The 62,933-nt window shown below is 31.2% G+C and overlaps 1 long non-coding RNA gene across 1 annotated transcript; it reads right to left on the bottom strand.

Annotated features, from left to right (window-relative positions):
• Positions 1-5,149: 5,149 nt before the first annotated feature.
• On the bottom strand, positions 5,150-57,932 carry LOC116413447 (uncharacterized). The gene is made up of 3 exons (XR_004224113.2): positions 53,265-57,932; positions 33,765-33,812; positions 5,150-8,448 (listed from the first exon to the last, which is right to left on the bottom strand). It is a non-coding gene; the product is annotated as an uncharacterized LOC116413447 (long non-coding RNA).
• Between the last annotated feature and the right edge of the window lie 5,001 nt (positions 57,933-62,933).

The following is a 62,933-nucleotide window of genomic DNA, read 5'->3' as shown; positions in this document are numbered from 1 at the left end:
TAGGAACTCTATACCTCGCTAGTGGCAATCACCAGGAGATGACTTCTTTAGAATTCTTCTTCATAATTCTTCTTTGTTAACTCTTCTTTTAAGATTATACTTGGCTATATGTATGTATCCTTCACATTTGGAATTCTATTATACAATTCTTTTCTTTTTTCTGTTCTACGTAGTCTTCTAAAATCATCTTGAAATTGTCTTCTTTTCATATATCTTTTTCATAACAATTATTATATAATTTAATTTTATGGTAAATTCTTCCTGCAATGTTTGTACACTGTAAATGTATTTACTGTTGGCATAATTTTTTTTATGCAATTTAGAATGGCAAACAAGATGACGGCCCACCTGATAGATATTAGTAACCGTCGCCTATAAACATGAACATCAACATCAACATTGTCAATGATGCCTCTCATGCGTTGCTATTTAGTAACCAATTTTAAAAGACAAAAATTTTATTAAATAATAATACAAAGGTTGATAAAAAAAAAAACATGTACTAAGACTATTTACTATATATATATATATATATATATATATATATATATATATATATATATATATATATATATATATATATATATATTATATATTATAAAATATATATATTTAAATAAATAAATAAATTTTGTTAATTTATAACTATTGAAATTAACCGAAAAAAATACTAAGTAAAAACCATAAGAAAAGGATAATTATTTACTATTTTGCCCATTATTTTATTATTATTCATGTTTAGAAATGTTAATAAATATAAAGAATAACCAGTAATTTGAAGAATGCAAAGTGTAGCATTCCAAGCAAACAGCTGTAGGCTGTGGCCCCATAATTAATTTTGTAGTTGCGCACAATTAGCATAATTTATCCTAAAGAAGGGATTTAAGTAGATAACTTTCAACCCTTCAAGGTATGCAAATTTTTATAAACGCCCGTGGGAAACGCTGTAGTCGAATTTGCATAAGAAATTCGAGTTAAGGGGCTAGCTACTGTACTATATTAATACAGTAGCGAAATTTTATTATTATGAAAATTCCTGGGAATCGAATGAGGAGGGAACTGCCGCGGTTTTGTGCTGATACAATTTATTTATATTCAAATTTTGATACCTCTAGATGTGAACTAACGAAAGACGTTGTTAAGGGTTGATTTTGAATTTGATTTAAAATGGAGATTTGTAATTCGAATATATTTATTTTATGTTACGCGATATCTTCGTCAATTTTGAATCTATTTATATTAAGAAGAATTATTATTATTATTATATTTATATATTATAATTTATTATTTCACAAGATCATTTATGAAACAAAATCTAAAAATGCGAGTATTATAATTTGCATTAATTAAACAGTTTTTTCACGTAATTGATAATAATCGAATCGAAAACTTGGTCTATGTTCAAATAAACGAAAAAAAAAAAACAATACTAATGTAACCAAAAATGATAGAAGCTAGTTGAATAGTTGCTAGTTTTAGTAATATATTAGGTTATGTTTAATAGTGGAATAAAGTGATTATGATGAATAGATCAGCAGGATTATAAATTGGATGTATTGACTTAGAATAAAATAAATGTGTTCGGTTTACGTAGAATAGAATGGAAATAATATTTATTCAAAAAGACTTATTTATAAGCATTTTTAAAAAGTATTTTTTTTTTATAATTCTACTGCTGGGTTTGAAATACTGTTCTCTGCTAAGAAGTACCCGCAATAATTTCAGGTGCTATATGTATGCCTTATTATACAGATGTCTGAAAACTTCGTCATAATCAAGTAACAAAACTCAATACACTGTTAGTCTCATTTACTTTTTAATTAGAAAACTTTAGTAGCAAAAACCAATGAGTGTTCATTCATTTGGCATTCTAATATTTACCACCTATCTTAATGTACAGTTATCTACAAAAGTAGATGAACATTGCAAATATGATTTTTCTAGTTGAAGTATTTTACAACAGGGACTGTGAAGTATTGAAAAATGATTAGAACTGAAATGCTTATTTCGAATATATATACTTGTTTTAATTTTTTTGTTGTATGTTTTAATGTTGGTTAATTCTGTACGGATTTTGATTTCTTATTAATTTTCATATTTTAATATCATGCTAATATTGTCAAGAATGAAATAGGTTTTTTTTCGTAGAGTAAAATCTTTAATTATTGTTATCGACTGTACTAACACGTGTTCTTTAAAGTTCAATTTTAATGAGCCATAACAAAAGCCGAGTAATTCATATGTCGGCACCCTACTTGTAATTAGGTTGACGACGGGTGGTAGAAGCCAACTTACTTGGACCCTCGTCTTTAATAAAAACAAAAACGCGTTTTTTTTTTTACGTAAGACCAGCAATGGAAACTGTATTTATGACGGTCTTATCTGCATTATTATATTACTGGTTAATTAATTCATCATATTTATTACGAGTCAAAATGGCAACATGAGAGATATAAATAACCGAAATAAATTCCTACACATTAATTACTTTCGACGCTACGAAGTTTAATCATTACATCAGTTTTGTTTCAAATAGTCCAAGTTCTTTAAGAACGTTCTCCTTTTTTGAAGTCGGTTAATATAGGGTTTACCGAAAAGGACAATTTTAGACCAGTCATTTAGTAGTATATTATATGGCAATGACGGTCCAGACAATTATGAAACTTTTTTAAATATAGTTGGTATTTGTAAAACTGAACAACTTACTTTATTTTCCAGTGGAATATATTTTTTTAAACACTGAATTGATCACATTGTGTATTTCGAAAAATATTTTCGAAATATGACTATACTTTCATAAAAAAAGTTGTTAATAATGATATCAAGAAATTTATTCAGAATAAATGATCCATATCGACCTCGCACACATGTTTTTTTTTTAATTAAATACTGTCTTACTACTCGTTGATAAAGAAGATTTTTATAAGTGAAAGAATTCTTAAAAATAGTTTAAAAACAAAAATTAAATTTTCCCTCTTTATAATATCAGTTTATATGTATATTATTAGTAATAATGTTGGTGGTATACCCTTTCTGACTAACCCTGTACCCATATAATGCATTAAAAACGGAATAAAAGTCATAAAAACAGATGGGAATGATATCAAAATATGTGTTTAGCTGGTAAATGAATACTGAAGATGTGATTGCATTATAAAGGTACCCAGCGCACCGCAGACGAGTCGCCTTAACAAATCCCACTCATTTTAAGGATTTGCAGTTGAAATTAGTTCGCAAATCTGAGGCTTACCCAACCCCCGTTACAGATGTAGATGAGAAAGGGATGTAGATAAATAACCCTAGCGAGGATTTACGCGTTTCATCCCGCAACGTTTCTTATATGGGAGAAGAAAGTTCGTTGTTTACGAACACGTCGCCGTGAAAGTAACGTATAACGCCATTAATCCAATTTCCGAGGCCTAATTCCAACTAAATATGTATGAACGTCTCTATTGAAACGCCACGCAACAACGCACAATAAGTGCGTCTACACACGACATACGAGTACATAACATATAAACTCGAGCAGCGAAAACGGAATCCGGAGAAACGTGATAGGCAGTAACGCTCGCGTGTCTGTGAGCAGTTTAGTTCTATATCTACGCTTGACACGGCGATGCGAATGTCCAATAAATACGTGTTTGACGCTTGCGTACTTTACTTGTTTACCATAGATGGTGAAAAAATAGCTGTACACGATGATTCGTTTGCCCAGTTGAATTATGAAACTGGACGTAATGTGGAAAGCGTGTGACCGACGACAATAAATAGATTTACCGCATTGTGATATCTGGCGATGAATCGATAGAATAGAAAATAAATAATTCAATATATGTAAGGACAAGAAGCAAGTGTTCGGTCTGTTTGCTTTATTCTTATATCTTTGGTAACGTGTTGAATTAAAGTGGCAATCAATTTATTGCTCTAGAAAGTATAAAATTTTACTTGGAAAGATATTAGCCATGTACGAATGGAAAAAGTAGTTAGTCTCTTGCCAAGTCATTGAATGCAAGCATGCATACGTTTATAAGACATTTCCTACGCTTGGCATATTCAAATTTTATAGAGGCAATTAAGAACATTGTATCTCTATAGCAGAGAATTTTATTGTAGGTATTTGAATCATACTTTATCATCATCATCATCACTGATATGATGATAATGTAATTAACTGCCCAGTGCTGAACATAAGCCTTCCCCAGAAAGAAAGTTATGCCAGTAGTTGCCACGTTTGGTACACGGATTATCAAGTAAGTTTTTAGTTATGTTCTAAGAGGGATGCTGTTGCCTATACCTCTACCATTGTTACGATAGTCTCCTCTTAAAATACTCACAGGAAGGGAAGGGGTGGCCTATTCTATGCCGGGACCACATGGCGGTCCCGTGATAAAGAATCATACTTACTTATTTATAAATATTATTAAAATATATATAAACATTTCAATGTGTAAATGGGTCTACTCTGGTAAATTAAAAGATAAAGTATCAGACAGAATTAGTTAAGACACCTTAATCAAATGTTGCGTCGCAATGTTTAAAATCGATCGTTTTAACAAGTGTTATATTTTATTTTAACAAAAGGGTGAAGTTAAACGTTTTGTGTAATTATGTGTTAAGTTGCAGTTCAAACTCTCGAGTTGCTTTGTTTCGCCCCGCCATTTTATTTTGAATTATGGCGTTGTTTCAACCGAGAATGCACTCGTTATTTGTCGGGCCGCTAAAATGCAAACAGTCGTTTTCGGTTTATTTCAGGGAGGCGGTTAATGGCTGCATTTTAATGGCCATTTCGTACGTTATATGTTACTTTTATGGATGCTAATAAAAATGTAAAAGTACATAAGTGATATTTTTGTACGTCCCTCGGTTTGTATGCAATCGTAGTTAACGCTCGTGATCTGTGTTCGGTGTGATGTTTGTTTGTAATTTATATTGTAATCACCTGCTGGAAACTGAGAAATATTAAACTGAGATTTGAAATTTAAAAATGGAATCGTTAACGTAAATGTAAAAAAATATAAAAATAGTTTATGTTGCGTTTGAAATAATCTTTACACGTTAAATATTAATCTATTCTGGAATAAATAAATAAATAAATAAATAAATAAATGTTATTCTTGAAATTTGTCTTTAAATTTTAATGAAATTCATAAACGATTTTATAACTGTATAATTTATAAAAAAAAAATGCAGAAATAATATAAGATTGTGTTCCATAACAATAAAATATTTTAATTCGAGCAAAACCAGTTCTCTTTTTTATTTAAAGACTACTGAACTGAATTTGAAAAAAAAAATATATCCTCAATCTGTAAAGTATATCCTTTCAGATAAAAAAAGAATTTTCCAAATCGGTTTGTAACTGATGGAGTTATGAGGAGACAAACGTAAAAAAATCCGTGTGGTCCTGGCATAGAATGGACCGCCCCTTGCTTATCCATGGCTGTCGTAAGAAGCGACCAGTGTGGCAATTACTGGATAAATCCCCTTTATGGGGAAAGCCATATTGTCCACTACATTCAATAGTGGACAGTTAAAAGTTGATACGATAATGACGAAACATAAAATAACCAGATTGAGAACCTCTTTCTTTTTGAAGTCGGTTAAAAAAGCAATCAATACCATGTAACAAAGTAACGACATAATTATAAACTTAAACCTAATCGAAAAGTTATTTTCTTTTTTGATAGCTCTGAGAACATCGATTCCCATATAAAGGTACAGTGATATCAGATCTAAAATATATCTCACTTCAAGAGCCCATAATCGCAAATTTCACATAAACTATTACAAATGGAGGGATCCGTACGACAACGGAAATATACTATTACCATACCCTCTTTCACACAAACACACACATACGTGGCACATAGGGCGAATACCCCACGAATTATCCCCGGGGGTAATTTTTACCCCATCATCGAACGCGTCGCCACCCACTCGACTCATCATTCGATATTTGAATTAGTTATAAGCAATTTCGTAATTCGAATTTTAGTTCTTTAATTCGATTTTGCGGTGCTTTTGATTTGTGTAATTTATTGTTTCATAATTACGTATTTTACCAATAGAGTTGTGTTAAATTACATTCTTAATGATTATAAAAAAAAAAACAGAGTTACTTAACTACTTAGGTGTTTTTTTTACATTGTTCCATGTTTGGAGCACTATCGTTTTAAATTGCTAGTAATAATATTAAATAAAATTATTTTATTACTTACATGTTTTTATTTGGCTTTTGGTTTATTTTCTATATCTTTTATTTATTATATTGCAGAAAAATCAACAGCTATGCAATTTTACTATAAAAAATAATGATAATAAAAAAAGAAAAAAATAGATGGCCAATTATAGGTTTTATAAGTAAACATTTTCCAAACAAATTATTTGAATTTTGGACATAATCGACTTAGGAGCTAGATAATTGCCCACATATTTGATTTTTCGAAGTAATACAAATTTCATTTGACTGTTTTTGTAGGGTCGCGTGTTGGTTCGCGTTATAAGATACTTACTAAAGAAAGATTCAAAGCAATTCATGTATAATAAATACCCTTATGGGAATAATAACAAATGGTTTACACACACTACTCAGCAATTTCGTTGTCGAAAACAGTTGTGCGATTGATCGACCGAAATTGCTATTGCTTAAATTATTTAACACTAGCGATCTGCTCCGGTTTCGTACGGGCAGATAGATAGAATGATAAATTAATATTATATATTAATTAGTTTTAATAGGCAAATGTTTGTTACTTTGAATTACATTATTGTAATTTTCGTAGGGAACTGTATTTTTTTTAAATAATATATAGCGTTTGTTAACTCGCTAATAACGTTAGCTTTTTATAGATGGAGGAATTTTTTAAATTTTGGTTGGGTAGTTCTTCCGTTTATCCATTACAAACAAATAAACAAACATACAAAAAAACAATATTTCTTCTTTGTAATATTAGTACAGACACTGACTAGTTTTAGAACATCTGCTAGAATTTCATTATTATGTAAATAATGAAATTAAAAAAAAAGAAAATCTTATGGACACACCATAAATATAAATATTTGAAGACAACTATAAAACTCCATATTCGTAGCCCACACATCGATTAAACGCCCAAAGGGGAAAACTGCGGCCATAAATTATATTCAATATTCGTTTATTATCGCTGTCCTATTCGCACCTACGTAATCGGAGGGAAATAGAATACTGCTACTCACTATACGTGCACACATTCGCACATGTACGGACATACACTGCTAATTTGTTTTGACATATCTAAACGAACGACCACTTTTCCCGCCTACAAGTTGCCCGCGCTTAGAACTTGGTAAGGGGATTCTAAATTCGAAATGCTTAAAAAAATAATTCATATTGTTAATGGTCGAAAGGTTATAATCGACTGGCCGATTCGCATTTCGAACACGCTCATTGGGTTTTATTGTTAGGAGCGTACACGATTGAGTTTTCGCATATCTATTATATTCTGGCCCTTTCACATTTTTTGCCCTTTGTAGTTCAAAACGCGAGATGTTTAAGGGCGATCCCCTATAACGCGTGCCGTATGAGATGTTTTGCTCTGTATCACATAAAAAATAATTCGTGGTAGATCATTACATTATTATATCCATCGACTGGAAAAAGTATGATTAATTAAAAATTAAATTTAAAAATTAACAGTTTCCGTCTTATTATAAAAAAAAAAAATTAAACTTGCGATAGACAAGTGTTCAATACATGTTTAGATGTCCTACTACAAAAAGAAATATGGCTATGATCTATGCCACTATTAATTCGGCCACATTCATTCTATATCTTTGTTTACTAGCTTTAACTAGCGATTTCGTCTAAGTACCCGGGATAAAAAGTAACATATGTCCTTCTCTGTCCTATATCGTATAACAAATTTTATTGTAATTAGTTAAGCCGTTGAGGAGTCAAATCGTAAGTAACAAACAAATAAACTTACTTTTACATTTATAATATTAGTAAGGAAAGAATTAATTTAAATCATTTACGAAAAAAAGAAATATAATAGTTTGATTGAACAGTAAAATATTCTAAAATCTATGGTACTCTCCGAATAAAGAAAAAAATAGGTCAATTCTGTAGTGGCGGTAACCCTAGCGGTGTAACTACGTGCATGGACAGCAATATGTGTCATTAGCGAGTCCAATAGACGTCGACTAATTACAAAATACGTAACACCAGGGTCCCCGAGGCACAATGCACAAAGACATCTATTGTGTAACTCAACAATAGCGTGACTCATGACGGACAGAAAGACAATGAAACCGACGCTCTTCTAGGGCCTGTATACGACCGATATGCATAACGGGCATCGGAGGCGTTAAAAACTAAATTAATTATAAATTGGTAATGATTATACTATAATAAAGAAATATTTGAAAATGCTTACTGCAAATTAACAGCGGTATGTACGGGTTAACAACCTGAAACAAAAGAGTGCAACATTAGTATCGTAACAATTGATTGTAACAGAAAAGAATAAAATTTAAAAATGCAGCATAACGACACTGGCCGGCTATAAATGGAGCCGTGAATGAGATAAAGAACAAAAAATATGAGTAAATAAAAAAAAAAAATACAAATCAATCGCACGAAAAGAAAACCCATCAATCAGCAAAGTCATAATGCAACATTTAAATGTGGAATGATTTTTTGTTCGCAGTTCAAAATCCGCGCGACCTTGCCTCGGTCAACTGCGACCACTTTATCCTAGTTGAAATATTTGTATCTAACCACGATGCTTTTTATATTCCATTTACATTTTTTGTGTACACTAACTTAACAATAGAATAACGTCTATTTACATAACTAACGATGTAACTATGGAGGTCGCGAAAGTATCAGAAACGTAGAATTATTACTGCGAGTACAAAAACTCTATTTATAAAATATATTTCGAGTAAAAAAAAAAAAACAATCCAGTTATAGTAGGCCTAGGCATGAGTGGATTACCGAAAATATAAAAACCTTAAATCATAAAAATATTTGGCAGACTAAAATATGTGTAATATTTTTTTTTCTGGTTCCTAAAAAATTAGTGAATAATTTAGTTAACTACGTTCTATTTTAGTTTATTCTTCTTCTTAGTTTTTGGCTAAACATCTTGTTCTTTTTTTTTGTTTATTAATGTAAATCTATCGATATGGTCAATAACTGACTGAAGTGAATATGGTGAATAAACTGACGCTGAAGGTGAACATAAAATCAAACAACATCCGAGAATAATTTACATTGTTGGTAACAATTTATAATTTATAGCAATTTGACGCGACAAGAAAATTGGGGTTTTTATTTAGACTTTAGTGGACGCTAATGTCCGATGTGTCACATTCAACGCGCGGTAGTCACACCATACCGGCGAGGTGACAAACGACAGACAATCACCGTAATACGAAACGACCAACGAACTTATAACAGTGGTTTCAAAAGAAACCTTTTATTATAGTTATTTTGTATGTGAGTCAGACACGGGTTTGATACTGGCCGTTTTTGCACCGGCGATGATTTTGCAATATTTTTTTCCCAACTGAGCAACGCCCGCCGCGACCTGCATGACCTAGCTCTTTGTTAGACATGTCCTTTAATATTTTTATGTGTACAAATAAATAAATGAACCGCATCGCATCTATAACAACGATGAAGTGTTTCGAATTAATATCGACTCGGTAAAAAATATAATGTTCGCTCGGCGAAGTTTAGAAATATTCTAAATTTAAATTTTTGATTAGGGAAAGCGGTATCTCATGATCAGTGAGACTTAGGCGCATTTAGAATTTATTTCTAATAAAAATATAATGATATATTTTTAATCTATACGAGAATGCAATGTAGATTTTTATGATAGCTGTCGATATTGATATTTTATTCAAATCGATATTGTAAATAGTTGTACAGTACTATAAACATTATTTATTTTATAGTGCTGATACTTCTAGATGGTTACATATATTTATTTCCAGTTTTATTAGTATAAGGAAACTGTTGACTTAAACTATCGTAATGATACTTATTATGTACCTATTTATAATTTATGATAACTTGACCAGGTACATACAACATAATTTTTTAACAACGGTCTTTCTATTTTTGTATGTATTTTTCTTTACAATATGATGATGAAGTATTTCAAATGAAGTCCATCATTTTGATTTTGATCAAACAAGACCAGCTCACTACCTATAAATTATTAAAATTGGATTTCCAATGAAGGATATTTTAATAATATACAAAAAAAAAAGTGGTAACCGTTGCCTTAAGACATGAACAGTACCATGGACATAACAGATATAATGTGTTGCTCATGATACCTTTCAAGCATTATTATTTCTGAGTAGTAAGCCATTATGCCTCCGTACCCTATAGTTTCATTACCACATACCACTCTTCAAACTGAAACGCAACCATGCAAACAACTACTTCAAGGCAGAAACATGAATGGGACAGATGTACCCAGCAGGCGACTCTTGTACAAAGTGAAGTTTATTGTAACAATTTATCTACAAATTGAACACTGTTGTTCTGAACTATTTATAGAGAGGAAAATTCCAAATAACTAGTTTATCACAAAACATGCAATTAACGCTACAACAGAAAATTCATAGATAACTAATAGCCGAGGCAATTTCCAAATGGTTACAGATATTTTAAGTTAATATTTTTATATATTCAATTATGCATAAATGGAAATGTCGGTAGGGGGCGTCCTAGACGAATGTATGTTGGCCAAATAGGCGACGTGCTGAAGAAGGATCAAATTAAAAGTACCCGTAACCGTGGAGCGCGTATGAAAAGATCGATGAATGTGGAAGCGAAAAAGATCGGTTTGAATCGAAGCGTTTGGCGTTCTATTGTTTCTGCCTACCCTAATGGGAGGCAGTCGTGACAGATATGTAAGTATGTATGTATGTTTTTTTTTAATAGTTGGAGGTAGATTTGTTCAGGCATCCCGTGCTTGCTATTTGCTTATTGGCGGGATGCCTGCTTATAAATAGGACAATATATGAAGTAATAAATAATATTATTGTTTTTGAAAGAAACATGAATTTTATTATTTGTTGTGTAATGTACTTGTAGCTACAAATAAAAAAGTTTATTTACACTCTTGTAAAATATATTTTACAAACTTGTATAGTTTTAAACCGTGTAAACGTTTAAACTGTACAAGTTTGAGTATTTTTATTAAGTATCCTTGTTAATATTATAAACTAGCTATATCCAGCGGTTTCGCCTACGGTAATTAGTACATAAAATATTCTATGTGCAAGTATGTGTATTAGGATATAATTTATCTGTGTACCAAATTTCATTCAAATTTATTTACTAGTTTTTACGTAAAAGAGTAACATAGCATCTTAAAGTCTTAATGAAACGTTATAAAATTTGGTATATATGTAGTAAAAGAGGATGAAGAAGGACATAGGCAACTTTTTATCCCGGTCACGCGGACGAAGGTGCGGGTAAAAATTAGTATATCTATCTATTTATCTTCACGACAAGTGTGTTGCGGGATAGACAGAGACATCAAAGATAAAATAAGAAAAGAGTGCACAAAGATACACTCTTGCTAGCCAATAGATTGTAAGATCATAAATATAGTACACAATTTTATTTCGGACCAAAATACATGTGATTATGTTAATCGAAAGAGCTGTATTATATTCTAATGTACAGTTTTCATAAAATTGTAAAATATCAAAATATTTCATCAGAAACTCAATAACCGGTTTTTAAACGAACACCACAATTAACGATACAGGTTTCTCGGGGCAAACACATTATTAATCGAACACGTAGACCGATTCGTGACATTAATCGACACAACACTAAAGATTGTATCAATTTATTACTTCTTTTCTTTCAATATTAATTTAAATAAGACTTTAAATGATAATATTTTTAAATTTTCAACTGATTGAATATCAATAGATTCTTTTTTTAAATTCGAACTGCTCTATGGCCATAAAAATGGTGTCTAATTATCGGAAAAGAACATAGACATAGAATTAAATAGATATCGCAATTTATGTTTTATTTTTTAAATGGATGGATGGAATTTGGTACGGAAACGAGTTTGGTATAAATAAAAATGTTTCGTACAGCAAATATGCTATGTGTGATGCTGTAATATCTTCAATCTAATGTGTCTACAAAAAATCCGTTGTTCATAAGTAAGTTTTGTCACAATTGAAGTCGCTGTTTTAAGATTTCCTGCCAAAGAAATATAAAGAAATCCTTATGGTTGTCCGTCCATCTGTCATAGCGCTATTTATCAAAAACTATCTACTAATGCTATAGATTGCAAATTAAAACAGTTTGTAGATATTATTGATTCACTTTATATTGTAAAGGACATAACATTTATTTTTATTTATTGCTGAGCAAAATAGGCGTATGAAATAAGTACGTCTTTAATGTTTATATTTTTTTAAAAAGGAAAAAAAAAATGTTTTAAGAAACGATTATTTATAAAAACAACAGTTGTGATATCATCACGTCACTAATAAATAAACAATTAGGAAAAATAAACATAAAGCTACTTGTATATCGTAAACAAAGTAAACAGTCCCACGCTCTGTTATATTGATTTAAAAAAAAAACATATTTCTTCATGCTAGACCGGTCCGTTGCGAACAGGATGATTCAATATGATTTTAAACAATATGAACGCATTAAATAAATTTATAATTAACTAACTTTATGATATTATGAATTGACTTCTATTTATGATTAATAGAAGTCAATTCATATATAATAGAAGAAGACCGAGGAATAACTACATGGGACAGATAAAAGAAACACTAGGTGTCATGTCGTATAGGGAGGTCAAGGATATGGCCTGGGATAGAGCTGGCTGGAAGATGCATGAATTAGTTGCACCGACAAGAGGAAACTCTTATATGAAAAGAAAAAGTAGTATTTATAGGAGAGGTCTATGTTCAGCAGTGGACAGTTAATAGCTTTAACGTAAAAAAGAACATAGGTTATTTTTTATCTAGGTATGTGAACAAATTCGAAGCCATGGTTAGTTGGTCATAAAGGATATACAATACCTAGTACATAATATGTAATTAATAATATTATATCTCTCTATCTTTCTCGGAATGAAAGTTGATTAAAGTAAAATAAATTTTAAATACAGATAATAAAGGTAGGTAACTAATAAATACCAATATTATATAATTTGTATGTATTAGAAAGTCAGTTACTGAATTCAACATTTGAAATTTACGTTTAAACTCTTCGAAAGATTTTTTTTTTAAAGTTCAGTATTTAAATAGTATTAACAAACACGAATTACTATTTTTCTGCAAATAAATAATAATAATACGAGTAAAGCAATAGTAAAAATTAAAAGGCAACGTTCATTAAAGTGGATCAATGACCTACAGAGAGCATTTAATGATATACACGTGATATTTTTTTCTATAAACCGCAAGAACGTTATTATATTTACATGTCAATTGTAATTTGATGCAGTTAAAGTGATTTAAAACTTAAAAAATGAACTATTATATCTATACTATTTATTATGAAATTTCGTTTTATTTGAGACGGAGAAGGATATAGTATACTTTTTGTTCTGGCCAATGAAATATATCACGGTTACATAAAGTCGTGGATAAAAGCTAGTATAGAATAAATTTTCCGTAATGTAATTATACCCGTCACGGTGCGATTTTACCATGTTCATTATTTTCACGTTATCTTTTACAGAAAATTCAAGAGGTTTTATATACCTACCTAATATAAAAAAAATAAGTCATTTAAAAAGGAAATGAATTACCGTTTATAGCATATATAAAGCCATGAGATGTTATTTCTATAAGAAATATTTAATCCCCATAATTATTATTATTTATATGCTGGGGTATGTATAAAATAAATGATCTTAGTATATAATTGCCTTTTCTATATAAAGCAGTATTTTACATAATTATCTAATCACATGTGATAATATTACATGAATATATTATTTTATATTTTTTTTTATGTAATTCAGAATGGCAAACAGGCATATTACTATTCTACTTCCCATTTGTCTATTAAGACCAACAAGAAGAGGTTAGTCAATAATTCAAAGCATTATACATATTTTATAAGCTAAACAAAAAAAAAACACAACTGAAAACGCGTCTGTCCTAAACATTTGAATTAAAAGTATACTCCAACACTGAAGTTATTAAATTTGATTAAGTCTAAAATTATCTGGAACGAACAACAGCAAAAAGTAGGTTGTACCTACCTAAATGCGCGGGAACTTTTAACGACGAGAAAGAAAAAAAGGTGAAATATCTTTATTTACCTGTATGTCAAATATATAAACATGAGAACCATTTAAATGTTTAAAATTAGAAAATATCAAAATAGATAAGAGCAAAAAATTTATTTGCAATGTCTAGAATTGATAAAAATATTACGGTTAGCAACACTGGCCACATATGAATCACTATTTCACGTGGCAATACTCATTGGTATATTATCAACATAGTTCCCAAATAAGAAGCGGAATTAAAGTAAGTGGTTGTACTCGTATACGTTTATCTGATTTATCGAAGTTCAATGACCTCCTACCGTATAAATGTTCTTTAAACGATTACAATAACAGTTGATACATAATTTACTCTTTCCATATTTGCTAAATCTTATCATTGTGTATTCAAGATAAAAAATGAGGGATCGGGTCCGATCGGTCTGGCAAATTCGGGACACTTTTTTAATTTGGTGTCTCGAGTAGAGTTTGTGGTATCTTATTATTATTTTGTCGTTTCTGTCTATATATATATGGTATTAAGTATTTCAACCCCCCCCCCCCCAAATTAGACCACCTAACTAAGGGAACTTAGATGGATGTGCAGCAGCGTCCCTTTTAAAACATCACGAAAAGCCTAACTGCGGTTGCCAACCTGCCTGCCTGCCACGCTTTGGCAACTACTGGCATAACTCCACTTATGGGGGAGGCTATGTTCAACAGTGGACAGTTAAGGGCTGACACAATAAACAAAAAAAATCTTTAGATCAATTGTTTATTGCATAACGCCGTCCTCATTTCAACTCTTAGCAGGGAATGCATACATAGTTTTCTTTCGAACATTATTCTCTTGTGATTCCTAGATATTATAAAATAAGTCTTAAGACGACTATATAAAATCGAGAATCTTTTAAAACTGATAGTGGGTTGTAAAGTACAAACATATATAATTAAAATGTAGCGATAAAAAAAGAAAATACTGACATTCCATGAAGTCTAGATTTAGAAGGAGTGTAAATTTCTCAGTAATGCAGTAGCATCAGTAGATGGTAAGTTTTTTTAAATTCTTTTTACGGCTTTGGATATTTATTTTCCGTTTATTTACCATTATGCTTTTTTTACAGTATAGTAGGTATTTCTTTAATAGATGTAGTAAGTTATGTACTCAACTAAGAAACACAGAGAATGCCTAATCTTTTGTATCCACCTATTAAAAACTCTTGAAATAAGTAATTATAACAAAATCGAAAAAAATAACTAATTATGTATTATTTTACATTACATTACAATTAACTACCACTTTTTGTGATCAATTATGTATGAATGTTTCAAGGAGAAAAGGATAAAGGATGCAATTATACAATTTACGTTGAACGAACGAAACGCAACTCATCAAATAAAAAAAAAAAAAAAAAAAAAAACACCTGTACAACAATTTGGGAATGCCATAGTAATTTACCTCCTCTATAATCTATAATATTCGTATTCCTCTTGCCGACGTATAAATTTCAATTTGAAAAAAGAATCATTCTAACCCTTCTCAAGCCGATGCAATCAAATTAAACTTTATACTATACCCAATTTGAAAAGCAAAATAAATAGGTTATAACCTATTTGTGGGCCGAAAAAGATAAAAAACACACGAGATACCTGCACTTAAGCGAACAGAGTGGTCCCGTCAGTTGAGATGAACGTGTGTAAGGGTTGAAGCACACCGGATTAACAACTGATAAGATTTATTTACCGTATTTTATTAATTAAATTTTGAGATAAAAGATTTAACGACGACGATTCTGTTGCATTAAATTTATTAAAAAAAACTACGGATATGAATAATTATTGTATTTTTTTCATGAGTACTTTTAGTTACAGAAAGTATTGCTAGAAATCAGTTCCTTTAATCTATTTTCAAAATTAGAAAATGTATTTTTTATTATATTGTATTAATCTGATATACGGCGAAGTTATTTTAGAACTATAGTGCTATATTAACAAAATGTCACACTCACATCATAAATATATTTTAACATATACAAAAATAAAGAAAAATAAAATGACATTTTAATATTAAAATTCAAAAGATTTCCGATGCAAGATAACATGACAAAATTGGTGTAACACAAACCTTACCCCACTCGTATCTCAGCGTTTCAAAGGATCGTATTATTTACATTTTTTCAACTTAAAAAGTGGAACAAAAAAGGGTAAAGAATAAATTCAAGCGCTCACCAAATGTCTCCAGAGTGAACAGGTTGGGCATATTTCGTGTTTTTTTGTGAACCCCACGCATTTCCGACACATTCAGGGATGCCAAACGATTCTTTAACTAGTGATTTAAAAAAGTCATGAATTATTAGCAAAAACTGGGAGTTGTTAATATCTAAATAAAAAGAAAGTTAGTCCTTTTTCTAAAGTGATGCGCTGGTATTATTTTGCAAAATATGAGAAATTCAACAGAGAATATATAATTTCATTCCAAAGTCCAAAACGTATTTGTTCGTTTCGAAATATTGACAACCCTAACATATTCCCATTTGAAACGAAAAACGCTCCGTAATCGAGATCGAACTGAGATGGAGTTGCAGTTTGCAAACGGTCATCTCGGGCTGTCTGATTTTTGTCTTTAGCACGCAGTATATGTTTTTATGAGTGTAAGAAAACATATAATACTGAAAGTTATATCCTTTAAAAATATGTTTTAAAAAAATATTTGTTATTTTAAATTTCGAACTATCTTCAATATCTTTCTATGTACAGACATCAAACTCTCATTGGGGTTGATTAAGGCAGACAGAAACAATAAATCGCAGTACGTAAATTGACTTCTTCCTTCAATGTTTTGTTTATTACAATAATATATAAATTTAAAAAGTAAATGTTACTACTTAAATTTATATAATTCAGATTCACTACTAATGTACTCGTGAGTAAAATATTATTTATTATCAATAAATAGGTTTAAAATATTATTTTCTTGATTTAAATCTATTGCAAATGATAAAAATATTGTAACACAGATTAATTAATAGTTACTCAGTGTCGTTGACACAATGAGATTGAAAAATTTGATTAGAAATAATCAACATAATAATTAATTGCGTCCTACCGTTTTTCAACTAAAAATGAGGATTTTGTGATCTCTATATAAGAGAACCTAATATGTATGTTGGTAATTAGTCCCTTATCTTTGCTCATTATTCAATACTTATAGCTAAGCCAAGGTACTAATTTCACCGCTTCGGCTTCATACATTCTACACCAATAAAAACGTGTCCTATTATTTTGCAGAAAAAAAAAATGTAGAAATTAGGTAAATAAGATCTACGTTGATGAATAATGAATTAGTATCAGTACGTACTCACGATAACAATCAGTTGAGTTCAATTGATTGAATTGTATGATAAGTCTCGATGAGTCAATTAGTTTGTTATGAGCATTGTGTGTTGATTAGTAGCTTAAAATAATATTGTTTAGCCTTTAGCATGAGCAAGGCACACTACATACTACTGTTATTGTACTATTGCAACTTAAAAAAAAAGTCCTACCATTCTGCAAATTAATATTTAGAAAATTAGGATCATAATTTTTATATAAATTAAAGTATGCCCTACCACTTTGTAACGTAGGAATTAGAAACAAAAGTTCTATACTGTTGAACGAGTAGGTACTTACGATAACAATCAGTTAGTTCAGTCGATTGAATTGCGCGATAAGAAGTGGCGCTAAGTCAGTATGGCTGGTTGTTGTAACACAACGGTATGCGTTCGTTAATCGCTAGGTTTTAACAATAACCTCCGTTTTCCGAGGTCACATCAGATAATGTAAAGCCCCGTTGTAAGATAAACAGACAAATGGACATTAACACTATCAAAATAAACTTAGCTTTGGTAAATTGAGGTCGACTGTGAAGCTCTCATATATATATGTATCTTTAAAACGAAGACTGATACTCGTATTACAGGGAAGTACATATATTAAGGGCTATTAAGAAATAAATTTATAAAAGATCTCAGCTCTTTTATAACAGAACTATTTTAAATTTAGTTCTTGATAAAATGATACTTGCGTAAAAGTATTGAGGGAAAAGCATTTCAGAATTGATTTTACTTGTTATATATTTTTTAAGAAGTATTTTGATGGTGTTTGTTGACACTATGTATTCTGGAATTCAATTTGACGTCACAATATGTACATTTTTCAGAGAAATATTTTGGTATTAGTGTTTGTTGGTATGTACTTAGTGGGTTTTGGAATCTTTAAGAATATTAGACTCCATCGTCTTTTTTAGTGTTTTAAATTATTAATTTGAATTTAGTTATTCAATGCATGCATGTATATTAACAAAGTCACACTGAAATGTTAAAGTAGATCTCGACAATCTAAGCATGCTCTAAAAAAGGCTCACATGTTTGAATAATCCTTGAATTACTGTAAAAGTTTCAGCATGCTTCTGCTGTCTAAACCTACCATTACAAAGCTATAGTTTCTTATCATTTTAGAGCATATTTGCAGTCATGTAAATTACTGTTTATATATGAACTGCATGCAGAAATCATACAAATTATAACATTGGGTATCGTCGGTTTTCTACAATAGATATTCTGATCAATATTGTAAACTATTTTCTTTTTCAATAGTTAAAATTTCAAAATTAACATTATAAGACATATTCGTAAGGAAATTTAAAATTAATTAAAAAATGTGTTTACAGATCCATTTTACTGTAACAGGTCAACGACCTCACACGATCAAAACAATACACGCCAAATGTGTAAAATTTTAGCAAAAACATATGTGCGGTTATACACATATTGTTGTAATAAAACATATAATTTACGAGCTTAAAACACATGAGCGAATTAATTGGTCAGCCAATTAGTTACATGTGTGCGTCAGAGACAAATGTAATATGTAATTGTGTGGCAATCGAAAGATAATGTTATAAATATGAACCCCCATTATTCGTAAAAAGTAAAACCTATTACAAACGTATAGCTATTGAAGTGTTTTGTCGCTTTCTTCAAATTGGGAATTTCACCTAAAAGAAAGAGATAAAACAGCCCAATACCTAAAATAGGTTAATAAGTTTTTATGAAGTGTAGATGAATTAATAATTCTTAATATATGGGTAGTGAAAAATAGTTCTCATATAGTCCTTATATAGTTCAGTTGACATTGGAGTTGATTCCGTAGCATCATTCTCAATATCTACGTCCAAAACAAAATTTCTTTTTTTTTTGTTTTTATTTGTATTACTGTGTTTACTATCAGTATTCAATATTGAGGTGTGTGTTGCATAAATAGAATAATTATTTTACTCTACATTCCACAATTCTTATCCTAAGTTAAATAACAATATGTATTAAATATATTAAAGATTTGAGTCATAACAACTTTAAATTTAGTTTGTGACGTAATTTCGTTAAATCATTAATTTAAGTTAAAGATAGCATTTCAGAATGGAAACCGTGTGTAAATTAAAAAAAAGTGTTACCAGATCGAAAAATTTAAAGGTCCCAAAAACCGGATAAGTGTAAAATAATGTTTTGACATTTTTCGCTCGGGCGCATTGATTGTGATCTGAAAAAGAATAAAATATTGTACCGCCTATTACGTATATTAATTGGCTAATAAAAATCGTAACGTACGTATTCAAATAAAAATATATATATATATATATATAAAAAGCATTGAAAAGTTCGAATAATGTTTTATTTATGTAGTTAGATAAATTAATGATTTATTTATTATTATACCAAAATGTAAAAAAGTAAGAAATGACACTAGAATCATTATGAAATTGAGAGAAAAAGATAAACGCAAAATGCTTGACAAATTCATAACTCGAAATTTCTGTCGTCTCTATTCTTAAATTACTTCAGATCCCAAATGTCAGTACAACAAAAATAGCGCGAGTTTAATTATTAAAAAGGTCACAGCACTATCGTTGAACTGTCAACTATACATTCGTCACAGATAACTTACACGTGTAGATAATACAAAACGCCATTTCTTAACCTGTGCATGACAACAAATTCTAGAACGTCATTCGAACGACACAAAATACATGTATTATTATTATTATACCCTTTCGCCGCACGTAAATTACATAAGTAACAAAGTTATGATGCCGCCATGTGATACGCGAATGGGCTGGCACGTACTTGTGTACTTTTTATCTATTTATATCGCAATAGCGAGAAAAAAACGACATGTTTGTCTAAAGAAAGCCAACCAACACTCTGCTTACGACGTAGGCAATTAATGGTTTGTTTTTATTATTTGAGTGGATACCTAATTAAATTTATCTTTAGCTAGTCATAAAATCTTAAAAAAAATATCACACAGAATGAAGTTGCACTGCTCTGCAACTAGTTTATTTAAAATATGGTAATCTGATTTGGCCTTTTCACGTAAACCAAACTTAGGTACATCTTTGAAATGGACTTCAATTGGTTTTTATTTTGTGATATTTATCGCGCCAATAAATAATAAGAATTCTTGCTAGCAGAAACGAGAAACAAGTACGTACTTTTTTGATATAATAAATGGTATAATGTTAAAAAGGTAGCAAAAAGTGGCTAGATTCTGAATCAGATAATCTCTTAATAGAGTGAATGTAAAAAGTTGATCGATTTTACAATATGCGAGCGTAACAAGAAAAAGTGAATTAATGCTCGTTTCGACGCTAAGCCATGACATTAAAAGTGAATTATCATACAAATTGTTAACACAGTGGCTGATCTATTTTAAATCGTCAGTCAAACCGAATAAGGTAATTTAATTAAAAACACTGACACAACTGGTTGCGTTTGCGCATAGTCGGGCGAAATGAAAAAGAAATGAAATTTTAAAAAAGGAAATCTAATATGGCGGCGCATCAGCGGGGGAGCGATTAGTTCATGTCGGTGGCATGTCCCGACCACGCCTGCGCCTTGATGGATCGGGGAGAGGGTTAGCGATAGCGTGACCACTATTTCATATATTTTATTTATGCAGAGGTAAATGCAAAATGGCCGTATTGGTAACACTTGACAAAAGTGATTTATTTTTACATTTATTCTTACAACAAAAAAGGTGAATAAATGTTTAATCTGTGTCACTACAAAAACAAGTCTAACATCTGTTTATGTTTAAAGTAACAAATTCAGTTATAATAACTATAAATTTTGACATACATATAAAATTACAAATAAATATGATTTCACCGACTAAATAACATTAAATCCTAAGTGATTTGAAGTTTTGTTAGTTAAATACTGTTTAAATAATCTGTATTTTAAATTGTTTCTATATTACGAACATTATATTTATCATCATATTTTATTAATGGTTTAGTATCTATTATTTCAAATATAGAATTCAAATAATATACTAGACAAAAAAAAAATGATCATAGAGTAATTTATTTGAGAATTGAATGAGGTTATCTTTGGTCCCTGCCAAACATAGTCTTATTGTTGAACGTGACCATTTCGAAAAAGGGCACAGTTATTTTTTATTACATTTGCTTTTATGTACGAATGAATACCTGCTTATAAATACATGAATTAATTTACTTTTTCGTTAATTGGATGGGTAAATGGGGAATGAAAACTAAAATATCCAATAATGATATACCAATCGTCGATTATTAAGGACATCGACTCGTTATTAATAACTGAGAAATGAACCGTTAATGAAAACAGTTTATTTCATATACGAAGTTTTTTCATGAACTCCAGTAATTGTGTGGAATAATGAAATGTGAAATATCAAAATAAGATACATATTTTAATACGTTAAAAATATTATGTTGTTTTTGTTCATCATCATCATCATCATTATGGGCAGCAGCATCTCTCTTTAAATATCACTAAAGCCTAACTGCGATTGTCAACTCGCCTGCCAAGCGCGACTACTATTGGTCCCCCTATAGGGGGAGCAGCCGTTCAGCAGTGGACAGTTAACAAACAAACAAACTCACTTTCATGATAATAATACTTATTACAGTCAGAATACTGTATTTGTTTATATCAATAGTACATATATACCAAATTTCATGACGAGCAGTCATTAAGGTGCCAAGAGATAACAAAGGAACAAACTCATTTTTATATAATATTAATTATAGTAACGACACCGTACATACATACACCATTCGGAAATTATTAGAATTCGATTGAACTGATAGAATTTGATTGAATTGAACTTTGTCATGGTAGCCCAAATTGTAGCACGTAATGATCGTGAAATGATCGTTTAAAATTGTATTTTTATGAAAAATGTATCGTCATTAGGGTATGGTGTCTTTATTGTTATACCAGAGAGTTTGTTGTACAAAACTAGTTTGCTTGGGTACCTCTGTCCCATTCGTGTTTCAACCGTGAAGCAGTTGTGTTTACATGGTTTAAAGGATGGGATATGGCGGTGAATTTACAGGGTACAGAGGAATAACACCCGAGTCCTCAGGAATGGCAACGCATGAGGGGTACCATGTGCGAAACAGTATACTCTGTTACGTTCATGGCACTGTTCATGTCTATAGATGACGATTACCACTTTCCATCAGGTGGGCCGTCAGCTTGTTTAGTTTATTTTTTTTTTTAGCCATTCTAAGTTGTATAACTTAGAATGGCAAAAAAAAAAAATACAACTTGGAATGTCAAACAAAATGTCGGTCACCAAAGTCATTAGTATATCTCTCTATCTATGCTTTTAATAAGACTATAGGACATATAATACTTTAAAAAATAAAGTACGGTCCTTGTACAGACTTTAATTATAACCTATAAAATTTTATTGAGGATGCAACCAAATTGAGGGAGCAAGAAATACCGGCGAGTTAATGTGACAACATATGTACTTATACTTCACGAAGCTAATGACTTTGTAGTGGTTTAGTGACACTAAAACTGGTACGCAGTGAATTCAATTCGTTAGAAAAATGATGATTTTCTTTTCTACTATTATGTTTTATTTCATTTTTAATTCTTTTCAAAATTAATAGTATTGTGATTGTGTTGATTCTATAATAATTTTGTAAAGATTTAAATTGTTAAATCAAAATTGTATATTTACATACCTATCCTATATAGTCCAGTCTTTTTTTATTTAACTATTCATTATTATTTACTTTTTAAATACATATAATAAATAAAAATATTAGTGGGTTAGTATTACATGGGTTTATGATTCAATTATATTATGATATTTTTGTACATAAAATAAATGTGTACTTTACATGGTTATTTAATTTTTTTTATTCTCTTTTTAATTGAACATTTTAAGCAAATAAGTTTTTAACGACGCTCTTTATCACAAGCATTGTCGGTACATCTAAAAGGCATTTCGTTTTCATGTTTAATCACGTACGACTAACCGTTTTAGCGATATGTAATAAAAAATAAATAAACGACATAAAATCAAGCATTGAGTAACATGTGGATAAAAAAGCGTGTTCTTTTTATAGTTCAAGTAGTTAAAAAAAAATGGATAACGTTTGGGAATAATGTCGACGAATTTTACTATTTTTAGAAATGGAAGGCTATGAAGCTGATCACATACCACTTAAATTGGTTTTAAATACCGAGGTGTTACTTTCTAATTTCATGTTTTAAACAAATAACTGTTTAATGACGGTTCGTTATCACAGACATTGCCGGTACATTTTGAAAGGTCGTAATTAGGTATTCCGTTTTCGTGTTTAATTAAACACATCTGACAGTCCGAGCGATAAGTAATTAAAATAATAAATAAAAATAAAATGGACCATTTAATAATCTTATGAAAATAAAAATTCCTATTTTTATAGCACGATATGCACAGGAATTGATATAATTTAAGATTTTGTCCCATAAAAATAATCGACTTTGATATTGAGAAAATTAGTAAGTATGCGATCGACAGGGAAGTAAGGAGAATCTCCAAAAATAAGATCTACCTACGCATTTTATTCTTATTTCATATATGGAATGCATTCATATTTCAAATATAGAACGCAATGAAGCTGGCCACATGTCACAAAAATGTGTTCGTAACATCAAAGTATGTTATAAAGACGTGTATGGTGTAAGACGGCTCATTTCTACAATAGCGAACACTCATAAATTATTTTATGGCGATGGTAAAACGCGGAGTTGTTCGCTAGTGTTAGCGCTAACCGTTTATCGGTTTTGCGTTACGTCATGTATCAATTATAGCCGAGTTTTAGTAGTTTAACCGTACAAATAGAATTTTTGTGGTGTATGTAAAGCAGAAAGGCTTATAATAACTACTTTATGCGAATCATCATAATTTCCTATAATAGGCCGAGGTTAATAGGTGAGGTAGGGGGTTTCATCGGCCAAATAACTTACCTACACAAAAGAAGTTATTTATTGGAACAGACTATGTGACTTCTGGTTGCTTATGATGTAAAAAATGAATACCAGGGTGAGATTTTATATACTTTTTTTAGCACATTTGTTCCTTAGAGAAACAGGCTAAGATCAGAGACTATGCTGCCAAGTTTTAAATGTGAAATGTATATCTGGAAAATTTTGTATACCTACTTAGTTACAGGAAAAGTCTGAATTACGGTAAAAAAAAATTGTGATCTTGATAGCAGGTTAAGTTTGGTGTAAGCTTGAAAAGTAATCTTTTTTTTTTATAAAATTCTTACATTTACCAACTCCTGTTAGTAAATTCTAAGATTTATTAGATAAACCTTAGAATCTATCAATGTATAGGATTTTACAGTAACATTTACAAATATCATTTGAACGACTACTGTAGCACTTGTGTCTTTATCGCGAAGCTACTTACTAGTGATCGTTTCGATGGGTGTGAAATTACTGAGACCAAACTCCTTAGTACTCAGAATTAACAATGGCTACGTATAAAAGGAACAAAGAGTGTCACAGTGTATTCTGTGTCGACTATGTCACTGACCATGTCTATTTGCGATTAATAGCAATAGCTATCAAATCGTCACATTGCTCGTCACTCTAAAATGTATAAAAATATAACACCCAAACTAAAAAGTATACTTTCTAACAAATTATGTAAATTACTAATTACATTAATACATACCAAACGCGCTTGACAATAAATCCATTGGAGGGTTAATTTTAGAACACTGAACACAAATAACTTTATTTAAACACACTAAACCCTTTCAATGCACACTGCGGTCACTTCGACACTGGCAAACGTTAAAACGTTCCACGTTAAAAAATCCAATGCTGCTCGCTCCGGGCCACGTTGTGTTACTCAAAACAACTATGTACACCAGAGTATGTACCCATAGTACAATGAAATACTGTTTTGCATAAGAATAGTATAGGAACAGCTGTGGCCGCTAGCCATCTGTGTAGCGTCTTATTAACATATGTTTTGTACTTACAAAACACACAAATACACACACACATGCCGAGTACTTAGCGTAGTTACTAAATTCTCAGCCTGCTTGTATTTAAAACACGAGTTTTATAGGCGACTTCGTGATACGGTGTCGAATTCGTTAGTATTTTTTTTTTTTATGTACTTAATATTATCGTACATTCTGAACCAATTTTGATAATAATTTTTATTAAAATTACATAAATTGTTTAACGATTGAAATAAATGTTTCGCGGATAATTTCAATAAAATGGCTGAGTTTAGAATGTAGTTATCTGTTGTGAAGAACACACAAGAAACTCAACAGTTAACTACTATTCCAAAATAGAATATTAATCTATAAAATATTTATAGTTATGTGTTTAATTATTAAATAATTTATTTATATAAAGTATGTGTATACATATTTTAATAATATATAATGTAAAATTTACTGTATATAATTTACATTGGACATATTAAAAGATTTAATATACAATGGCGGACTTATCCCATAGAGGGGTCTCTTACAGTCAACCTTTGAGAAGCTGAAAGAGAACTATAAAATGTTGAAAGGTAAAAATCGTACAGCTAAAAATAAACTCCATAATATCCAGTTAAAATTGAACATATAATACAATAAAAAGTAACTGTATACACATACATATGTAAATAACACAAAATACAGAAATAATAAAATAACATATGGTTGTAAAAAATTTGATTTACTCGCTAATTGTTACGTAAAAGTACAATGATTGATCAATAACTGATTAAGGACTGACTACTAATTATCCAGTCGGTCGGTTCTTATAAGAGGATTATTTTAAATCGACTGCACTTAATTATGATAAATTTACGTTGACAACAATCACGGCTGTTGCTGGGTTATGTTAATATATAGTTAATAGTTATATTATATTATATAATATAATATTCATCATCATCACCATCATTTCAGCCATTATCTGTCCAATGATGTCAATCGTTAACACTACTAAATACAGGCTTCCCTATTTTGCCAGTAGTTGCTCGCTTGGCAGCTGCAGTTAATCTTCGGTGATTTTTTAAGAATTAGTCGCAAAAATTTAAACATTTAAATAATTTTTATATTTGGAATACTTGCTTACTAACTTAGCATGTGTTTTTTTAATAATTAATTTCGAAATGTGACATATAAAAAAAATATAGACAAAAATACATAATCAATTCACAAGCACACTTTTATTCTACTTATTTGTTAAATTTAGCACTTTTATTTAGATGAAAAGACAGACATAGATTACAATAACTATTAGACACATTATAAAAGTTAATAAATAGAACGTAATACTAAACAGGATTGTAATTCAATGTTAAATTAAAAAGGAAGTGATATGTCCAGACGAAATTATTATGGTGTTGTTCTTTTGTTATTTCGTAACTTTGTTTCAAACATTAATTACTTTGTCCATAGAGAATAGAGTGGATTGCAACAACCATCGACGGGATGCTATTAGACACAACACGATACAAGACAGAGTGCATAATAAAATGTACACTGTGTAATAACGAATTCACATCCGCTGGCAACTTTATTGGTATGCGTATCTCGAATATATTACGATTAGAATAAATTGAAAAGAAAAAATATAATATTAACTAGTTTGTACCCGTGACTTCGTCTGTATACTAGAATATATTGATTAATCGGGGCAAAAAGTAGCATATGTTCTTCTTCATATAGCAAGTGCCTATGAAACATTTTAAACCACATGTTAAACCATTAAAAATGGAAAGAAAATAAACGAATTCATATTTATAGTATTAGTAAGGATTAAAAAAAAAATTTTCTTTAAGTATCCTAATGACCAGTCTTCTAACAGAATAAGGTAACTGTCAACTATAAACATGAAAAGGCACCATAGACATTGTAGAATTCTTTTTGAAGTCCTAACTTAAAAAGAATAAAAATCCAATAAAAAACGGACGGTATCAACTAGTGTTAATTCTATTCAACTTAATACCATATGTACTAATATCGAGAGAAGCGAGAATATCACGTACAGAACTCCTGAGTACAAGGAACGCCCATTAAAATGGAATGTAAGTGCATTTTAACTGGAGTGGTAAAGGCCAAATTGTCTCAAATCAACTGGTAATTTTTGGCCCCTTCGCAAATAATTACATAATTTGCCACTATACCACGAATTGTTAGTGGCAAATTAGTATATTTTGGGATGAGGATAAAATAAAAAGATACACTAAGAATGTTTACCAATTGTGGTAAGTATACAAAATAGAATTTGATTATATGTACTTATTTTTTTTTTACTAAATTCTAGGGCTTTCTGTAGATATGTGTAATATAATGGCTCGTTAAACAGTTTGTAGGTATTCAGTTGTAATGAATTTATATAAATAAATGTATATAAATTCATATGATATGTGCACTTATAACAAAATATAAACATGTACTGGTAGTATGTAAATATGTAGTATGTATTTATTCTATTTTTAAATTAAATATTTTTTAATCTTTTTCTTATATTGTGCCTTTGACCACAATCTCATGTATTAAGTGGCGATTTAAGGTGTTGCACGCAAACAAAAACGCCTATTCACAACAACATTGAAAAACCCCATGTTATTTTAATTATATCTGGCGGCTGGTTATGTTAATATTTCTTTCAATTATTTTTATAATTTAATTATAATTATGAATTCAATTTAATTAGATAAATAAAAAAAATACATTATCTGTCGTTACCTATCTCATTCGTATATCAAATATAGATTTACATATTATGTTGTCCATGGCTGAATATTTCCAATTAGGTTTGATATATTGTAAGTCTAAGGGAAGTTATTATGAATAATAAATAAATGGTATTTATTGTGCTACAATTAATACCAAGGAAATGATTGTATTGATTAAAATTTGTTCTTAAAGAATCTCTGGACACACTTCTGATAACCTAAGTCTGTGTTAATAAGAAAAAAATATAATAAAGACAAACACGATCTGAATACTGTACTACAATTTGCATTGTAATGAAAATAGTGTTAATTATATGCTTACAAAAGCAATGCAGTCAAGAAAATTTCATAGTTTAGGATTCTCACGGTTACTAAAGTCGAATGAACGAAAATGAAAATATTTAACACTTTATATAGATCGTGAGATAGGTACTACCTTTATTAACTCGATAGACAGACGGTTTTTTGAGTTAAAAAAAGTATTTGAGAAAAAAGTACTTGAGAATATTAAAATTTTAGTGTTATGCCTGAAAGGTCGATGGACCGCTTTTTAGGTCAATGGGTCCGAATTTGTCGTCAAAATGTATTAAAATTAAAAGGCAAATTAGTCCTCAAAATTATGTCCGTCTTCTTATCGGTCTTTTGTCTAAGTCCTTTTGTTTTGTCCCAAGCTGTCAGTTTTAATTGTAGAATGTCTTAGCGGCCAGCGATAAAACCGGTCAAAGAGGCCGCAACAATGCCTATTAACCGACGTAAAAAAAATTAATGTCATTTGAATCTTATAGTAACACAATATTTTCGATAAACCGATGTTGATACTTCTTTTTCTAAATATTACTTTTATTTTTCTAACTACTACGAAAATTACGGTGAGTTAAAAAACGCTTGCTTGATTTTTAGCTAATACCAATTAAAAAAATAGCGCGTTACATGCTTCAACTCTTGCAATCTTTTTTAAATTGAGAACGGAAGTCAAAAAATTAAAAATCAAAACATTCAAGGGTAGAATGCTCTTAAAAATATTAACTATTTCAAACTCAAAAATTTATGACCAAATACCGTCTTCGATTCAAATCCTCAACACCGTGAACGTATTAGAATATTAAAAACATATAAGTTTCTTCTCACATAAATTACTAGCCATGCATGCATACGTGTATGGGAATGACGCGCTAAACAATGGGGTAAATCTTAATAAATGATCACATTCATGCTAAGGGGCGCAAGACATTTGAATCTCATGCGTAAACCCTTTCGCTGCGACACCTGGCCGTTTGGACCCAGAGTCAAAATTTTCTTTTATCGCATTAGCATAATATTTATAATGTTGACAATGGGATGCTTTATTCAAAGTAGTTTAGTTTCCGTATCGGTAAGTTTAATGCACGGTAGCATTGTGTCAGAGATAAGGGATACGTTTACAATAGATACTTTATGGCGGTGGTTTGTAAGATGTTTGTTGAAAGGGTAGAAGTAGTTGCAGTTAACGAGCCGTGTTGTGCAACTCAATATCAATTTAGCGTTGGTTTCACATTTACGTTCTTGATTTTATCTATTAAATACTTAATTTATAACAGCAGTAATCACGCAATTAATATATAAGCACAAAGTAACTGGTCCCTGTGCTGGACATAAATCTAACTTTTAATAAACCTTTTAACGATTACTTCACGTTTTATAGACATTTATTAAATATGTCGTTTGCATTTTATACTTGAATAAGTAGAACAAACGAAAGTAATTTATCTTGAAACGGCCTACATGCAACAGGCCCTAAGCAAACTATCCGTTGCATCTTCCGATCCACTTTCGAAGTCAACAAAAAAAAAATCCTTTTAACCCCACAATAGATATAGTCCTTTTGTCTAGAAACCGTCAAATGATACGCATTAGGTTTTTTGCCGTGTTATGAATACATTTAAAACAGGAAGGATGTGAAAGTCGGGGGTATTAATACGCCGTATGGCAGTGAAGGGTTAGGGTGTGTTTAGACCGGCTGTGCTGTACAAAGAAATGTGGATAATAGTAGAAACATTGCATTAAGAAATGAATTATTGCCGACGTTTCGTGGTGTCTGGTGTTAATCTATTTTATTATATTTTTTTTTTTTTATTAAAATTGGTTTCGTATTATCTAACTGATAAACGTATAGCAAGTACGTAAGTATATTTGTATAATGGAACAAAGATTATTTAATTAAAACTACTTAGCACGTGAAAGGTGGATAAAAATTCTATTAGATATGAGAGCTTACATATTCTCTATAAGCCGCATTTCATTCGTGACAACATTAGTATGTTATCAAACTTGGAAGTAATCCCCATTCAATTAAAAAATTAATCACTAAAATCGGTTCATAATTAGCAAAGGCATCCCGTAATATACACAGGCCTGTATCTGACTAGCCTACCTTCTGGGGAAAGGGACTGTTAGTAATGGCGTCTACTAGACTCATTGCTAGCAACAGCCTATCAGGTCGACCTCCACGCGTTACCATCATGGTTAATTCTTATTGAATTAGTCACGATGTGCCAACTGGCCTGCATTCATCCTCATCTATCATTCGTCACTAGTGCCCCGTCAGCGTATACTGATAGCATGGATTGCGTTACCATTTTATTATCATCACCTATTAAAAAAGCCTCCTCATTTTCCAAGTCGGTAGAAATTTAATCTGGCATTTTTAAGATTGCATCAGTCATGAAAATATCATAAACACAATGGCACAAGATTAAACAATATCTAATCTTATGCCGATAACAATGAGGTCTAATATGCGTTCTATCATCAATCAATCGTTTATCAAAGGAAACTTTCTCCGACACGATAGTGCGCTATCTAGTACTTATGATAATTCGAGTCACATTGAAATTTTGATAAAATATTTATACGACATTGACGGTATTTTTGCATGTTATTTATAATATTAGATATAGATTAAAGTTGAAGTACTTGTTCTATAAACAAGAAACCGCTATAATCTTAAGATTCGCAATTCATTGTTCAATTCCTTATGATCTAATATACTAAGCAAGGGGCCGCGGCTTCGCAAGGTTATTTTATCAAAGTGGTGGCCCCACTGAAAATCAGCGGTGGAGTAACACGCTGCAGCTTAGCTGAGTGGGGACCATTTCTGTCGCTATCACAGAATTATTACTTAAATGTATAAAGTTGTTATTAATATTGTTGTTTTGTAGCTGAATAAATGATTTTATATTTTTTTTTTATTATTATATTATTAAATAATATACACCTGTATTACTTTTTTAAAATTGTAACTTTTTATAGATGAAAAAGTTTTTAAAAAAATCGAATAATTATTTTTAATTTTATCCATTATGATGATCTATTTATTTCTATTAAAGGAAGCATCAGTTTTTTTTAATGGATGATAACCAATGTGTTAATGGTGACTCCGCCTGCGTTAACGGTATGTGCTGGCGGAATGTCAGTGAGGAATGATAGGTGAGAATGAAAAGGTAGGTCAGTTAGCCCATCGTGATGCATACACCTGGAATTCAGCATGACACTTTCCAGGAGTGACCACGTGGACGTTGACCTGATAGGGTATATCATCAGGTCGGGTTGGCTAAAAAATACACATAAAAATGTGTATTTTTTTTTTTTTTCTTACTTATTCAGTAGGTAGGGACATTATGCAAAAGTCAATTTTAATGCAAGACGGACTTTATTAATTTAAATAATAATTACCCACTAAATATTAAATACTAAAAACATCCTCAACAATATACATACGTGTACAAAATACCTGCATAACAACTATATCAAAAACTGGCGTTATTTATTGAAACAAAACAGTATTCAACAAACAGGAAACAATAACTGAAAAATAGATAATTAACCATTCGCTATGACCGAAAAATACCGGTTAACGTACGATTGAAGGTCACTGGAGTATAAACAATTTTTTACTGTAAACCTAAGGGCCTTATTGGGCTATAATAGATATAGATATATTTAGATTGATCCAATAAATTTATTAAAAAAAAAATATTAGTATAATTTTTTTTATCTATATTTAATAAATGCAGAGAAAATGTATTTCAATTTTAAATATTTATTTTATTTGATTAGTATGACTGTGTAAATAAATATGCCGTTTCCTTAAATTAAAATTAACAATTAGTTGTGGTTAGGTAAGCATAACAGAATGAAACATATAGAAAAACACAACTGAAAATACATAATAACAACTGAATTATCTAGTAATTTACTAGATATGAAAAATACCGGTAAATATTAGATTGAAGGCAGTTGGTGTGTAAACATTTTTTTACTGTAAACCTAAGAGCCTTATTAAATTTATATAGATATAGAAAATATCTAGACGTAATTGACAATTTATTATACTTTTTTTTATTAAGTTTATTTAAATTTCTTTTTTAGATTAGATTGTGATAATACATTTTATTCTAATTAAAACAAGTATGTTTAGGAAACCTATACGTAAAATGTCCTAATAGTTAAAAATTATAAATAAAAAATAAAAAATTATTGGCACGAGAACTGTCCTTCGTTTACTCATGCTCTAAGTGAGAAACTTCTTTAAATAAATAAAAAAAAGAAAATAGACTAAAAATCTGTGGGCCCCGTTGGTAATACGTTGAAGACACGAGAGTCTAGACCGCGACCGTTTGGGATCCATTTAATTTTGGCCTTGATTTGACTAACATACTCAAAGGAAATACGTAGCTTCGATTCAGGCCGGCCGCGCTGGGATTCGAACCTACAGCATGTGAGCGTCAAAAGCAGACATCATACCGTTAGACCAAGAACAATATGTACTTTCACGTGAAATAATCTATATTATAACTTATGTACGTGTAAGTAATGATTTTTTTTAAATATAGAGATATTACAATTTAAGTCTCTTGATTAGTGTTAAAATAGTCACTTGGCATTACTGCACTAAATTGGATGCGATTCTTACAGTTATAGTTAAAATACAATTTTACTATATAAGTAACATTGTTTGTATTCATGTCATGGAATATGAAATTAACATTAATTCCTGACTTATACAATAAATGGTTTTTTTTTTACAACTTAGAATGGCAAGCAAGCTGACGGCCCACCTGATGGAAAGTGGTAACCGTCGCCTATAGACATGAGCAGTACCATGGACATAACAGAGTATACTGTTTCGCCCATGATACCCCCATGCGTTACCATTCCTGAGGACTCAGGTGTTTTCCTCTGTACCCAGTAAATTCACGCCATATCCCACCCTTCAAACCGAAACACAGCTAGTTAAATTTATAAACACAAAGTTAAATATGAAATATAAATAATCGTTATAACTAAGTTATAAGATTTTAATAATGTGTTTATTTGTAATTTTCCTTAAAATCTAAATTTGTAACTGAACTGAAATAAATTACATTAATTTACCTTAAATGATAGGTATAGGTAGGGAATTATTAACATCCATCGTTATATCTGAAACAATAAAACAGTTGAATTTAGTACAATGACGTACATACAAACTAATATTCTTTAAATACACAAAAAACTTTATCCGACAAAACATTTATCGTGGCAATAAAAAAAAAAATGTTTTTTGGCCGCGATTGCTTCTGATCACGTGTTCACGGTTGTTTAAACAATTTACAACAAAAAGTGCAACCATAGACAAAACTAAACAGGATAAAAAGTGATACAGACAAAAAATAAAGTGCATTTCAAATTTAGAACGATACATTTTTAACTTTTAAAATTAAAAGTTTTAACGTTTTCAAATGACATACATCGATATCGTGACTGAACCACTTTAAAACTGTAATAGTTATTAGTTACGTCTTCTTGTTAGTAAATTTGAAAATAAGGTGGCTTAAATTCAATTATATTTTTCTGTTTTATTATATTATATTATACATTTTTTATATTGAAAAGGTCTTAGTGCAATTTTTAAGATATTCTCACATTAATTTAGTCATAATGATAAACTATTTTTTTATTAAAAAAAATCTACTTATATATATTATCTACATGATATTTTAATAGCATTTCTCAATTACTCATTGTAAAGGGTATTTTTTTTCTAATTTATTAAAATGCCAATTAAAAAAATATTGAACGTCATAATTGAAAACAAACCTAAAAATATTTTAATAAAAAAATCATAACTTTACCCATATATCGGAGAATCGAAAACATTATCACTACAGGCAAAGGAAAAAAACACATACAGCTATAAATAAAGAACACCTTCCACAGCGAAATGTACAATCCGACTATGATTTATCAAAGTATTTATCACGCGAAGGTGTCAACAAATCACATTTGGCCATTCATCTATGTCTGACTGGGCTTATCGCGAAGATATCTAGATGTAGAGGCCCATACATTTATTTATTTATGCATGAAATTTGCATATACTCTTCAAGGGTTAAGCCGTGGGGTAATGCGTAGAGTTGTATAGTCTATGGCATGTTTATAGAACGAAAATAATATTTTTATAGTCAGACAACTGCCAATGTTGTTATTTTTTTTAACGCAAAAGAACAGTTATGCCCTGTGGGCTATTGGTTTAAGCTGGCGAGGTACCAGTGAAAGATAGGTGAGAATGAAATTAAGTCAGTTGGCCTACTGTGAATAAATCATCAGAAATTAATCGGATAATGTTTTTATCTATCTATACTTATGAAATCGTTTGTTATGCCTTACTATTAACACACAGATAAAACTATAAGTCTAGTAAGCCAAAATTAGGAATCCTCTAAGAGAATTATTGAAAATCTCTACTTAGCATGCAGAGCTGCGGGCAACAGCTAGTTATGTGTATACTGCGTAATATCTATGCTAAGCTTTTTATTGTCTACTGAATTATTTATAATAATCTTATAAATAGTATATGTTTACTATTCTAATAACAATAATGGGTCATTAAATAATTGATGTAGATAATTCAATAACGGCGAACTAAACTCAGTTTGTTATCAGTCTTCAAACACAGAATGTTTTAAAAGGTAACTAATAGAATATATTTTATCTATTAAAAGGTTAAGTTCATTAGATTTTTTTTTCAAAGTTGGTATATTTGCTGTCATTTTCAATAGTATTATTTCTTTTTCTGTGTTTCCTTTACTTGTAATAAGTGGCTGTGCGAATTTAATTAGCAGATAAAATATTTAAATGCACAATTGTCATATTAGTTGCTAAAATTGTATATTTGGCTTATATAAATAAATAAAAAACTACCTACACATCAGTAAAAAAATCGAATTGAAACCAAAATTAACGCTTGGATTGGGGGAAAAGGAGTGTTAGCAAATAACTTGGGTCTAACAGACCCATTACAAGCCATATACCCTATCAGGTCACCTCCATGTGGTTCACCCTAGAAACCGCCATGACCAGCTTTTATCCTCGCCTATTATTCTTCGTATATCGATAGTACAAGCGAGATTACCGTTTCATTTTCAACCGTTAAAAAATGCTTATGCTTATTTTGTAAAACAAAATTTGTCACCCTTTAATTATTTAAAAACAACAACGATAAATTAATATACTGCTTAAGAGAACGGACATCAATGACACTTCTTTCAAAATCCAATGATTGATTTATTACCATATACGATAATAAAATGTTTCTATTGATTATCGAATGTGTTGCCATGCAATTATTACGTTTAAAGTAAACAACAAAGAATGTCAAAGGTATTAGCGCTCATTATTATTAGCGCTCATATTCATTTATTATTCAAAAATTAAAAACATGAGTAAGCCGAGAGAGTGATTATTCACAAATTAAAAACATGAGTAAGCCGAGAGCGTTATAAGAGGCGACTAAGGAAGGGCGAGGGATGGGCAGCAGCGTCCTTCTTAAAACGTTTGTAAAAGCCTAACTGCGGTTGTCTATTACCAACTACTGGCAAAACCTTATAGGGAAGGCTTATGTTCAGCAGTAAAAAACTAAGGTAAATAGTTAAAATATTATTATTAAATTTTATTATTTTTTAGGGTAACCGCAGAGGTTAACACATAGAGTTGTAGACATTCTATGACATGTTTATATTTTAGGTGATAACAATATTTGTATAGTAGCAGACATAACAGCTAGTGTTGACTGTGTGATAGACGTACTAAACTATTTGTGATAAGGTTATATTCATTGTTCTGATGACAATAATAAGACAATTAACACTTGGAATTAATGGTTTAGCAACGTTGTACTTTTCTATATACAATTTGAAAATTGCAGAGTTGAACCTCTGCACTTTTCAAATACCATCAGAATATAAAAAATCTGGTAACGTGTGCAAATTATGTCCCTTATAATCTATTAGATATTTATATATTACAAGGGTATTGCTAGCAATGAGTCAGTTAGACTCCATTACTAACAATCCCTTTCCCTCCACGTTACAAGGGTTAGGTTATTGGAGTAATACGTACAATGGTATGTTGTAGATAATCTATGATACAAAAGATAAGAATATTCTAGTACTGTGATTAATATTATTAATAAACCGTGATAACGTTAAATATTTAACCGGTTATCATAAAGTAATTCCTATTATTTTAAATAACAATGAGTCAATCCATAATATGATTGAGGTTTACTGCATTAAATTCTTTTATAAAGTTGCATTTTTCAATATACAATTTGCAAAGTGCAGAGTTGACGTTTTACAAAATATTATCAGAGGATAAAAAATCTGACGATAAATTGTAAATTATGTGCCTTATGATCTATTAAATATTAATTTATACATTTCAAGGGTTAAGCAGTTGGAGCAATGTATACAATAGTAGGTCGTAGACAGTCTATGACACTAATGATAACAATATTTATATAGGAGCCAGACATAACAGTTAGTGTAGCGATTATAAACTGTAATAATGTTAAAAACTTAGCTGGTTATTATAAGTTATAATAGTTATTCTTATTATTGTAATAACCGTATTAAACTAGTTGGGTTTTTTATGCTTAGAATGGCAAACAAGCTGACGGCCCATCTGACGGAAAGTGGTATATGCTACCTGCAGATATGAACAGTACCATAGACATAACAGATTATACTGTTTTGCCCATTCATAAACTGATTCATGCATTCCCATTCCTGAGGAGTAAGGTGTTATGCTTTTTTTGTATCCTGTAAATTCACTGCCATATCCCATTCTTCAAACCGAAACACAGCCTAACACAACTGCTTCACAGTAGAAACACGAATGGGATCCAAGCAAACGACATTTGTCTGTGACAAACTTGACTTTTAAAGACTTTTTGTTATATTTTTTAATATGCAATTTACACAGTGATATTCTGCACTTTGCAATTCTGATCTGAAAATAAAAGATGTTATACTTGCAAAGAGGCCACTAGCTAAAAGCATAGTCGTAAATAGTCTATGGCATGTTTATAGACGATAATAATATTTATACAGCAGTCAGACATACCAGCTAGTCCTGATTATAGACTGTGTAATGAGTTGGATATATCTTATGTAGGAGATAATAAATATTATCAAAATATCATTATCGTAAGTCTATAATTATAATGAATATAACGGATGATAGTCAACACTTTGTACTTTCTATTATTCGTATTTTGAAGGTGATTAAAAATAATAAAATTTCTAAATTAACAATAGATTCTAACGAGTATTATATATATACGAGATTGTCATTTGGGTTTTATTTTGACCATTTTGACGTAAAAATATTGATGGGCATTCAAAATATGAATTGAATAATTTAAGATTGATTCTACAAAAAAAAAAAAATTAGTTTATTAATTAGTAGCCAAATTAATTATTTTTTTTAAAAATTAACAACAAAACCGATTTTGATAACATTTCTATGGGACCAGTCTGGAAGTATATCTTTTTATTTAGTCTGTAAGTATATACTTGTAATTAGGGCTAATAGCCCCATTGCTAGCAATATAGCCTCTCAGATCGACCTCCACGCGGTTCTCCCTAGAAACCATCATGGTTAATTTTTGTCAAATTTTTCATGGTGGGCCGACTGGCCTGCATTCATTCTCACCTATCATCTTCCACTGGTGCCCCGCCGGTGTTTACCGTTAGCGCGGGCGGGGTTACCATTCCATTATCACCCATTTAAAAAATACTAAGATGACATCATATAATCAATGCCGAGAATATAAATTGTGTGTCATTCCTAACTATCCATTAATAGAAATACCGTTAAACTTTAATTAATGTTAAGGATTTTGATAGGTTTCCGTCTGCCCATTTAAATAATGTAGTCAGTAACAAAGAAATGAACGTAGATGTAGCGTAAACCTAATTACCTAAATCCTTACTAATATTATAAATGTGAAAGTGAGTTTGTTTGTTTATTACCTTATAGTGCTCTAACGGCTTAACCAATTACTATGCATTTGGTATAAACGTATCTACTATATGGAATGGAGAAAGACATAGGCTATTTTTTACCTCGGTCAGTAAATGTTTCGGTCATGCAGACGAAGTCACGGGTAAAATTATTATCGGCGGGTATTAAGTGAATTGTGTTCCTGAATTCATACAACAACGCAACCTTGTATTTTAGTTAAAATACATGTATCACATTTCTAAGCCCGAGTTCGTAGAACGAAACGCAATAGGGCATATTTAAAAAAAGTAACGTAAAAGTCGTAAGATGATATTATTTTAACACAATTAGCCTTTGTGAATTAATGACAAAAAAAAAGACAAAGTTGACTTAGGGTCACAGGGCATTAAACATGTTTCTGTAAGATGTAACAATAACCTATTCACTGTAACGGGAGTATAAACGTTTTTTACAATCATAAATAATAATATGATTCATATAAATTATCATTCACTTTACATTAAAAAAAAAATGTCAAAATGCTTAAATATCGATTAATTTTTCTCTACTTCAGTATTGCATAAAGTGCAATCAATAAAAATTTCACAAAAGAGACAATTCCATTGAAGTTGAACGCGGCCAAATTAAAGCGTTATAAAAACCGCACTTTTTTTTTTAATAACACTCAAGGAGCAATCCACAAGAATGAGAAATAAAATAACAATAGCAAAGTTTACACGTCGGTGTTTAAAAAAGTGTAAAAGTACACTTAACGTAATGTACTCCATTGTATACGTGTGGGCTATGGGTTTCTATTCTATTGTGTTATTTAAAAAGACAGTAATGAATTGCTTGTTACTTTAAGTCAAACATGTTTTGACAAGGAGCGACTGATGTGCCGCGAAAGTTTAAAAAAGTTATTAGAAAAATAAACCTTAAAAACGCTTAACAGAGAATTGTAAGTTGCTTAACGAACTTTACTTTGTCTAATAACAATATGAGTAAATTAAGGAATACGTTTATTTTAGGAAAACAAACCCATTTTAATTTTACTATTGTAATCCATTTAAGAAATCTTTGTCACATTAGAATACGCTTCCGGAAGACAACACTATATCTACATTTTTTGGTGAGACGGACACCTGTCTCTGTACTAGACATAATTATGCCATAACTATATGATACTTAAATTCATTAGTATAATAAAAGAATTGTAATAAGGTATAAATTTAATAAAATATATTTTCTTTCTTTCTAATTGTAAATTTGCCACTTTACAATAATAATGCCGTATCTAAAATTAAATGGTGTAATAAAAGAAATGCAATAATGTATTAGTTGAATAAAAATATATTCTTACTTTCAAAATGTAACTTTGAAAGTACAGTCCAATAAAGATGCTATCAAATTATGAACCGTTGTGCAATGAACCAAAGATCTTTGAACAAAAAACCATCACAGTTATCAAATGTTAATCACATACGAAACGTGACTGTCTTCAAGGCGAAGTTCATTATGACGATGATGCAAGAAATAAGCCCTTTTTCGATTTAATTAAAAATCCACTTGTGTTGTAACTATGGACAGAACAATAATGGAGTGTTCGAATGAGAAAAAGGTCAAAAAACATCTAAAATCATTTGTAATTGTCATATAGCGCCCTTGGCTCCGCATAGAGGACGATTCACAGCAATAAATAATAATTTACAATGCACTCGAGAAGTCGAATATCTTTGTTTAATTACCTGTCAAAAGCTGACATCTAACCTTTTATAAGTAGGCGAATATTTTTTTTTTTAACTGTCTATTGATTGACCTTTTCGTATGTGGGGTGTTTCTTATTTTTATTTCATAAATGTTCAAGCGTATTTTTATTTACAGTTGAATATTGTAATTCATTTTTTGAATTTACCATGTGGTCGCGGCATAAAAATGCCACCCCTTCCTTTTCAATGGGTGTCATAAGAGGTGATTAAGGGAGGGCGAGGAATGGGCAGCAGTATCTCTCTTAAAACATCTCTAAAGCTTAAATGCGGTTCCAATTCACCCGTCAAGCGTGGCAACTACTGGCAAAACCTCCCAAGGGAAGACAAATATTCAGCAGTGGATAGTTAAAGGCTGATATGATGACGATGATTGCAATTTCGTAGTTTTTCAATTTCAAATTGAATTCTATCAGAAGTTTATTATTACGTACGAGTATACTGTGCCCACATCTGCGCAAAGTACATATAAACTAGTTCGTTGACTTTTAATTAGGGCAAAACATTGTGATGTTTCAAACAAAAGAAGCAATGTCATTTGAGAACACCAAAAAAGCCTGCGTGACGTTCGAGAGGTGACCTTGGCAGTAGGTATTTAGTAAAATTGTTATTGAACCGCTGTGTTTTGTTTTTTTCCATTACCGGTATTTGATTAATTTGATGGGCATAGTTTTATTTGAAATAAGAACCGAATGATCCTGGCTGGCAATAAAATATTTTATATTGTGATTATTAAAGCTTAACTACTTTTTTATACTATATATAAAAGTGATAACCGCAAAACATAAAACGAGAAAGCCAAACTGAATTGGAGAAGTTTATTAAAAACAAGAACCAGAGAGACAACAAGCAAATTAATAAATTGAATTTGAAAATTCAGTGGTTACAATATTTTTTAGAAATTTAATCTGCTTGCCTGTAAGTTTATTCCAGCATCATGCAAATACTGCTGCACGTAATTGGATGCGGTTTACACAGATGTATTTTTGAAGACCCAATTTAAAATCTGGTGTATGTTTTATCTTGATACGTTATCTAGGAGAGGTCACTGTCATTGATTTTCCTACTTCTGAAATCAAATCCATACATACGATGTAACGGGGTAAAAAGCTACTACACTAATGAAAAAGTAGGTATCGATAAATTCGTTCGCTAATTGTCTAGTTAGGCAGTGGCGGACTAATGGAAGCAAGGGGGAGGCGCCCTGGGGGACCTCCAAATACCTCCATATTCCTCATCATTGTATGTATGTTTATTTAAGTCTAATTTAAATTTTACTTGTAAGATTTTAATTAAATAAACACAAACACTTATAAATACAAATGTAAAATGAATGAAAAGCTTGTAAAATTAAAACAACTGCTTAAATTGGGGCCTCATTCGACTATGCCGTCCCGGGCCTCTGGCGGGCTTAGTACGTCACTGTAATAGGCAAAACGAATCATCGTTGACAAACTTCAACTATGATTTGTTATTTTTTTTTATATATTTCATTCTCTATAGCTTCGTACATTAATAATAGCCACTAAATTAATGATATGCACAGCACAGTAATTACTTAGCGTAACCTACGTGTCGCTTCGTTCTATTCTCGGTTGTGATTGTGACTGAACACTGAATGAGTCATAGTACTACTGTAGCACGTTAACTTGTTATTGTACTAGTCTTTATATTATGTCCGTATATATATATATATATATATATATATATCGTGACAAAGTCAAGAATTAATTACGAAAGTTTCCAAGGGGGACCGCGTGGAGGTCGACCTGATAGGGTATATTATCAGGTCGACACAGGTTGCTAGCAATAGCGAAAAATATCTCTTCCATGCACAAATTCATACGTATTTCAACAGGCAAATTTTTTAAATTTATTATTTTGGCATCTATTTATCTATCTATATTTACTAACACAAAAAATATATGCAAAATGTAAAAGATGGCCTATTAAAAATGATACAAATTTATACTTAGACAATGATTGTTAAAAAATCACATAAAACAATCATTGAAATTTTATACACAGGAAACATAGAGACATCTCTTTTTAATTACGGCTTTGGCGCCTTATTCATTATTCTTTTAATCTATATTAAAGTTGGATAAATAAATATTAAGGCAAATGAGATAATAAAATTCATTAATTACTTATAAAAAATTATAAATGTTATTTTTCTCGGACAAATTATTCTACAAATTATGTAATATTTGAGTATAATGAACGCATATGTATTTCATTATTTAACAAAACCGTTACCCATATATACCTACATATGTATAGCCTGTGAATTTATTAACATGCGAGCATACTTGCTCAAGCAGTATCTTGATTATAATGTGATTAAACGTCTCTTTTAACGGGATAAAAACAACTTTAAATATATAGGAGTAACGTTCTTTTTAACATATCGACTTCTAATCACAGACCATAAATGTCACTTTATGTATATAATTACTCGCACTTTAAACCACCCATATATAGTGCAATTTTCTTAAAGTGTGCGAAACTACATACATAATAAGGGTCATTATGTGTATTGATGATATTGGATTTTGAATTGGCGATTTTTATTATAAATAATGATGTCGGAATGCTGTCAAACAAGATTTGTAATTGTTTAATTAAAAAAAAAATCTGTTGAACACATAGTTACCATAATTGTTTATTTAAAAAATAGGTATTTTCTGCCTAAGCTGCATTATGATTTCCGTGTGATCCCGGCATAGAGTAGGCCACCCCCTTCCTTTCCAGTGGGCGTCGTAAGAGGCGACTAAGGGAGGACGAAGAATGGGCAGCAGTGCCCCTTTTAAAATATCTCTAAAGATTAATTGCGGTTCCCAATCTGTCTGCCAATTATAGCAACTACTGGTAAAACTTATGTTCAGTAGTGGACAGTAAAAGGTTGTATGACGATGATAATGTTTCATTAAAAAATGTTTAAAGGACTCTAAAAAGGATGGTCTAAGTCCGCTTGTATTTTTTGTCTATAGAAATTTTGATAATTATTTTTGCAATCCTATTATGTTTTACTACTACATGGGATCACATAAAAAAATTGTATGATTGATATTGAGTCTTTATTTTAGTCAGGTAGATCCATGACCTACTTTAACATCAGGTGGACCGTGGTAGTTTTTTTGGCGTTTTATTATAAAAATATATATATATATACACGTGTCTTATTACATATTTTCAATTCATGTTTTTTTCACATAATATTTTAAACCAGTTTAATATACCACCTCAGGTTGTTGCTAGCAAATTGCCCTGTTCAGTAGGCTTGTAACTACCACCCGCATAAACTAATGTCAGACTACTGTCCATAATAACCTTATTGGCCTCACAGACCGATATTTTGTGGTCATTTGGAGCCGTTGAGTAGTCTAGCGTTGGTGAATTTATTATAGCGCTCGGTACTTTAGCTAGATTCAGTTCTAGTTCGACCCTTGATAGTTGTCAATTAATATTATACTTATTGAAATATACAGTTGTCAATTAGCCTCATCAAAGATACAAATATGTTGACAATCAATATATATTTATAATAAAATGTAAAACTTCCTACATACCAATTTTGACTACTAAGTCATTTTCCGGCAATTTAAAAAATTATTGACTTCAATAGATGAAATGAGTTTATTAGATATTGAAAATTTTTATGAATAAAGGTTTTAGCAACGCCATTATTGACAATATTTTTTGTCAATCAATTAATAATAATTAATTATTATTTTCGTAATTACTATAATATTAATTAATGTATATAATAATATCAATTCAACTAATAAATTTATTTCCATACATCTAATATAAGTCGTTTATAATTACGTCATCATCATGATTATCATTTCAGCCATTATCTGTCCATTGCTGAACATAGACTTTCCCCATAGACTGCCATAAGGAATGGTCCTAAGCCACCTGCATCTACCGACTACCTGCAATACATTTGAGGTCGTCATACCATCTAGTTGGGGGTCTTCCTACCCTGCGTTTGCTCGTACGGGATCGCCCCTCAGGAACCTTTCTTTTTGTAATTACGTAGTAATAGTAAAATCCAATTATTTAATTATTATACCATACTGAATATGAAATTCATTAAATTCTTTTGTAAATTAATTAAAAAAAAGCGATTGAAACTAAAATTAAACTGTTAGTTCTTTCTGTTACTCACATAAGTAAAGATTTAAATATTTTAAATAAAAATTAACTAAAAAATAAAATTAAATATTCATTTTAAAACTAACCAGATTTAAATCTTTGAGACATCTAAGTAGAAATGTAACTCAGTATGACTGTTTCTGACTGAATTAATGACTCAGTTTGGATTAAAACTTATAGACAGTATAAAATTTTAAATCTAACAACAAATTAAAGAACCTACTTGGCAAAATAAAAAAAAGTACTTTCCAAGATCCTATAAATATAAAATTGAAAGCTATTTCAAGTAAATACGTCAATAAAAAATATAATTGTGCGTTTTAATGAAAAAAAACGTGGAATGGTCAAAACTACTTGTGTATGTATAAATAAACATGTCACTGCATGTGAAATTGACATGTTTACTCGTAAATTGCGGACAGCAAATGCACGTCAAAGTAACCACCTTATATGGTTAAAATTAAGTAAAATTTGCAACATCTTTATTTTATTTACCTTTTAGTGATATGACTTCACCGCGATAATTGGCTCTTTACATACGAATATGCACAGAGGAAGATGTAATAAGTGTTTTGTCAGCTCTTATTGGTTTTAAGTTTGTTTTTTTTTTAATTATTACATTTTAATTTAATAAAGCAATTATCTGTATTTTGTCTTCAATCGACTTCAAAAGGAACTACTTAATTCGTGTTTCTTTTTTATGTTTGTTACCTCAGAACTTCGTCAGTTCTAAATAGATTTTTTTTTCCCCTTGTTATCTGCAATCGTTTCCATAAACAGATTTGTGAAAAATTTTGAGAAGCAGTCCACTGACAGCTCTCTCAGAATGATTTTGTAGAGCTAAATAGATTTGGAAAAATTCTTTTTTTATCTGAAAGGATATAGTTACAGATTTCTATAGGAGAAATGTTATAGAAATCGATTCAATAGTTAAGGTATTAGATCAAAATAACAGATTTTGTCACAGTTGAAGTCAGTTTTTTTTGAGGCCTAATTATTTACTTATTATATTATTTATTTTATTTATTCACGTAGGCAAAGCCATCGATTATAGCCAATTATTTATTACCACTACACCACAGAGTAATATTTATTTATTAATCTATATAATATATATTTTTATTTAATGAATAATGATAATCGTTTTACTTAATACTGTGTATAAATTTATTTCTATATTTAAAAGCTATTATTTATAAATTACAAGCTATTTGCTGCTGCTTCATCCATATGTATCACTCTGTATGTTCTAAGTTCAAAGTTAGGATATAAGGTAAATATTCAAACAATTTTACAAATTATCACATTTTTAATATCACTAGGATTAATAGGATTATTATTTATAAATATATATGTCAAATGGATTTTGTTTCTCGTGTTGTATTTACATTTTTTTTTCTATTATCTATATATGTATTCTATTTAAAAAGCTTAAATGTACAGAAATAAAATATTATAGGTACTTGCCAAGGATAATTAACTCGACTAACTAAGACAAAAAGTTTTTGTTGCGTCCTTAATAAAACATACGGCTACTTCATTACGCTATTTTGGATATGACCATTTGTTTTTATGCATACACCCACAAAATGCAATTGTTTTCGACTATAAAAATGCTTAATTAAACGTCTAACTCTTAGAATTTATGACTCAATTATTTTAGGGGAGATTTTTGTGCTGTGTTAATGTTGAAATTCGATAAAAAAGTCACGTATATACCTATCTACCATAATAATTATTATGTCATTATTTTATGTGCAACTTTTTTATTATACTTTTATTACATTTTTGTATAAGTGCCAACGTTGTATCTAGCTATCAGGTTTATGTTTTTATTTCTGAGAAATAAAAAGAAACATATTATTAGGTACTTACTTTTCAATTCCATTTTTAAAATAGAGTATATTTTAACACATAGATATTTAAGACGTTTGTAATTAAACCACTTTTTTTATGGATGATAATGGAATGGTAACCCTGCCTGCGCTAATGGTATGCGCTGGCGGGACACTAGTGAGGGATGATAGATGAGAATGAAAAAGCTGGTCAGTTAGCCCATCGTGATTAAATACACCTGGAAGTCAACATTATGGTTTCCAGAGGGAACACGTGGAGATCAACCTGACAGGGTATACCCTGTCAGGTTGCTATTGTTAGCAATGAGACTGATAGTAATTAATCTAATGCTTGAATATCTGGGGCACCCCTTCTGTTCCAATGGGTGACGTAAGAGACAACTAAGGGAATTTAATGGTCGAGGGATAGGCAGCAACGTCCCTCTTAAAATATCTAACTACAGTTGCTAATCCGCCAGCCAAACGCGGCAATTACTGGCTGAACCCCTCAATAGGGAGAGGTCTATGTTCAGCAGTGGGCAGTTAATATGATATGATGATGATGATTAAATATCTGAACGGAATTGGATAAAAACTGATAAAGCATACCTAGAATCACACGCTTGATTTATACATGACTTTGATTATAACTTATGTGGACAAAGCCATGGTTTATAGCTCGTTAAGATGTCACTTTTTACTCATTCAGCGCAGTTAAGGCCGGATGCCTTTTTAACTGGTTTATTTAATCTCATTTATGTGTCTTCATTATGCCATGTCATCAAAATATATTGAACATGAAGGTGTAAATTACACTTCAATTAACGTACATACGAATGGGTCAGCAATAACTCGTGACTGATAACTGTTATTCATAACACCAATTACACTGCAGCAAAAGTAAAATAGACAAATGCATCTATATTAAGTACTTTTTTTTTTCTCTCTCTATTCAATACCAGCACAAGACTCGAATCGAACAAGTTTCGATGTTTTGTAATACTTCCTAGTGCCCGAGGGCTCGAGATAAGAGGAGCCCATAAATAATAATTAGCGGGAATCGAACTCGGGTACTTGGAGTCTAACGATCCTACCTGTCGCCCGAGGCGGGCTGAAATTAATAACATCCAACGACCGACTGATTTATATCTTCATACTTTCAAGTCTCTCGTAATCGGTTAAAATAGGCACGATTCGAGTAACCACGCCAATTACAGGCTGGCCCTTGATTGATTGTCTAATCAATGGTGATTTGGTCTAGTCTAGGCAATATCTTATCTCTATCGGATTTATTATGACGTGAAATAAAAAATGTAGTTTACGAGAATTCACGTACAATTAACAGTTTTATTTACTGCCCCCGCCTGAATTCCTATCTAAAATTACTCCGTGAGCTTTAACAGCAGGCGATACCGCCTAGGTCAAATACTTTTCGAGAACAAAAAACAATCGCCCCAGGTGCAAAGATAAGGTCCAAACATTAAAGGCACGATAAGCCTAAGGCCGAATAAACATAAAAGGCTGCTCAGGGCCAAATGAAATTAATAATTCCGCGTTTACGGTCTTATAATAGATGCTATTTTTCGTGCAACACACACAAATTATTCGAGATAAAAACATATTTGTGTGGGCGTCGATTGCATATCTCGAAGCGGTACTGGCCAGTACAAAATTGCGAGAAAAAATATCGACAGTTTTGAATTTCGAAGGTGCGTTCCATAGATGTCATATCGATGTCACTTTAATTACGGCGGGAGAAAGTAAGATTCCGCTGCTTCTTTGGTTGAATGCTTTCTACGCTTATATATTTAAAGTAATTATAAAATTTTAAAGAATATTTATCTACGTATCTGTACATGGATGCTATGGACAGTAATAAATGGATGTGATTGTTACCTTATGTTCAAGTGGATAAATGCAAATTAGGATAATACAAGGACAACGTTAGCTAAAACGTGAGAGACAGTTTAAAAAAACTTATTTGTTTATTCATAAACAGGTAAATTCGAATATTTTAGTCCGTTTTTCCGGCTCCAACAATCATTTTTAGCCAATTTCGAAAAGGAGAAACGCTAATAGTATTGTGTGTTACGCTAATATCGTCGTAAAAAATGTGTCCTAATTTTTATTAATTTTTCCAAAAGGATTTACTACCTTACTACTTCCATACATTCAAGCTCCATTGTAGAGAGGATTTAAGTTAGTTTCTAACAACTTCATGGAAATTTTAATTTTCTGTATTTTTTTTCCGTTTACAATAGTTACACTAATTCTAATGCGCCAATACCGGACCGATTCTGATAATTATTTTTAAAATCAATATGGAACAAAATAAATTTGAATCTGTACAGATCTGTAATAATTTTATTAGCGAAAATAACCACATATTTTTTGTGTGCACAAATAAAATATCTGAATTGAGAACCTCCTCTTTTTGAAATCGGTTAAATGTGATGTTCAGGCTTGTTTTGAAATATATGTAGACAGTCTAAATGGCAATTATCTGTTGCGGTCGGTATTAGTGGTATTGTTGATGGGCAATAATCATAGGTTCGTAACTGGTGCCTGCCAGTTGTTGTCTATGGTAGGTATGTATAAGTACTTGCCTACCTACGAACCAAATGGTTGCTATAGTAAATTAATCTTAACCAGTTTCATTCTAACTAATATTTTAAACTAGCTTTTTGTCCGCTACTTCACACCTGTGGATTTCAGAAATAAAAAAAAAACAGATTCTAAATGGCTATAACACTAGCTTTTAAGTTACATCTTCAGGAATACAACTGTAAATATCAAATCCAATTTAGTGCAGTAGTTATTGCGTGATGTCGGAACAAACATACAGATAGACAGCCTGTTTGTTCCGGTATCGCGCGACTAAAATTTATAGTTTCAACTACGATTGCTCTTATTTAATCTCCCTCACATTATTTTTTCGTAAATCCGTGTACAGACATCGCTTAGTTACCATTTTATAATTATAAAATATATTTGTAAGATAGTAAGATTTGATAATTCAGATAATTGTTAGTCAATGGTAAACAGTCTACAGTCGGTTCATTCGAATATTTTTTAAAAATAGAATCGATTAATCTAATCGATACAGTACTTTTGTCTTCATTGAAATAGGTAGGTACCTACTTTTTGTGTCCAAATCAAAAATTTTTATTGTATAAAAAATCCCTTATTACATTTTTTCTTTTAATTTTTATATTTTTTATTTATTTATTTATACTTTATTGTACACACTAATAATACATTAAGAAATATGACAGTGGAAAACAAATGTACAAAGGCGAGCTTAACTCTACAAGAGTGCTCTCTTCCAGTAAAGTTTAAAATCTATTTATGTATATTATTGGTAATAATAAATATTATCTTTAGGTATATATAATAAAAACGAAACGAATCTGAAAATGTAATTCTTGGACATAATATCATCATCATCATCACATCAGCAGTTAACAGTCCACTGCTGAACATAGGCCTCCCCCATAAGGCTTGCCAAGCCTGACAACTATAGGCAAAACCCTCCTTATGAACATAATTGGTAAAGATATTTGTATGTTTGTTATTCAGTTGCGCTTAAACAGCTGAATGGATTTGAATGAAATTTGGTACATAGATAGGTTATAAACTTATATCTTAACAGGTTATTGATTCAAGCGAAACGTCTAGTTTAGTATTTGTTTAGTTAAATATTAACCGATGAAACTTATTTTCCAACTAAATGTACCAAGTGACATAGTAACAGAGATAAGGTACGACAACAAAATAAATGACTCGCTGTATCTAGTACATGATGAATTTAAAATTAGCATTTATATCAACCGCATAGGGTACATATGAAAAATCACCTTTCAGCGAAAACAACGCGATAAAATTAAAGGTGAACCGATTGTAGGGGGGCAATTACGTAAGTCGAAAATTTTCGCACTCGTTCAGTATGTTTAGGGTTCCTTACCTTTAAAGGAAAAAACGGAACCCTTATAGAATCACTTCGTTGTACGTCCGTCCGTCTGTTAAGACTTTTTCTTGGGAACGCGTGGAGGTATCAAGTTGAAATTAATATCATATACTCAGATCTGCAATCTCTTAAAGCAGCGAAAAAATCAAGTTCCTAAATCGACGCAATCAAAAGATACGGCCGTTTATGTTCCATTTATGTCACATATTTTGACATTTGCGAATGTGAGGGAATTAAAACCTATAGGGTACTTCCCGTTGACCTAGATTAATTAAATCTGGCAAGAAGCAACGTCATGTAGCACAAGTAAAAAAAAAATCCGTATACCGTAAATCTGTAGTTCACAAAAAATAAATTCAAACTTGATGATTTTGTACGGAACCCTGGTTGCGCGAGTCCGACTCACACTTGATCGGCTTATTTTATTCTTTAATTATGTACGAGAATCTAAAATACTATTAAAAATTAAAAAGATGATTAGAAACCTTAGTAATGTAGCGGTTTAGCTGACTCACATTCTGGTGGTAGCGTGTTCGATTTCCGCTCAATACAATTGATTGTATTAATAAATATACCCGGTTTGTATCAGTCTTAGTGTTTGACCAGAGAGAGACTTTGTACAAAAGTCGATTGCTTGGATACCTCTGTGCCATTCGTGTTTCAACCGTCAAGTTGTGTTTGCATGGCTGTGTTTCGGTTTGAAGAGTGGGATATGGCGTGAATTTACTGGGTACAGAGGAATAACACCTGAATCCTCAGGAATGGCAACGTATGGGGGGTATCATGGGCGAAACAGTATACTCTGTTATGTCCATGGTACTGCTCATGTCTATAGGCGACGGTTACCACTTTCGATCAGGTGGGCCGTCAACATGTTTGCCATTCTAAGTTGTATAAAAATTAAAAAAATAAAAATCTTAGTGTTTTCCATGTATGATATGTATGTATATCAAAAAAGTTGTCAGTTACCTATAGTACAATGTCTACTTAGTTTGGGTGCAATAGATGGCGCTGTGTAACATGTTCAATGATATTCATTTATACATATTTATTTGTTTGACATTTTAACATGAAACTCTACATTACAATTCTTACTAATATTGTAAATGTGAAAGTGAGTTTGTTTGTTACCTTATAGCGTCTGGACGGCTTAACCAATCACTATGAAATTTAGTATACATATATTTTATAAAATGGAGAAGGTTACTAGGATATAGGCTCCTTTTTATCCCTTATAATAAATATGTCACGGTCACGCGGACAAAGTCGTGAGTAAAAACTAGTCTATATTTATAAAACTGTTTATCCTGATTTACTATCAACGCATAGCCAAAACTACTAAGTCTAAAAAGCTAACATTTGGAACATAGGTTTATTTTATAAGGTAATCAAGAATCCGCTAAGAAAGGATTTTTAAAATTTTCAATTCAAAGGGGAAATACAAAACGCGCATGTAAAGCCGCAGATAGTAGCTAGTATAATATACAAATTGAAATCTAAACAATATCTTTGTAATTCTGAATATTTTCCCCAAAGAACCATAGTAGGCAAAACAAAAAAAAATTTAAGCCTCCAAAAAATATGTTATATCTCCCTGTAAAGAGATTAATGCTCTGCTCATTATGTAATATTCTTTCTCTATATTTCGGTTTTTGTTTCTATTAAAATAAAAGGTATAGGGAAATGTTTTATAGAAAAATTAGTTTCCACAAAACAAAAAAAAATACTAATCATTATAATATAAGGTAGGTACATAAATTAATTTTAATATTTTCTATTATCTATTAAATTCATTAAACGGATAGGTACATTTTGTAAATTTTATAAATTTGTGACTTAAAAAAATGTCGAAGATTTAATTGTTGAACCTAGAACCGAAACAAAAAAAAATGGTTTTTGTAGTTATTTGTACCCATTTTTTTTTTTATATTTGAAACTATTTTCTTTTAGTTTGTACTAGGTAGTATATACGACTAAATTGTTTACTAAAATGCAACTGAACCTAAAGTTAGTATCTACCTACGTATATATGTACTGTGGTGGTCACTTTTCAATAAAGATACAAGTCTTAAATTATTTATATATCATATTAAATAAATAAAAAAAAATGGTAGGTATAAAAAATATTTTTGTCTATGAATAGTGTGTTTGTGCCAGTTACTCGCCAATTTTGTATAAAAAAAAAAAAACTGTACAAACACATCATATTATAACCTCTATGCGCGACTTATATTTTTTCAGTATTTGTGCACGATAAGGGCTCAGTAATGTTAAACTGTAGCAACAAGATAAAATATGTGATACTTTTATCACATTTGCGCTGTTACTAAGCAAAATATTATACCTATCTTGTTATTTATAATGTACAGCAATTTCCATAATTTTTTTTTAATTATTCATAAGTTCCACTAAAGAGGTCTCGACTAAGATAAAAATATAAATAGGCATGCAATGCAAATATTCTAAAATCTTTCTTAAAAATTTTAAACATGGTTATATTTTGATGCCAAATTAATAATTCAATAAAATGTCATTTATATCTCTTAGCCTCTAACAGTTTAAGTATTTAATTATAAAAAGCAGTTCGATTAAAACCTTTTTGTAGGCTGGTTAAAAAACTTTATCCTTTTTTTGTTAACGCTGCAACAAAAAATAACCTGCGTGCGGCGACGATTAAAGAGATCTTTTTTTTACTATTATTTTATTTAGTGAAGTGACTTTTATTTGGCAGTTTTAATCTATTGTTATATTTTTAGGTAAAAAAAAAAGAGTATCGTACGTTTATAAGCAAAATATCTTTCCGACGGCATGTTACAATATTCGATTATGTGTTAACACGAAATTATTTACTGTGTTTATAAAAAATATTATCACTTACCTTTTTATGGATGCGATGACTTCACTGTAGAATTAGAATGCTTTGGAATAAATTTTTTTTTGTCTAATTTCAGTGATTTCCAGGGCACTTTATATTTGCGCCCTTTTCTTGCTCCATTTTTTCCTGTCACTATTAACACTTCTAGCCACTTATATTTTCAATATTCCATTTTCACAAGTCTTATTTTCTTTATTTATTATCGTTGTTATTTGAGTGAAATTATATTTATTTAAATTTGTTTTAATAAATTTATCAATATTATTTTTTATTTCTAATGACTCTGTAAATATGTAAGAACCTAGTTAGCATATGAAAATTTAGAGCATCTTTAAAATTATTTGTCACTTTCCAGATGCACCAATATCTATTTTTATTGTTTATGTTTTTTATTTTTGTACATATATACGATTACTCATATATCTATAGTATTAGCAGTTTATCTAGAAAGATTCTTATGAGAACTTCCGAAGTCTCTTTGATCGCGCAATTAAGTCGTATGAGTTTTGAGAAGTAAGAAAAAAAAACAATTGACGATACGTGTTTGCACGTCAATCGTCGTCACGAGAAGGACGCAACGCGACGCGAGCATCACCCGCGATCCGAACCAACGGATTGTGTAAACGCGCGCCACTCGCTCGGTTGGCGTCGGCGGGCGGGGGCGGAGGCGCGGGGGAGGGTCGCTGGTTCTCTCGCACGCACACATCAACCCCACCGTACACCAGCTCCCATCCATTACCAACGTTCCTATTTTGAATACGCGACACGGCAATCTAGCTTCTATGCACTAGGTATACGACCTCGACGGATGTGATGAGCGGACCGCGACCGACTGGCATCAGATCGTGCGTGTAGAGCGAGAGAATCGAATATGAACGTGCATTAGAAAGAGACGGGATATCATCGCTAGTTGAGCCGCGTAACGCATGTGTTTCCTCTGAAATACTCGTGCTCGCCGATGCAATGCAATAGTGCTGCAGTGTTAGACTTTGTAACTAAACGCAAGCCAAAAGTTGATTCTTAAATATGATCAAAAACATTCTGCTTTTTTCTATTTCGTGGTAAACATATAATCAAATAACAGCATCAGCTGTACAGTCGAGTGGTTGATGTCAATCGATCTTATTAATTAATAGGCACATATTTACGGATCATTGAATATTGTTGGGTTAATTTGACCGTCATTTTAGCTCATGTTTCTACCTGAGGAGTTAACGTTCTGTAAACGTGTAATTTACTTCTGACGAATTACATTATAGTAATTTCATGTTATAGTATTAAAAATTTAACAAACAAAGACTGTTTTATGCATTTTTTAAACTTATATTCTTTAATTCTTTGCAATGTATCCGGAATCAACACTAAAATACGTACCCTGATTATTATAACAAGATATATCGTATGGCGAATATTTAAACAAAGTTGAACAAACCGTAACATATATTACAGAGTTAGAAACAATATTAAATGTACCTCCTTGTAAAAACGAAGATAATATGTTGCGCGCATAAATATGCTAAAATATACAATGACTCAACGTCAAATAAATTTTACGAAAACATCTTACCTAGCGATTATTAGCGAAGGTATTGAATTAACGACGTAACTCATTGAGAAACGTGGTAACTAATGAATTTGGAACACGCAAATGTAGTCTTAGACGTCTTTGGAATGATTTTCAAGCTAGTTTCTAAATAGTAGTGTTTAAATACCTTTTTCGTATAAACTCTGTGAATATTACGACGATCACATAATGGGCGATTCGAGAGAAAACCGTTTACACAGATGGTAATGGACGTATCCACACCCACTTGGTGGCCCGCGTATCGCCATTCGAAATTCGAAATTCGAGAAAATTTATTAGACATTGAGTATTTTACCACCCGACACCAAACAGCGATAAGTTTACATGACAGGTTTTTATTTTTTAGGTTTCTTAAATGTCACATTTCGTGTAATTATGTTCAAAATCCGGAATAAATTTAAATTGCTGCATTACGTTATTATGTAGCCACACAGGTGTTGGCATCAACTAATTTGTTGACCAGTTGGTCATTGATTTATTCGATGAGGTCAAGCCCCTTGAGTTTCTTGTCATAAACTTAATTAATAGTGAATGTATTGGAATTTTTTGAAAGTTGACCGACCATGTTCATCAAAATATTTGGTTTGGTATGAATAACCAAACTGAATTTTAATGGTTTGATTCGTACTTATGTTCATTAATTTAATTTTACTCGAAGGCAATGATCACTTTATTTCAGCGGATTTCTAAAGTAATTTGAAAGACATAGTATTTTGTTTTTATGTTTTTTTATTACTTTATTGTTTATATTTATAATTAATAATAAATAACATATATGATAGATCTCAACCTCACCTCAATTACATCCACACTCCTCACAAAGCGAATCTCAAAAATAACCTGAAATCAATATGCAACGTTTCGCAATAAAAAATTACTATTAATTAAAGAATAATAGTTGAATTAAGCTAATCTTTGCACTCTAAATTTAAATTAGAAAGAATATATCGTATAGATAAAGAATAATAAAATTGTAACTTAAACGTAATGGAACAAAATGTAATTAAATGCGTTTTCAACGCTTTACTTCAAAAATTTACATAAGCTCAATTTGAATCTTTAAAATACGACAGATTTTAATATTTTATACTTTTAAAGTAGGTACGTATTTAGTGCCTATTATCAATTAAATTTGTTTAAAGCTGATGCTTGTAGACAGTTAATACTTTATTAATGGAAATTATATACTTTTGCTAACTTAGGTATATGATTGAGATTATACAAAAAGTCGCCATAAATGAGTATTTTTCACCAAGCAAGTTTCTATGACTATAGTCTGATTAGAGAAATGAGATATGGCTTAAAATTGCTGTATATTTTGAGATGCAATTTTTATGTACCAAGGGTCAATACCTTTTAACTGATGCAATTGACAGCTTTGCTGTTGCATGGATCGTAGGCTACGTTAACTGTTAATCAGGAAACAGGCGGTAAAGTTATTTGTCTTCATCTTCCTTGTAAAAAAATATAGCCTGTCTTGTATTGGTGGTACTATTATTATTATTGTGTATCTAAACAAACCGAAAAATGTTGGTGTATCTAGAAAGTATTATAGGGTATATAAAAAACCTGATATTTATCATTTACGATGTCTTACTTCAGTGGAACGAATCATTGTAAACGTTTTTACTGGAATACTTATTGTTTAGTATATTAAAAAAAAAAAAGAAACTGAAGTCTATATTTTCCCTAGATAATAGAATATTAATTTTTTCGGCAATTATTTTTAATATTACAACAAATATTTGAAATTTCCATTGAAAAGTAGCTGTAATCTTTAGCTACGATTTTAAGGCGATAAAAATATATAAGTATTTATCACCTGACATCTATCAGCTTTTCGTTATCAATATGCCACAACACTGGAAATTATATATACACTGTCGATAAAAATATCTTCTAAAATGACAATTTGACAGAAATAAAAATTGTTTTTAGATTTCCATATGTTATTATGTAAAACGTATCATATATCATGCTCACAGGTAAGTTCGTCTACATGATCAAAGTATGGAGAAACAGATAAATTCTGAGGTGATATTGCCTAAATCTACCTCTAAAATAAAAATCTTAAATTAATTCTAGTTTAGTGAAATTATTATGCTGTGGTCCAACAAGAAATCGCTTCGCCTATTAGAATAATATAGTAATAGGTATCTACGCCAATTACTTACAAATTCTCTTTACATTAAATCACTACTTATCTATGTGAACATTATGTATATTAATTACACTAATAAATAAAATTGGCACACATGGTTGTCTGGTCAAAATAAGGAAAAATTTCAACCGTCCTCAATGCTTCTCTTTTTATAATCCATGTAGGTAGCTTTGATTATTTAAAACGAAAGTTTAAGAATTATATTTTATATTATGGGGTAAGTATTATCTAGTAAAAAAAAAAAGGAATAGATATAAAGTATAACTAGTAAAAAGAGTTGAACTGTTGGTTAACTGGGATTAAGTGATTAATAATAATAGAATTATTGATGAGGTCTTCCTAAAACGTAGGTACCTACATAATTCCTTGACTCTTGATTTTATATTTTTTATGTATTAGTATTGCTTATGATTTTCACGATTATTTTTATTATGTACACAAAGTAGTTTTTTAAATTCATTAGATAGTTCACTTATTTTAAATCGCGCACACAAGAAACTTGTAGGGCTACATTGTTTGGATAATTTTAGCGGGAAAATAGCACAATCATCATAGGCAACAGCCGATATCGAACAAACACACGTCACATTAATATCCAAATGTATCTAAATCAAAATTGACAATTTGGTGCAGAATGACCTATAGTTACCTTTTCTTTTACACGCTTTTTTTTAACAATTTTATTAAATCAGACACACTGTGACATAATACTATAGATTATACATTATAGACAAGAGATTCTCTACACGAATTTGACAAGTTCGAAATTTGAATTTTTGAACCCGCCATCACCACCCTTAATCATTTCGCGTTGCGAGTACACGAACCGTATTGTTTAATAATCGCAATAATTAGTGGTTATTGTTTTTGTTGGTCGCGCAAGTGGCGGCCGCTCGCGGCGCACCGTGGCACTGCAGCTCGTCACATAATGCCCACTCACTACCTCTCTTTCCCCCTTTACTTCCGCACCGGCTTTTTGCCGAGGGCGCAGGCGTCCCGTCATTTTTTAAACCGCGCCCATGTTTCTGTAATTTCCAGCACGTCGCGCACCTTTAGTGAAAAACAGCTTTTTTCTAGCGCATTTTTTTTTTCGTCGTGTCCCTCTCTAACATCTGCGCTTGCTAATTCACTGTCACCCTCCATCTAACGGTTGCTAGTAAGCGCCGTTCTAACATAGTGTTAAAGGAATATTGCCCTCTCTCTCTAGAGACGCCGCGACGCCGGTGACGCCAATTATTGTATTGCGCTTCATCGCTGAAACGCAATTTAAATAAAATTTAATTTCATTTTCGACCTTAATACCATGGAATAAAATTCAAAGCGTGACGGGTCTAATGTAGTTGTGACATTACGGTCTAATGGCGCAGTGTGTATAGTTCCGGCCATTTTTGCGATAAAAAAATCGCTTGCATGCACGTAACCACGCCTCGGTTTACACACATTTGCTGTCTATTTTACTCCTTTTTTATTTTTCATTTACGGTCTCACTCTTTCACACACACACACGTACACAATTCTATGATAAAGGCTTCGGGATTTGCAAAAGTATTGCCACCTAGCGGGCAATAGCGGAACTTTTGAGTGGAGTGAAAGAATCGGCACTTTCCTCTAAGGGTGGCAGCACTGAGTAGAAGTGAAAGGGGTGTTTTCAGGACGTATTAGTTCTTAGTTTTGCCGCTACACAGTGGCGCCACGTTCGAAAGCAAAGTTAAAATATATAAAATTTGGTACCAGTTTTTTTTTTAACTGACAAAATCATTTACGACTATCTCCCAGACTCAATTATAAAGACCAGCTAAGGCGATCACGGAATACTGTTTAACATTTATTTACAATTTAATCAAAACAGATTTAGCAGTGTATTAGCATTTTATTTGGAGGTTTTATCGCATTTGCCAGCAGGAGGCATGGTAGAGACATGTCGGATTAATGGTTCAAGGAGAATAAAGCAACAAATTTAATTTTGTGACTGACAATAGTGTAGTAATATATTAGAAACCATTATTTGATATTTAAAATTGATTACAAAATTTTATTTACGAAATTTAGAATGGCAAACATACTGACGGCCTGCCATATGGAAAGTGATAAGCGACAAAAATGTTGATCCCACCTTACCAATTTGAGAAGAATTTTGTTTTTTTTCCCTCTAATTATATAGTTATAACCATTTTTTTTTAATAAAATACTCACAATTTATACTAAATATATCGGTTCTTAGTAGTTTGCTGAGAGATTAGTCGATTTAATAACTCTAAATTCCTTTAAAAATGTAAGTTTCCGGTTCCTTATAAAAATAATTTCTCTCTAGGGTCACTCATGCTCCTCGACCATGTCGTATAGGTTTTCATTTGTTTTAATTTCAATAGCTTAATTATTAAAAATATTTTTTTTTATACAACTTAGAATGGCAAACAAGCTGACGGCTCACCTGATGGAAAGTTGTAACCGTCGCCTATAGACATGAGCAGTACCATGGACATAACAGAGTATACTGTTTTGCCTATGATACCCTCCATGCGTTGCTATTCCTGAGGACTCAGATGTTATTCCTCTGTACCCTGTAAATTCACGCCATATCTCACCCTTCAAACCGAAACACAGCCATGCAAACACAACTGCTTCACGGTAGAAACACGAATGGGACAGAGGTACCCAAGCAATCGACTTTTGAACAAAGTCTCCCTTCTTCTTCTTCTGATATCTAAATTTTTAATCTCTCCAACCTGACTTTTCGATTGTCTTTTTATTTCTCCCGATACGTAATCCCGCAATCGACTTTTTATTACAAAAACATTCGCTTGTATTCGCCATGTGTCATAGCTGTTACAGTTTAACGTTTCTATAATATTTGTCATGACTTACTTTTTATTTCCAGTAATTCGTTACTTTTGTTGTTTCTCAGAAATCCGGTAATTTATATTCTGGGCCCATAACCCTTTATATATAAAGTTTACGCTAAATATTGGAGGGAAATGAATAATAGGAATCGAGTGATGTTTTTAGTAGCAAGACAATTTTATTAAGATGTTAATTCAATATCAAATAAAAACAGGTATAATAAAAAAAAAAAAAAAACTATCAACGAAGAAATATTTACAACATAGCAGTAATCCATAAAGCCACATATATAAAAATTCCATGTCATGTTGTTCGTTCATGCTAATCTCTGAAATCGCTCTACTGATTTTAATGACATTTTGAAAATGTGTAATGTATATTCCAATTTGAGATATAGGATAACATAACTACCATCTTTTTTCTTTTCCTTTCCACCCAAAGTCTTGAAGTTGTCTTGAAGAGATTGCTTTAGCGATAAGACCATCTTTTGTACTTCATAAGTGTAATGTATATTTATCTTTATATTGGTCTTTAAGTAGTGCAATAAAGTGTAAATAAATAAATAGTTTTATTCCGATAAGAAAAAAGCGGGTCAAGTGCGAGTCGGATTCGCGCAACGTCGGTTCCGTACAAAATTGTCAAGTTCAATTTTTTTGTGAAATCATTACAAATTTACGGTTTTCGGATTTTTTCCTTTATTTTTCGTACATGACATTGCTTCTTGACAAATTTCATGATTTTAGGTCAAAGGAAAGTACCCTATAAGGTTTTGATTTACTTTGCGAATATCAAAATTTGCGATATAAATGGACATGAACGGCCGTATTTTTTGATTGCGTCGATTTAGAAACTTGTTTCTTTTAACTGCTTTAAGAGATTACAGACCTGAGTAGATGATATCAATTTCAACTTGATACCTCCGCGCGTTCCTAAGAAAAAGGGTCTTGACAGACGGATGGACGAACGGACGGACAACGAAGTAATTGTGGAAGGGTTCCGTTTTTTCTTTTAGAGGTACGGAACCCTAAAAACGGACTTGGTAGAAGCTAAAATATTTTTTTTATAAATTAACAAAATAGTCGCAACTACCGTTCGACGTTGCAATTGTTAGAGTAAAAGATTGATATCTTGTGTAAGGGCGGGCACACACGAGCCGCATTCCTGCGCGCGAGTCATCATAACTCAATTGGGCGAGCTGGGATCTTGATTGCGTTGGCCTTGGAGGCGGTACTGTTAGCAATATTGTTTGAATAATATTGAAATATTGCCGTACCGTGTGGTCCCAGCATAGTATGGGCTACTTCTTCCTTTCCCGTGGGTGTCGTAAGTGACTAAGGCAACTTAACGGTCAAGGGATGGGCAGTGGCGTCCCTCTTAAAACATTATGATGGCATAACTGCAGTTGTCAACTTGCCTGGCAAGCGTGGATATATTGTGTGTGGATGTTTTGTCTTATTTTAAAGTTGATTTTATTTAATTCCGCTACTATTAGTATGCGTGTTTTTTTTTATACAACTTAGAATGACAAACAAGCTGACGGCCCACCTGATGGAAAGTGGTAACCGTCGCCTATAGACATGAGCAGTACCATGGACATAACTGAGTATACTGTTTCGCCCATGATATCCCCCATGCGTTGCCATTCCTGAGGACTCAGGTGTTATTCCTCTGTACCCAGTAAATTCACGCCATATCGTATTCCACCCTTCAAACCGAAACACAGCCATGCAAACACAACTGCTTCACGGTTGAAACACGAATGGGACAGAGGTACCCAAGCAATCGACTTTTGTACAAAGTCTCCCTCTGGTGTTAGCATCTTTACATTTAGTATACCAATATTTTATTATATTTGTATCATAATATAGCTGTTGTCAAGTGTCACCGTTGCTGATTTGATTTAACTTCAAAATGGTGATTTGTCATTTCCAGAATAATTATTTACCCGCCAAAAATAGTCGACATAAAAACTAGAAGTAACGACCAACAGTTGACAGTTGTTGATTGAGCGTTAACCAGTAAAGACGTATAATTTGGTAAGCCGCTTTAATACAAATGTATTTTAATTACAAAGTTGTGGAACTGTTAATACATGAGTTGGATTCCCCTATAATGACACGAGTTTTATTTCATAACCACCGATCTCTTAAATGTGTGACTACCGACATTTGATACTGGGTATTGACTATCAGAGACTATGATCTTTCCTATTTATTACCAATTTTATACCGTTAATCATTCTACACTCTTGTTGCGACACGTCTTTCAAGCCTAAACGAGGCACCGTTAATCGTTCTACACTCTTGTTGCGACACGTGTTTCACGTCTAAACGAGGCATCATCAGGCAATTAATACATCGTTTCTGGTAGCCTAGTGTTGACCATTCGGCTATCAGACCGCGGCTCTCATTTGTCTGTCGACCGTACATTCTGCAGTTAGTAACAAACGGGTCGCGTGCCTTTCCGGATTCTATCGCAAATCTCGGAAACATTGTTACGGGACAAATTCAACTGATATAACTCGAACGGTCAGCTTGGTTTTAGGGTTGCCCTATGTTTTATCATGTGAAAAAGTGATAAATTATTAATATTTTTATTTTTCTTAGACAGTAAAACACGTAACAGGCGAGCATGTATGAATAGATTGATGAATGTGAAGGAAGCGAAAGAGGTCTGTTTGAATCAGAGCATTTGGCATTCCATTGTTTCTGCCTATCCTAATAGGAAACAGGCGTGACAGATATGTATATATGTATACTAATAAATAAATTAATTAATTTAATTTATTTAAAAAAAAATTGCCGTGTGATTCTGGCATTCCTTTGCCGTGGGTGTCGTAAGAAGCGACTAAAGGATTAATGATTGAGGGATCGGTAGCAGTGTCCTTTTTAAAATACCACCAAAGCCTAACTGCGGTTGCCAACTCGCTTGTCAAGCGTGGCAACGGCTTTGGTGGTATTTTAAAAAGGACACTGCTACCGATCCCTCAATCATTAATCCTTTAGTCACCTCTTACGACACCCAAGGGGAAAGGAAAGAGAGTTCTTTTCTAAGCTGGGACCAAATGGTGACTACAACGATTGTG

This window comes from Galleria mellonella, unplaced genomic scaffold (assembly GCF_026898425.1).
Source record: "Galleria mellonella isolate WM207_F2 unplaced genomic scaffold, CSIRO_AGI_GalMel_v1 utg99, whole genome shotgun sequence".
NCBI classification, from domain to species: Eukaryota; Metazoa; Arthropoda; class Insecta; order Lepidoptera; family Pyralidae; genus Galleria; species Galleria mellonella.
Note: the sequence above shows the minus strand (reverse complement) of the source record. Positions and strands in the feature narration are given on the sequence as shown.